Here is a 67,196-nt window from a genome sequence, read left to right on the forward strand (position 1 = left end):
CTGTTTTGTTTGTCACGAGGTCTATGTAGGTGATGCCTAGAAGTTTTCTGTAGCATCACAACTCCATGGCTTGGATTTTCTTTTTCAGTGTTGCTGTGAGAGTCCATGTCTCGCAAGCCTAGAGAAAGATGAAGTAACCACCACTGTTTTCTTTGATTTCTTCTTTCATAAAAATAGGCTTAAATCAGGAAAGTGCAGCTGTGGTTTGAGCTATCCTGGCCATGACTTCTGGTTCTGATCCCTCTTCTGATATGACAGTTTTGGAAAGATCGTCGTTGGGTGTCGGTCCAAAACATACGCAGAGAGGAGATATGACAAAAAGGGAACATTCTTTATTGCAACTGGGACACATTCGAAGTTCCAGACGTTCAACATTCGCCTCTATAGTGTTCTCAAATAAAGTTGAGATATCTCGTGAAGGTCGTCTGCTCCGGCTCCCCCAGCATATCAGCTTGTGACCTCTTCCAACAACGTTATCTCACAACCTTTACCAGATGCCTCCATACTTATCATTAGTTATTATCCACCATCCACAACAACAGCTACAAGATATTTAACTTTGATGAGAGGTTCAATCACTTGGTGGTTGATGTTTGTATTGATACCTTAAAGGTTGGTCATTACTTTTGTTTTCTTTTTTGTGCTGATTTCCATCCCATAATGGACTGATGCTTTGTATAGGCCTTTGACCAGATCTCTGAGTTCCTGTTCTTCTATTGCTAGTCCGGCAATATCAAATGAATTATTAGAATGACCAAATAAAAAACTCTCTAATTGTTTAAGCAAAATAAAGGTCAGGGTTGGCAGGCTGCTGTGTCTTCATTTTAGTGTCAGTGTTTCACAAAAACGAACAAAGTTCAAAACCTGAAAATAAAACTAATACGAGAGGTAAAATGGAGAAAAATGTCACAACCATTTCATCATAATATGTTGGGTGGGCGCGACGGCATGGCGGATGAGTGCTTAATGAGTTCTGAGGTCATAGGATCAAATCCAGCTACAAGCCTTCCTGTGCGGGGTTTGCATGTCTCCCCGAGCATGCGTGGGTTTCCTCTGGGCACTGCGGTTTCCTCTCCCATTCCAAAAACATGCATGTCAGGATAATTGGCCGGTACAAATTGTCCCTTGGTGTGAATGAACGTTTGAGTTGTCTGGCAACCAGTTCAGGGTGTTCCCTGCCCGCTGCCCGAAGATAGCTGGGATGGGCTCCAGCACCCCTGTGAGCCTACTGATGATAAGCAGTGCAGATAATGGATGGATTGATGGATGGATGGATGTTGGGTAGGCTACAGCCTGAATGATTAAGCACAACACTGAAAAACAAAGCTAAACATTTTGAGTTGAAATTCTTTCACTGATCTGGCACGCTTGTGATCAGAAAGTCTGGCCCCAGAGCCAATCTGAGTCAAATGTTAAATAATATGTGTCCTCCTCTGAAGAAAATATGTTTATGCCCAACCAGAAATATGTTGCAGGACCATTTACTCACCTTGCGTGAGAGTGGGCGAGGCCTACACAGAAGGAAATGAGAACAGAGATTCTACAATGACGAAATTGAAGGGGTGTGTTTTTTTAATTTTTGGGCCCGGCAATATGCTTAAAAAGAAAAGCATTAGCCTGCCTCAGGTAAGACGCACAGAAAAGGAAGGGCGGGAGTAGCTCAAGCATGGCACGGGTTTCGTCTGGAATCTATCTGTTTGGGGCCTTTTGTTGTGTGCTTTTGGGGCAGGGGGCCTCGGAATATGAGAGCAAAGCTCCGGGAGTGACAGCCCCGGGAGATGTCATCATCGGAGGCATGTTTCCCATCCATAAAACAGTGGAAAGAAATGAGAGTTCCTTCGAGCCCCAGAATCAAAGCTGCGTTGGGTAAGTACACCTAATATTTTGGTGTCAATTGTAACATTCAACCTTTGACCTTTATTTTAATTCATTCTGAAACTCAAATAGTTGAGTTGAATTGTCTTGATTCTCATTGATAACAATGTAGTGGAACACATATTCTATTTTATAATGCATAATATATTTTATTGTATATTTTATTGAGTAGTATTTTTCAACCTTTTTGGATCCAAGGCACAGTTTTTCGTTAAAAATATCTGGAGGCATAGCTACCATTAAAAATGAATACCCCTTGCCAGTTTCATGCTTTTGTTTTTTTTAAGTAAATGATCACATTGACAAAATCAACAGTATATTTTTCGCTTTTTATCCAAGCAATATCGCACTAATGATCGTATCGTGTGGATTGTACACTGTAATTATACATATTAGTATTCTCAACCTTTTTTGAGCCAAGGCACATTCTTTTTATTCAAGAATTTTGAAGCACACCATCCATATATTATGATAGAGAGTTTTTCTCATCATTTGTGGCCTCTGTGGCTCAGAAGGTAATGGAGGTTAACCGTTTTGGTGAATAGTTTTGCTGTAATGTTAAATTTGACTGCATTTTTACCTGCTTTTAGAGTTGTACTGCATTTTTTTATCTCGTCTTTTTAGAAAAAATGCCAGTACATAACCTTTTCCTTATTTTTGTTAAATATTAAATAAAATCAGCAAGAATAGGTGCAAAAATGTTTACTTTATTTAATTTACTGGTATTGTATTATTCTTTTTCAATGCATACTTACAGAAAACATTATCAGAAAAAATAAGTTAACCAAATATTCTGTGCTACCTCAAGAGCAGAGAATAAGTATACAGGTGTCTTCAACGTTGTGCCCGCGGACACCAGAGTGCCCCCTAAGGATGGCTGAGGTGCCTGTATACCCCTTCTGAAAATAGCTCACCAGTGCTGGGTCATTGTAATATCATGCTAAAATGATCTATTATCAACTTTTCAAATTAATGCTTAATGCCTTCTACTTCTGATTTCACCTATAAAGGGGTTGATTTTTGAACCAAACTCCCGTGATAAACGAGGAATTACTGAAACAAATGATACAACAACAAAATGATAGCGGAACAGAAATGTAAGTAATAGTTATAATAATGATAATGTTGATAATAATAATGATAATGATGATAATAACGAAAAAACTGATAAGCAAATGTAAATATGCCTCCTTTGACCAAAAGCCCTCCTTTGTGATCTGGAATTTGAGATGAGAAAAAAAAAATCAGTGGAGAGAGAAAATACTTTATCTACAGTATGCTAAATTCTGCATCACGCTTTAATGACAAAAATAGAAAAATAAAAAACAAAATCCCAAACTTTTTCAAGTAAATGAAGTCATCTTCAAAAGCTAGCCAGTGGACTGACCTCTACCCAATAAAGCAGTGCATCAGGACCTTTTTGAGCCATTGCACAATTTTTTTATCCCAAATCTTCAGGCACACTTTTCTTCAAAAATATTTAAAAAACAAATTGCCCTCGCCGTTTTCATGTAAATTTTGTGGTCACCTTGGCTCAGGAAGTAACACAAGTTATTCATTTTAGTTTATAATTTTGCTGTAATTTGGTATAGTACTATATTTTAAGTTGTTTTTAAAGTTGTACTACATTTTCATTTTTTTCTAGAAGAATAAAGAAAATAATACTTAAATTTAGCCAAATCAAATCAAATTTATTCGTAAAACAATTTTCAGCCAATGTTACTGCCACTCAGTGTTGTAATAAAAACATTCAGTGTCCACTAAGACGATAAAATCACCTCCTTTATGCCCACCCAACAACTCTGAACACTTAACACACAAACACAATAGTTAAGAAAAATAAAAACAAATTCAATAATAATAGAAAATAAATATAATTATGGAAAGGCACAGACCAACCATGTGAGGAAAGGGACCCAAGGAAGGCTTTTTCAAAAGGATAAAATATATTTGCCTGTGGAACAAAACCGTTTTAGTAGGTTCTACATTTTTACTTTTTTTGTCAAATAAAAAAAATTTGAATCACAATTATTTGCAAGATTTTGACTTTATCTTTATTTTCCTCTTTTTGCAGTGCAATCAAAAATAGCATCTTGAAACAAAATCAGTTATCTAAATCTATCCAAACTACTTTAGCTAGGTTTCGTGTCAAGGCACCCTCAATAAAAACCAACAAATTCGATAAACATCTGTTTTTTTGTGCGATTTGCTTTCGTGGGGGTCTCTAACGTTCTCTGGCGGCCAAATTGGAGACTGCAGCTACCGACCACTGACAGCCCAGCAATGTCACTTTGCTTGTTAAATATATATTTCCTGTGATACCTAATGTACCTAATATATATTTTAGAAAATAGTAATCTGTGCAACCTACTGATATGATACTAAACAGCTGCATACTTTTTTGCAAATATAAAATCGGGCAATTTCCTTTGGCACACCGGACAGTTTCACAGCACACTAATGTGCACCGGCACTAACTGCAATTGAGCATATCTATACAATCAAGCAGGATGTGATTAAAATTATTGTTCTTCACTCAGGTTATCAGCTAAGAGCTTGGCAATGATGCTAGCGATGATCAACGCCATCGACATTGTCAACGAATCTCCTTTGCTAAAGGATCTCAATGTCACTTTGGGCTACCGGATCCAAGACTCCTGCAGTGATATCAGCACCGGTCTTAGAGCCACAGCAGACTTTGTGGAACAGGCAAAATGCGCAATGGGACACGCTTCCCCCACATGCCAGCAACCGCTTGTTGCCGTCTTGGGTTCCGCCTTTTCTGAAATGTCTATTGTGGTTGCTCGCCAACTGACCATCGACATGATTCCGCAGGTAAGTTTGCAGTTCCTTCTACAAGAAAAAAAATGATGTTCCCTTTAAATCAGTGGTTCTTAACCTGAGTTGGACCGAACACTAGGGCTTCGGTGAATCAGTCTCAGTGGTTCGGTGGTCAGGACTCGCAACCTAGCCCCAAGCCATCACTGGCTGCAGATGATTACGTGACATTGCTTGGACAATTAGTAATTTTCAACGACTGTACCGGGGGAGAGGGGGGTTGCTTTACAGTCAGTGCTGTCCAAGCAGAGCGTGCGCCAAATGTATTCCCGGGAGGTCCCCCATCCAAGTACTAACCAGGCCCGACCCTTGTTAGCTTTTTGAGATCGGAAGTTCTCAGGGGAGTATGTGTATGTGTACAGTATGTGTTTTTTTAAATGTCCAGTTTAAATTTGTTGTTGACATTGAACAATGCAACTTTTTGCCATTCCAGATAAGCTATTCATCGACGGCCGTGATTCTGAGTGACAAGAGACGGTTCCCCAGCTTCTTGAGGACGGTCCCCAATGACAAGTACCAAACAGCTGCCATGGTGGAACTCATCAACCGCCAAGGTTGGACCTGGGTGGGAATGGTTGTCTCAGACGGCGATTACGGAAGGTCAGCGCTTGAGAGCTTTGCGGCTCAAGCGGCCCAAAACGGGATATGTATCGCGTTCAGGTCCATTATCCCTCACACCGGCACGGGTGCGATGCTGCAAACGGCCATCGAGGACACCGTAGACAGCATCTTCCAAAATCCCAAAGCGCAGGTCATCGTTTCCTTCACAAAAGCTGATCACATGGTTGAAGTTTACAAGGAAATGAAAACTGAGACTCAAAGAAGAGGACAAAGTAGGGATTTCATGAGAAGAGTGTGGTTGGCCAGTGACAGCTGGTCCACTTCGGGCTATATTCAAGACGGACAAATATTGGAGGACATGGGACATGTCGTGGGTTTCAACTTCAAAACCGGAGACTTGTCGTCCTTCAACGATTACCTGACCAGGCTGGAAGAGACGGGCTATGACAACAAGTGGAACAACACCTTCCTTGAGGAAATGTTCTCCATGTTCAATGGGAGAAAAGACGTGGCATCACAAGTGGTGAAGACCCTCAAAGAAAACTTGAACCCGGCCACTATCTTGAGCGTGGAACTGGCCGTTGCTGCTGTGGCTCAAGCTATCGCCTCCCACTGCAAGAGCAAAGATTGCAAAACACCCGGGAACCTGCAGCCGTGGGAGGTATGTGGAGTCAAGTGGTTCTTAACCTTCTTTTAATTGATATAAGAACAGAAAAATCTACCGGTCGATCTACGTTCCTACCCTCACCTATGGTCATGAACTTTGGGTCATGACCGAAAGAACACGATCCCGGATACAAGTGGCCGAAATGAGTTTCCTCCGCAGGGTGGCTAGGTTCTCCCTTAGAGATAAGGTGAGAAGCTCAGTTATCCGGGAGGGACTCTGTGTAGAGCCACTGCTCCTCCGCGTTGAGAGGAGCCAGTTGAGGTGGTTCGGGCATCTGATAAGGATGCCTCCTGGACGCCTCCCTCGGGAGGTGTTCCAGGAATGTCCCACCGGCAGGAGGCCCCGGGGGCGACCCAGGACACGTTGGAGAGACTATGTCTCTCGGCTGGCTTGGGAACGCCTCGGGGTCCCGTCGGATGAGCTGGAGGAGGTGGCTGGGGATAGGGACGTCTGGGCTTCCCTTTTAATGCTGCTGCCCCCGCGACCCGACCTCGGATAAGCGGAAGACAATGGATGGAAGAACAGAAAAATATTTGATTGATTGATTGACATTTTACATTTTCCCCTCTGCTCATCAAATACAAGGTTACAATTAATTCTAAAACAACTTTGAAAAACAATTGAGAAAATAGAAAGAAAAAAGGGCTGACGGGAAAAACCCTGAATCTAAATACCTTGATCTCGTCTCGTTGACAGTCTAAACCACAAATGAAAGGGCTCCAAAAAATGTCGTCATGGGATCGAAATATTCAAATGACACATATAGTCTAGTCTAGTGAATGTAATTGAACCTTCTGGAAAGCTAACAAAAAATTTCCAAAATGATCAGATAAATAAAGAAATATTTTTTATGACTCTGTTAGTATTCTGCAATTTTCAACAAAAGGCACAAAAGACACATTTACATATATAAAAATCCTCTTTACATGAGCATTACATTTAAAAAAAAAGGTATTTTTCTGGCACCATCAGTAACTTTTACATTTTAGCAAAAGTGGGCTTAAATCAGTTTGATTTTACTATCATCCACGACAATAAATAAATAAAAATGGGGGGTAATATACAGGTAAAATAAATACATAACGATTCTCGTTGTATGATACAGTAATGAATCAAGCTCATCTCTGTGGCCGAAGTAAACCTTCTTAGCGGCCAGATGTAGCCCGAGGGCCTTAATTTCGACATACAGTATAAGGTCTAAACACTTTGCACAATAATTGGATTATGAAACCAAGTTCTTTTAATAGAGTAAAAAAAGAATTACAACTTATCATCATTGTAAATAAATCAACATATAGGTATCTATCTATATACCAAAGATATATCCCAATAGTGGCTGGTGGCGAGAGTCAAGAACACATTGGCATTCACCAAAGATTCATTTGATTTGGTTCTTCCCATCCTGACACCGAGCATTAAGCCCACAGCACAAGGGGTGAGTTGCGAAGAAAAAATAAAATGTATGGTTTTCCTAGAAAATAAGTTTAAAAAGAGCAATATATTATGATCATTTTAATTTCAAGATGATATTTCTTAATCTACGAGCTTTGGTTATTTCAAACAAACATGTGGATTTGAGTAACCAGGAAATAAAGAATAAATACAAGTGCAGCTATCTCATTTCATCACTTTTCCATAATGCTGCACCTTTAAGTATTTCAAGTATTTTACTCTTCTTTTTTAGCCCGCCCTTGTTTATCCTTCACTCTGACGTATACAAATTTACCATTTCTTTTCAGGAAGTTTTGTCTTATCGTATCCTGTTTTCTCTTATCTATGAACATTTTTTTTATCATTTTGTCGGTCGGATCCTAGATGCGGGACGATTGGTGGTTAGACAATTGGGCAATACTGGTGAATTGAGTCTTTTTTTTTTCATTTTGAATACATTCCTTAAAAAAATGAAATTTATCCTGTCAAAAATAAGACAAGGAATAATCATTCTCCTCATTTTATTAATTTCTATTTTGGGGGAAAAGGTTTAGGAAAAAACATAAATGGAATAAAGACAATTCTATTTCTAAATTATCAGATTATTTTCACGTTATATTTCGGATTTTACTGAAGCGGCAACTTTTCTTGAAAACAAAACACTCGGTATTGGTTTTCTTATTTTACTTTAGAAGAAAAACCCATACTGTAATAACAGAAAAAGGAATTTGAAAATGGCAAAACATTACAAAAGCAAGTTGATAGTAATGAAATGAGAGAAGCAAGTTTAAAAAATGATAGTAAATAAAAGACAACAAAATAAAAAACAAAATGAGTGTTAAAAAGTCATGAAAAAAAAATAACATAAGGAAAGTAAATAAAAAATGTAAATACCACAAAAACAATATAAACATAGTGAACTAAGAAAAGCAAAAATTATAATAGGAGAAAAATAATGCTTAAAACGAATCTTAAAAAAATTGACATTTAGTTAAACGACAAATACAAAGGTAAAAATCATCTCATAATTGTTTTGATTTTGACAAATTACTATATAATGGTAAACTACCACAAAAGCAAGTCAAACATAGAGAAACAAGAAAAGCAAATACAACAAATTCGAAATTTGGGAAAAATACAACTGAGACGAAAAGCAAAGCTCTCGATTTGTCGGTCCATCTACGTTCCTACCCTCGACTATGGTCATGAACTGTGGGTCCTGACCAAAAGAACAAGATCCAGGATACAAGCAGCTGAAATGAGTTTCCTCTGCAGGGTGGCTGGGCTTTCCCTTGGATATAAGGTGACAAGCTCGGTCATCCGTATAAATCCGCTGCTCCTCCACATTGACAGGAGCCATTTGAGGTGGCTTGGGCATCTGATAAGGATGCCTCCTGGACGCCTTACCCGGGAAGTCTTCCGGGTATGTCTCACTGGCAGGAGGCCCCGGGGATGACCCAGGACACGCTGGAAAGACTATGGCCCAATCCCATTCCTCTCACTTGGCCCTGAGAACCCTCCAGTGAGGTCCCTTCATAGGGAAGTCCCCTCAGTGAGTGGAGTGCAAAGTGAAGATTGTCCTCTAAGAAATTGGACGGGACTTGCAAGGCTGAACCGTGATTTTCTGCAGTTATCCTACTCTACGGTTTGGAGTGTGAAGATTTTTTTTTTTTGCGGCCCCTCGGTAGATTCGTGCAATGTTCATGTTTTAACACGAAAATGCGATTTTCTATTGCATTTATGTCTAACCAAGATATCTCAATATATTTTGTTGCAAATACATGCGTAGTTGTGGAAAACTACTTACATTTGTGCGGTTCCTTTCCAGCCATGTTTGTTGATATTGAGAATTCGCAAAGCCTTCTGGGTAGTCACTTCGCTCCAAGTGAGGTATTGACCTGCCTCGATCTGAAGTGGTTATGTCATGGGTTGAGGGCACTTCTCCCTCGGTCTTGAGAGTATTGGGACACATCCCATTTTCACGTGAATGCGCAAAACCGAGTGACTAGGGCAAATAGCGAGTGAAAGTGAGAAGAATGGGACGCAGCCTATGTCTCTAGGCTGGCCTGGGAACACCTCGTGATCTCGCTGGATTAGCTGGACTAAGTGGCTGGGGATATAGAGGTCCGGGCTTCCCTGCTGAGGCTGCTGCTCCCGCGACCCGACCCCTGATAAGCGAAAGAAAATGGATGGATGGAAGATACAAGTCATAACATATTTTTTTCCCATTTTTGGAATTTACTGCTATATTTCAATTAAAATGAGTGCAAAATGTACCAAAAAGAGAAAAATAATACACAGTATAATAGGAGCAAAATTATTTTCCAAATGGAACAGTTTTTTTTTTAGTATTTTTTGTTTTCAGGAGCGCAGAAAAGGATTTAAAATTCCCTCTACCCTTCGAAGTGTCTTCAAGTACCCAATGCTATTGAACCCATTTACAACAAAACACTACTAAAAACGATTTCTTAATATTGCTCCAATACATTCGAGCCACTCACCCAAATCTATAAATCGGCTGTCAAGATGTAATTAAAAAAACTTCCTGGTTGCTGCCAGGAACTGAAAGAAGAATAGGGGAATTTGAAATGAACGAGATTAAAATACTTGAAATAGTTGAACGTGCGGATTAAGGGGAAGTGATGAAATGATATGCAGCTTTTGTGATTAGATAAAGGTAAACATGTCACCTTATGTTTATTCTTTATTTCCCTGTTACTAAAATCTAAAATGGACTTTTTAAATAAACAAGATGTCAAGTTGAAGCCAAACAATAGATCACATGATATGGCTGATAAAAAGGAAAGAAAAATAAAACTTTGCACGTGGTCGACATTTACATGAAAAAAACACCTTATATTCAACAAATATATTTAAATGTGATTGTGTTGTGGAGTGAGTTAAAACTGGGGTGCCCTTAAAAGTTGAAAGTAGAATACAGAATTTTACATTATTAAGTATGTATTAAAAAATGCCCAACTGGTTTCAAAGAGCCTTTATATTTTTTGAGTAAGCCTATCTGCTTTTATCTTACTTTTAGCAAAGTTGTTTGGTGCAGAACATGTTACAAATGAGGAATGGAAGGATGGGGGTGGGATGGACAGTAATTTTCTGCTCGTCCCCACATTTTTTATACTATTTTTTGTGTAAGATGAAAATGGTGACAGTAAGTAAAGGTCTTTTCAAGTACAGTTCAAACGCCAACACAAATCCCAACAAAGATGAAAAGGAAGAGATAATAAGAAATGCATGTACTTGAAAGAGGCTGCAATGACAAAACAAGCCAGGAGATGGGGCTGCGGGTAAAACAGTTCTAAATTCCCTACAGCTCCTTCAAACAGAAACTGAAAGTAATATATGTTGAATTTCCTCAATTATATTTTTGTCAATTAGCGAAATAAATGTATTTGACTGCTAGCCAACAGAAAAAGTGCCGTGAAAAAAAAAGCTGTGCTGTATAAAATCGACTCTAAGTTTTCTGGATAACGTGACCATTTAAAATGGTGACTACCGAGGAGTCAGATAGGACGATCACATATTTACTTCTGTGTCACGTAAAATGTGAGTTCTATATTTCTAGACAACAGCGCTAGGGCACCTATACTATGGAGCCGAAGTCGGGAATCTATGACTCGCGGGTAAAATGCTTCTCGTGCAAATTTCCTCTGTAGCGTTCCAATTCTGATAAGCTCAAAGTGAGGTTTGGTGCGCGCATAGCCAAAGTAACACTGGCGATATGGGCTGTTCAGTCCAGTATATAACGGGCACAGTTTAGACTACAGTTTACAGCCAAGGTATCATGCCAACAGTCCACGTTTTGGCTGTACGTCGCTGAGGAATCCTTTATATTGAAACTCATTAAAAAATGTATGTTCACTGTTTGGGCACTTTATGATAAAGACCCACAGAACAAACTGTAAACAATTGTTGTGCAGTTGCCACAGTAACGAGCAAAATTGATATGTATTTTCATCATTGCTCGAGGATTACAGAAAACTTCATAACCCTAATAATTTGATTTACGGGTAAAAATGTTGAAACATTTGGAGTATGTCGTAATTATTGAAATAATATATCTACTAATTTCTCCTCTAGAAGGGAATCTTGAATGTTTTTAAAAGTCACTGCGCAGTATTGTATTTAGAGGGCATGTGTTGGAGAACAGGGCAGCTCACCGTTTTCTTCTGTTCTCCACACGCTTGAGGGATTTGGCGATCAAGCAAGGTTTATGGTACCTGTAGTAGCTTGAAGGCGGAAAATTATGTAAATTTCCTGCAGCGCACTAGAAAAGGTCTCATGTTACACTGGTAAAAAAACACTGGTGTAATGCATCGTATGTTTTTTTTTTAATTTCTCCGCAGGTATTGGAAGCTCTTCGGTTGCATGAATTTGACAGCCATGGGAAAAAACACGCATTTGACCACCACGGCGACTGTAACCAAGGTTACGACGTCACCATTTGGCGAGTACGGAACGGCAAAATTGATTTCCACGACATTGTGGCCGAGTTCAGTACGCAAACCAACAGCTTCATCCCCGCCAAGAACATCACCAAAGATTGTTTTCGGGAATTGCAGGTGAGGCCCTCATCCTGCTACCACCATATTACACGTTGTATATACAAACACATAGTGTGTTGGTCTTTTGGAAAGGTTGTGTGATGTTAAATCTGAAATAATACTTCATCTCTGATCAACCAATAGGTGAAGAGCTCCGGCAATAGTTTGTTACCACAAAATACACAAATTAAATACTTGCAACTTTTCATATTAGGCATTATGTTTCTTAGGTGATACGTTTATTCTTTAGTCCAGTGTTTTTCAACCTTTTTTGAGTCAGGGCCTGTTTCTTACATTGGAAAATTTTTGCGGTACACCACTAACCAAAAATGTTATAAAATGAAACTGAACAGTATGTTTAATTACAATATAATAACCCCAGTTTTTACAGCACAGACACTTGAAAATGGCATAATATTTGCAGAAAATGATTCATAAATGTTTTATAAATATTCGACATTTTAAAAAGTGACATTGGATAATTTCTCACAGCACACTTGACGATCTAGTGTGCCGCGGCACAGTGGTTGAAAATCACTACTTTAGTTGACACTCAAAATAAGGAGCGAGTACATCCATGAATTTTGAACTTGCAAGAACTGTCATGATTACCCAAGTGGAGTCACCTGGGGTAATCATGTGGCGCGCTGGAATGTGCTTCCTGATTGGTCAATGCTCCCCTTTTAAACGCGTTACGCGGAGAACTCCTTGTCGGAGGATTCACATCTGTACCCCGTATGACGCTCCCGATTACCTGTGCCTTGTTTACCTGATTCTGCCTGCCTGCCTGCCTGCCTGCCTGCCTCCGATCCGACCTGCTTCCGTCCCAAGCTACGATCTTCTCTTCAGTCCCGGTAAACTCAACCTGCTTCCGTCCACGCTACGATTGGCTACGTCGTCCGAAGTTGTCTTCACGACGTTGCTGCTGAGTTCGACGGTCATCGTGTTTCCCGCTAACCCTTACTCTTTCCCCAAATAAAAGACTTGTAACGAACGCTCTGGGGTCCCCTGCTCTGTTCTGGTAATCCACGTGACAAGAACAGGAGAGGACTGTCCAAAAACCCTCACAATGCCATAATCCAAATTTGTTCTAAAGGTCCTCTTATGAGCTCTTTCTTTTCATGAAATATCCTAAATTACAGAACCCAAATCTGGGTTTGGGAATTAAAGAACAGCAATATTATTGTCAGATAGTAGCAATGATGTAAACAGTGCACAATTGTCAAAATAACGAACAGTGAGCAATAATTGTCAAAATAACAAACTGGAACCCTATGCAATGTTTTCAGGTGTCCTATGTTAAAAACGGAAACAAGCAGCATAAACTTATCAATTGGCAACTAATGAAATTAATTTCATACATTGATTGTTTCAAAATCATTAGTTTAAAATTTTGCTAAATAGTGGAATCAATGATAGAAATTTTCCATCTACTCAAAAGCTCGTGCTGACTATGAAACAATAGAGACTGGCAAATGGGTTATTCTGGTCTGAACATTTAAGAAGTAATTTCTAATCAAACATTGTTTTTTTTTCTACTAATGTTTATACAGAACGGATGATCGTACAGAAGAATGATGCTTTCACTCCTGTTTAAATTATAAATGTTTTAAGGAGCTTTGTTTAATTTATTTATTGTTATATTGTCCTTTTTTAAGTATATCTGAGCAGGCTTTCTTTCTGAATGGAGACAAAGTCGAAATACTGTACTATGTCACTCAAAGATAGGACTATCTCCCTGGGTCTTAAACCCAAATCAAAATAAAACTTCATAAAACTGTGTTGTGCTGCCATGTTTGTGTACTTGCTCTTAAAAAAGTAAAACAAAAAAATCACTAAACACAGAAAAAATTGAATGAAAGCATTCGCGAAGTCAAATGGACGGCGAGCCAAATGAAAAAATTGGCTACAAACTGAAGACCGGACTAATGGAATACACATATAGACCTGTGAACCTAATTTAAAACTAACAATTATTCTCCAGATTTCTTATGGCTCTGTCAGTAATATCTAATTTTCAACAGGCATGAAAGATAAATTCCCTTAATTTAAAAATCCCCATTACAAGAACATCAAATTAAAGAAGCCTGTATTATTCAAGCACCATCCGTGCCATGCACGAATGAATGTTAGTAGCAAAAGTAGGCTAAAATCCCTTAAAAAAAATAGCAATCTTTCATCATTCACTAATCTAATACAAAAAAAAAAGTGCAAGGAGAAGTAACCTAGAGTGAAAACAAATACAAAATCATTCCTGATGAATAATAATGCAAACGATACAAGATCATTTCTGGGGCTGAAGGAAACGTTTTCGGGGGCCGGATGTGGCCCGTGGGCCTTGAATTTGACACATAACATGTATAATCATCGAATACTGATATGTTTTCTCTTTCTCTGCAGCATATAGTGTCAAAATGCTCCAACAGTTGCCTGCCAGGCGAGTTCAAGAAAACGACGGAAGGTCAACACACTTGTTGTTACGAGTGCATGAACTGTACGGAAAACTACTTCTCCAACGATACAGGCGAGTTTCCGCCCCAACGGTGCAAATATGCTGCCCACGCTCCACATCATTTTGATTTCACCTGCCAACATCTCACAGCTAATTATCACAATACACACAGGCGCCTTGTTAATAGTTCTTCTTGGATCATTTTTTTAATGAGACGTGTCATAACACTGTAGTGCAATATGCAGTTCTACTGTTTTGCATAATGTACAATACAATAGAAGAAATATTTCGTTAAAGGTCAAGCCTCAAGTATTTTCCAGCGGCACCATGGTTTTTCTTTAGTGGTAAAACAAAAACCTTGAATCCTAAAAAAAAAACAAATAAAAAAACGATATTGATTACAACAAAAAGCAAAAATACATAGAATTTTATATGAACATGCATTCTTTCAAACGCGAAATTTGCATTCATTTTACATAACATGAGCCTCACCTAGTGGCAGATGACATAATCTCCCGCCATCTTGCTGCTACGCTGCTATGGGTACGACCAAAAAACAAAACCGTGGTAAAAGGCTCAGCAAAAAAAAATTGAAGAAAAATGGTGCGGTTTGAGTCTCCGTAGTTTGGTTTCTTCCTTGCTTTGTAGCACTCATTTTTAAGTCCAATACAATAAAAATGATATAATTTACTTTTTGTATTTACTGATACAGTCTCGAATCCGATACTTTGGCAAAACATGAGTAAAAATAATAGAGTAGAGCATACTCTATGCTCTACTGCTGTCAAATATATTGAGGTTTTTGAGTTTTTTCTTGCCCTCACGTACGTTTTGGATCAGGGGATGGTGTCATAATCTGTGGTGTGCAATAATCTGTGGTCTGTGCAGCCCTTTTAGACTCCTTGTGATTAAGGACAAATAAACATGACTTGACTTTACAAACGAGTAAGAACTAAAGAGACAATGAAATCACTTTATGAAGACTTAATTAAACAAAACTGAAATACTATATACGGTAAACTGGTGTTGATAGTGGCGTTTGGTTTTGGGGAAATATTCAGTGCATAGTATAATAAAATTGTCCAATAAGACAAATTAATATTAACAAAAAATCAGTAAAACAGCCATAGATAACTAAGGGTTTACACAATGCTTGCAAGAAGAAAACACTTTGTATAGATAATTCCTTAAACTAAGAACCAAGGAAGCAGAATCCGCATTATAAAACATATAAAAACAAATTGACAGGCAAATCAAGAGCTAGTAAGAATTATATTGTACTAATTCATTGCATGAGTACAAAACGATATTAAAGGTATTTGGGGAATATTAAATACCATAATAAAGGGTATTAAAGTAATGAATATCCATACAATTTCATTGACAAGAACAGTGACAATTACATTTAAATCAAACTGTGTAGAATTGTAATAGTTTTTTTTCTGTAAATGTTGGACGGAAGCTAGCTGCAAATATCCCAGAGTGCAGTACTGTAAGTAAACAATTCGAGTCACTGATAAAAACAAATTCAAATACCATGTTTTTGTGTGGAGTAAAGGAATCAGAGATATTAGACATGGTAAACAACTGTACAAATAAAACGTCCACCGATTGTTTTGACACGGATATGGTATTAGTTAAGCATGGTATACATAGCATTGTGAAACCATTAACCTAAATATGTAATCTATCATTTGTATCGGGTAAATTTCCAAACAAAATGAAAATAGCAAAGGTTATACCAATGTAAAAAAACATATTTACAAACTACAGACCGGCATAACGATTAAAATTAGTCATATTTGCAGACAACAGTAACATTTTTATACTCCAACAATAGTTATATAATTAATAGTGATTAATTAACCCAAAAACATGAATGGAAATAAATAAATTATCTTTAAATTTAAAAAAACTCAAAGTGGTAACTGTCGGTATTCACACGGCAAATCTCAACCTGGCACTCAAAAAGGATGCTGTTGCCATTGACAATATATCAGAAATTATTTTTTTAAGAATTATAATAGCGAGTAATTAGGATTGGAAAACACACATTAGACACATAAAATCTAAGCTTTTCAATTATTAACAAGGCCGCATTCTTTTTAAGCTATAATGCATTGTATTTGTTATCTTGTTCCATAGTTTTTCAATATTTAACGTATTGTGCGATAATTACAAAAGTTCATTCCCTTTAAGGTGCAAAAAGACTTCTATACAAGGAAGGATACTGTGACAACACCAATATGTTATTTCTTCAGTCCATATCAATAACTGTTTGATGTAGTGTCGTTTTCCACTTCACAACTACTATTTAAAGTGAACAAAGATGCACTGCTTGAGAACATCCCAAAAAATATTCACACAAAAAGAAAGTTCAAACTTTTGGGGTTGTAGTAACTTTAAGATCCAATCGGTGAGTATTTGTGTGTCTGTATGTGGAGTAAACTTCCGAACAAATTACAGGACAACCTCAAACAATGTCAAAATATTCACCTGGTGAAATCCTTAAAACTTTGCTCTCATCCAAGAATAGACATTTCTAAATGACCCCCACATTTTGAACGGTGGTATGCAAATATATGTGTATATATATCTGGATAAGAATATCTTAATCATAAACAATATTATTTGTCTTATTTCAATGTTTTCACCCTTGTTATTTAGCTTGCATGGTATAAACTGGCATAGCATCAAAAGAGTAATGAAAATAGGAATCACCCAAGATCAGGGGATGTTGTGATTGTAACCTGTGCAGTCCTTTGAGACATTTTGTGATTAACAAATAAATGTGACTTGATTTTGACTTGAGTAGCAAAGGCGAAAGCTTGTGGAAACTTCATCTAGAAATAATTTGCAATAATTATATTTGAGTCAAGGACCAGACAAACTTGCCGGCCTAAGCAAAGGCTGCACACGTTTGACGCACATTAATAGCTTGTTTGTGAATTGAAGGGCTGTGATAAAAGCTACCTGACTGCATTCACCTGAGATCATGCCTTCCGTTTTGTGGGTTGAGCAATGCGGCATCCCTCCTTGCACCTTGTCATTGGGATCCATCACTTTGGTGCATTACTGTCCCCTATTATTACAAATATTTGGCTCTGTTTCACTCACTAAATTCCAGTAAAAAGCCCCATACTCCTTAGAAATTGTATCCTTTGTTAAGGCCCATTATCCGAGTCCAGAAATCCTTTTAGCGATATTCTCTTTATTCCTTCTTCTATCAGGTCCTTTTTCATCTCCTCCCTCTGCTCCACCTTTTTATCCCTCTGACAGTCATCACACTATCCAGGGTTACAGTATGTTCCCTCACCAGTTCTAATATTTGGTTTAAGGCATTGTGTCCAATCCTTGTCTTGTTATCACAGTCTCCTCTCTTCCTTGCTGTCTTAAAGAGACAGGGTGTATTGTTTGACCACTATATGTCATTGTATTGTGTAATGCCGGCAAAAGGGAGTAAGACTATTACAAATAATGGACACTCAAAAAGACCAAACCGCACTGTTTTATTTATCTTTTTTTGTCCAGCCTTTTGCAAAGAAAGGGAAAAAAATAAGAAAGGAGAAAACAAAGGTAAAAAAGACAAAAACAGGAAGAAAATGAAAAAAAAAGACAAAAAGTAGAAAAAGAAAGATAAAAAGGAAAAAAAAATAAAGAGAAATAAATAAAAAATAAAAAAGGCAACAACAAAATATGTAGGTGCCATAGCAGCAAGATATGTCATCTCCCTCTAGGCAAGCCTCATGTTATGTGAAGTACCGTAAATACAAATTTGTCATCCTATGGGAATTAAGAAACATCCGCTTTTTATATAATAGTTCATGCATTTTGGGGGGTTATTATTATCATGATGATTATTATTATTATAAATAATGTACACAGTCCCTTTAACTTGTCCTCTGCCCTCTCCACGCCACATGCTCTGCCATTTATTTTATTTTCCTTAATTACACCTTTAGTTTCTGCCTTACAAATGCTTAGGATCACTATTCATCATTGCTTACGGAGATCCGGTTGTTTTGTGCTGTTTTGTTCGAGTCTCCGATTAAGTAGGGCAACTCTCGACGCCAAATCAAGGATTAGAGATTGTCAGGCTCAAGTTGACAAGTGTGCTCTTTGGAAAGAGGTTATGCATTACCTGGGAAGTCACAGTTGAACACCTTCACATGTCATCCTTTTGATTTGCTTGAACTAAAGGCATAGATTTGGCATGGACGGAGGGAAGGTGTCCCAGCCAATATCGAGCAATCATTGTTTTGTCGCCACTGATATTACGTCCCGACCAATGCTCAGGCCAAACCTACGCCCTTGGCCTAAACGACAGCTGGACAATCAATCGAAATGTTGTCATGATTTCAATTTTGGCTTCTCTGCATGTGTGAAGCATAAATGGCAAAGAAACATAACAATGGGTTTTCTACAGTGTAAAAGGGCCCGGGGTGCGACATGGTGCTCCAGCAACCTTGTGAAAATCGATAGCTATTCTGTCCCCTGGAGCAGTTTTTCCCAACTGGTCTGGTTTCAGGACGCACCATTACACCCTAATGACAAGCTGCGACCCAAAATAAGAAAACGTTAGCACAAATGTATTGAATTAAAATATTCTGCACTCCAAAGCAGAGATAATAGAATATAGTCACATTTTTTTCAACAACAAAATGACCGGCAAGATACAAACTAATTTAAGTACCGTATGTATTACTTTACTAGCTCGGTGGTTTTAGGGTAGGGCGCTCCTCCCGAGACTTGAAGGTTGTCGTTTCGGGCCTCGGCCGAGTCATACCTAAGACTTACAACATTGGTGCCCTTTGCCTCTCTGCTTGGTGCTCGGCATTAGTCACCTTTGGCTCCCAACCACAGGTGTTGCGACACATAGGTTGGGTTGGGAATCCCCGACTCCATATCTATCTCCAAGAAAGTGTCAACAATGGGAGTGTGTTTTTGACTCTAGCCATATCCCACTAGGGGGATTTGGCTACAGTATATACATTCATACATACATATACAAGCATATAAGCAACACTCTAAAACTGCTTTAAAATAGCCACATACTAAAATAAATCTATGCCAAAAATATTAATAACTGCAGGTACCTAAACATTGCCAATAATTTTATTCTGTAGATATTGACGATAATCATAAATAATATTATGCTGATAAAAACCTTAAAATACAACATTTTTAAACCATTTTTTGTACTTTCCAGGATCATTCCAATGGCAGATACTCATAAGCATTTTTTTTAATGTCGCATCATTTCCTTCCTTGAATCTATCTTTATTGTCATTGTTTTTCACTTTTTCCTTTTTCGTGGGTATTATGGCAAGAAAATGAAAATAATACGAACAAAATCACAATAAGATGAGATGTGGTCCCCATCAAAAAAATAACGCAATAACATTTAGCAGCAAGATCTATGCTGTTTAAAGGCATAATCACAGTCAAAGTGATATTACTTAAAGGAGCAAATTCTTTGTAATTTATTAAATGAGCTGTTTTATTAGAATTTCAGCTTTCAAATGTCATTGTAAACGTACACCTTGAGTGGACAGGATAGCATAGCCTGTTAATGCCAAAATGTGCAATAAAAACGATGGTTTTATTTTCAAATTCAGTATTGATACATTTATAGCAGGGTTCACCAACCTTTTTGAGCTAATTTTTAGATACTGATAGGTTCGAAAGGCTATGAGTTTGATATGCATTACAAAAATATCAACTTATCGTGTTATTACCATGTCATTATTTGAGGTAGGGAATAAAATATGCTCAGTTAACCACTAAAACATCATGGCAGATAGGAATCAAACTTCCTGGAAATTCACAATGACCTAACACTGATGAGCTTTTTTCAAAACCAGTCCTTGGGCTACTTGGGTGTTCTTAGGGGTCATATGTTGCCTGCATGGCCCTTGGTTTATACTTGTAGTTTAGTAGACCATCAAAAAAAGGATGTAAGACATCAATACATTTTGAATTTGCAAGGAGAACAGGAGAGGATTGTAAAAAAAACTCCAATGTTTTAAAAACCCTTCGCAGACCACTGAACTGCAAAATTGCATAATAGTCAAAAAATGAAACTAACATCCAATGTGATCTAAATTTCAGGTGTCCAATATTAAAAATGACACAAACTTCTTAACTATATTGTGTTTTTGTTTTACTTTCATAAAAATTTAATTTATCTGTATCCTTTCAAGTTACTACTAAGTCAATGAATTCAAAGATGTTAAAAATAATGAGTATGTGTATAGAATGATTTTCGTTGAACAATGAGAAGAAAATGCAGATGGTCTGACATATCTTTTACTGGTATTAATCTTGTATCCACTTGTTTCTCTTTTCAGATATGGACCAATGTTTGAGTTGTGATAAAAACATGGAGTGGTCTCCGAAGGGAAGCGCAACATGCTTGGCCAAGACTCGTATTTACTTCAAGTGGAAGAACCCCTTGGCCATCGTTCTGCTAGTGTTCTCCGCTCTGGGGATTCTCCTGGTCCTGATGGTGTCGGCGTTGTTCTTCCACCACCGGGACACTCCTGTGGTGAGAGCTGCCGGGGGACCGTTGAGCCAGGCTATCCTCTACTCCCTGGTCGTGAGTTTCATCAGCGTTGTGCTCTTCGTGGGCAAGCCGGTCTCGCTCCAGTGTGAAGCCAGGCAGATTCTCTACGGCATCAGCTTCACTGTCTGCGTGTCCTGCATCCTGGTGAAATCCCTGAAGATCCTTCTAGCCTTTCAGTTAAATATCGACATGCAGGGAGCGCTGCGGAAATTCTACCAGTGCCTCTTGATTGTGTTAGCGTGTGTTGCTGTGCAAGTTACCATTTGCATCTGCTGGCTGGCTCTGAAAAGCCCTTATAAAAACATTGTTTTGCAGCCCAGAACTCTCCTGGAAAACTGCCATGAAGGATCTTATTTAGCCTTTGGATTGATGCTGGGGTACATCGCACTTTTAGCTTTTGTTTGCTTCGTCTGTGCCTTCATAGGGCGGAAATTGCCGCAAAGGTATAATGATGCCAAATTCATTACCTTCAGCATGTTACTTTACATCATATCTTGGTTGATTTTTATACCCATTTACGTGACAACAAATGGAGTGTACCTGCCAGCTGTAGAAATGGTGGTCATCCTCATCTCAAACTATGGCATCATAGGTTGCCATTTTCTCCCTAAGTGCTACATGATCCTTTTCAGGAAATCTCAGAACACGTGTAGTGCTTTCAGGGAAAAGTTGTATCAGTACAACATCAGAAGTACAAAGTCAATTCCTATTTCGGAAAACTCAATATCGGAGAAACAAAACAGCAGTAAGGAGAAGGTCAAAGACAGTCCACGGATGCCAGCAAAGGACTATGTCAAACCTGTCGTGGAGAACACCTACCCTAAGAAAAACGACCTTGAGAGAGACTCTTTGAAAATTACATACAGAGGCTATAAAAGATTCATCAACCGGTTCGATTCCCACAGAAGGAGCATCAGCTTTTAAGCTTTCTACTTAAGACTGTCCATCCTTTGTCACTTTTAGCCCAGTCGGATCTTTGACGTCTACAATCGTCAAAGCAGAAAATACATTAACATGGGCATACCATGGTGCTTTTCTATTACTAAGGGCCCGGGCACACAGCCGTTTGCGGCTGAATCACGGCCAGAAATTTCTGCCTGTGAGGCGGATGCTATTGAACGCTTTGAGATCGCCATACAGACAAGATACAGCAGTGCTTAACACGCGATTGGAAATTCACGCGCGTATGGCCGCGCGAAAAAGTTTTGAGCTGCTCAAAACTTTGAGCACCTGTTTGCGTAGGAGTCGGATTTGGGCACAACACCGGCTCGGGAGCTTTTATACCCGTGGTCCACACGAGAAAATGACGCGGAAATGACGCGATGAGGAAGCAGAACAGTCGCCGGCGTCTGTTTTGCGGGCATACCACCGATGAACAGCGGGTTGGCCAATTTTGCGCATTTTCCATCGCGGGCAACCACGGGCAAAAAAAAACGGCTGTGTGACCGGGCCCTAAGAAAGGAAATCCCAAAGATGAAGCTTTGCTGAGAACATTTGTTTATTTTTACATATTGATAATAAAATGTGAGTTGCCATAAATAAATCTTTTCATAAAACATTCAATTAAGCTGTGGCTTGGATGACATTTTGAGTGTTACTTGGTGAGTCCATGCTATTAAATCTAAGTTTCCCACATTGTATTTATGATAAACTTTGTTACCACCTACAGTGGTCAAGAAAGAAACACACAGTTATTCTGTAAACAAATAAATACCAAACGTTAAACACCCTTAAATAGTTAGTGGTGCAACAACCGTGTTGTTCAGCTAACGCTTTGATTGAAATAGAAACACATTTTGGCATATATGTTGCGGGGTCTAGAGCTTGAAGACTGGACTATACAAAGAAATACATCAACTTTAGCCATATATATTTATAGTTATATGCGAGCCGCAAGAGTGGCTCAGGTCAATAAGTCCATCAACCACAATACAACAGCAGTGCTGGGGTGAACTGTCGAAATGGCTGATAGCAGGATTGACATCCATTATCGATGGAAAACCACAGAACTGTCAAAAAAACTGATAGCAGGATATTGATCAAACGATGAAAAACAAAAAGCTAGCTTCAAATGTCACTCACACACATTTGCCAGACTGTAGCCTTTGTCTATATCACAATGGTCTCCGGAATTTTCTTCCATTACAAGACTTTTCGAGATGTAGTTTATCTTCAGCATTTGATTCGACCAACATTCTCATCACCCGAAATTCAACAAACACGGAAAGAACTAGAGAAGAAAACTACTTTCTTTCAGCACGCTCAAATAAATGTTTATATGCGCTTTCTGAACCTCTTTATAGTCAAGTCAAGTCAAGTCATTTTTATTTGTATAGCCCTTAATCACAATAAGTCTCTAAGGGCTTCACAGATTAGAACACTATGTTACACAGACTATTTTTCAGCCGACAAGAAGAGTAGGTTATTATTCATATGCAATGGAGTAGAAGTGAGTTTTAAGTTTAGATTTAAACATTTCCACTGAGGTTGTAGATCGGATCTCAGGGGGAAGAGCATTCCACAGCACCGGTGCCCGGATGGAAAACGCTCTCGAACCAGCAGAACACTTCTTTGCTCTCGGGATCACCAGAAGACCGGCACTCTCAGATCGTAGGCTTCGGACCGGGACATAGGGGCAGATCAGATCTGAAAGATAAGAGGGAGCAAGTCCATGTATGATTTTGTACAATACTAAGAGAACCTTGAAGTCACATCTTTGGCTAACTGGGAGCCAGTGCAAGTTAGCCAAAATCGGTGTTATGTGATCGTACTTTTTTGTCCTAGTTAAAAGCCTCGCTGCGGCATTTTGTACTAGCTGAAGAGACTTGATTCTGGACTTCGGGAGACCGGAGAGTAGTGCATTACAGTAATCGAGACGGGAGGTAACAAATGCATGAATTATAGTTTCCGCATCAGACTGAGACAGTATTGAACGGATTTTGGCAATGTTACGAAGATGGAAGAAAGCGGTTCTAGTAATTTTCTTTACATGCATCTCAAAGGTTAGATCAGGGTCAAATATGACACCTAATTTTTTAACTGAGTCACTCTGTGTGATGTGACATTTGTCAATGTTCACAGCAGTTTTTGAGAATAAGTCAAGGCATTTAGATGGACCAATGACTAACATTTCGGTCTTTTCAGAGTTAAGACGCAAGAAATTGAGTGACATCCACTCTTTTATCTCAATGAGGCAGGCCTCCAAATTTCCACAGTTTAGTGTGGAAGATTCCTCCAACGGAAGATAGAGTTGAGTGTCGTCTGCGTAGCAGTGGAAGCTGATATTGTACTTGCGAATAATGTCACCTAATGGAAGCATGTAAATGTTGAAAAGAAGGGGGCCAAGCACTGAACCCTGCGGAACACCGCAGGTAACATTAAAGGGCTCAGATGTCATTTCACCATATTTAACACAGTGCGCCCTATCTGAGAGGTAGGATCTGAACCACGAGAGGACGGTTCCTGAGAGACCAATCCATTTTTCCAACCGTTCTAGTAGGATATTGTGGTGCACTGTGTCAAAAGCAGCACTAAGATCCAGCAGCAGCAGAAGTGATGAAGTGCCAGAATCCATTGACATTAGGAGATCATTTGTTACCTTGATCAGAACTGTCTCAGTAGAGTGGTTAGCCCTGAATCCTGATTGCATGGATTCAAAAAGGTTATTCTCGGATATGAAAGCATTCAGCTGCTGTGCCACTACTTTTTCAAGTACTTTAGAGAGGAAAGGTAGGTTTGACACAGGTCTGTAATTACTTAATATTTCTGGATCAAGGTTGGGTCGTTTCAGTGTGGGTTTAATAACGGCGGACTTAAAAGCTGCTGGAACTACACCTGAGGAGAGTGATATGTTTATAATATTTAGAACTGAAGGTCCAAGGACGCCAAAAAGACTTTTAATTAGTGAACCTGGGAGCGGGTCGAACTGGCAAGTTGCCGGTTTGGCCGCATTTACCACCTGTTTGAGATCATCAAGTGACAGTTCACTAAAACCGGCCATTTTCCCAAGGCAGCCACCCTGTCGTGCATCTGTAAATTTCAGTCCTTTAATATGTGTGGTATTAATAATTTCTTTAGCAATTTCTTCCTGTATGCATTGAATCTTCTTAGTAAAGAAGACCATTAACTCCTGAGCAGAGTGTGTCGAACTATCTGCGATAGTCTGTTGCCTTGTAAGCGATGCTACTGTGTCAAAAAGGGCTTTGGGGTTGTTCTTTTGAGACGCAATCACCGTAGGCCGATTTTGCAGAGGCAAGGGCCGCTTTATACTTTAACAAGCTGTCACGCCAGGTTTGATGGAAAACCTCAAGCTTGGTAGTGCGCCATTTTCTTTCCAATTTCCTGCATTCTTGTTTAAGGGTTCTAGTTTCATCCGTAAACCAAGGCGTGCGTCTTTTAGGACGTGATTTTAGTTTTATGGGCGCTATTGAATCCAGCACACTAGTCAGGGTGGTATTGAACTCATTCATGAGTGAGTCAATCGAGCCATTGTATGTAGGAAAGGACGCAACTGCTCCAGGAAGGAGTTCAAAGAGCTCAGAAACTGTGCCAGTGCTTATATTGCGTCCGCTAAATACTTCAGCTTTTTTAACACTACACTTAGCTAGCACCTCAAATGTAACTAAATAATGATCCGAGATAACGGTAGTACACGGTAACACCATAATGTTTGAGGTTAAAACTCCTCGAGTCAGAATCAAGTCTAGCGTGTTCCCATTTTTATGGGTTGGCAAATCAACCAGTTGATTAAAGCCAAATGCATCAATTAGAGACCTAAACGCAATAGTAAGTGAATTGAGTGGGGAGTTCATATGAATGTTAAAGTCTCCTATAATTATAATTTTGTCTGCATATGTTACTAGTTCAGACAATAGTTCAGCAAATTCGTCTAAGAAAGTTGTGTATGGCCCAGGTGCACGATAGATAGTTATTACATAAATTGACAATAGAGAGGACCGCATCACAAGAGCCTCAAACGCCTTGTAATTATTAGAGGTACGTGGATTAAATTTGAGCGATTTTTCAGAAATTAGCGCAACATCACCACCCCTTTTCAACGTGCGTGCTATATGGCTACTCTCGTAGTCTGGGGGAGAAGCATAATTTAGCGCTAAGTACTCATCCGGGCGTAACCAAGTTTCACACAGACCCATACAGTTAAGTTTATAACCCATCCTTAATAAATGGAAGCTCCTGCATATCAAACTCATTTAAAACAACTGAAGGTCGCACCTTGGAATGGAATATAAAATTACATTCAAAGCCGCACTGAGTGTCAAATCAGCTCATGTGGTGAAGAATTGGCACAGAATTTCCATAATTAACACACAATAATGAAGTTACACCCAGGGTTCCTCTGGGTTTCCGGTTCAACATTGCATAAACATGCTACGTAGTTTCGCAGAAAAATAATTCAGGTGTTGTCAAATCTTTTTAAAAAGCTTGCTTGTCGGGAAAAAAAAATAATACCTCAAAAGTAATTAGATTACATTTGTGAAGGTCAAGAGACTGATGATTTTTAGGTTCCCAAAGCTAGTAATTTGAATTGAATGCCTTTATTGTCATTATACAATTGTCATATATAAGTGTAACGGGTGTAATAATAACTTTTGTTTTATTGAAATTCCTGCTGAAATATGTTGTATAGTTTCTGTATAAGTGTCCTGCAATGATGAGTCCAACAGTGCCACCTGCTGGTACATGGTAAGGTTTGGTTTGGCTTTAGACTTTGCGACAGGAAGGTGGGGTTTTTTGGCAGTCTACAACGAGCTGCCAGCGGTAAGACACGATCCTATGGTGCTCCGCAAAAAGTTAATTTTAAACATTAAAACCACAGCTGACAAATCTCTCAACATGCACAGTAATGTGATTGATGGTGTCAAGCTGTTTGGATTTACTTTCATTTTGTTTCTTGCCGGACGTTGCATGTTGTGCTAAAATGCTAATTCCCCTTATAGAGATCAAAGAGATCAAAGCCAGCAGAGAAGCTTACCACGTGTTTGACTCATTCATTTGCAGGTAAATTGTACCCGTTTTTATACTCATTATTGTTATTATTTCTATTTTCTCATATATATAAAAAGGATGATGTTGGTTAAAATTCAGACTAAAGAAAAATATGTTGAATTCATTGTAAACGTTAAAAAGAAACACTATACGATCTCTTGTTAAAAGTATCTTGTTAAAATGGATGTAAAAATGGATTGTGATGGTTGATATTCTAAAATGTATTTTATGTCAACTGAAAAGAAAGCTCTGATATGTTTTGGGCAGTCTACAACGAGCTGCCAACGAGATCAAAGCCAGCAGAGAAGCTTACCACGTGTTGTGTTGTGACTCAATCATTTGCAGCAACTATAATAAAAACCTCATCATCCAGTCCAGCGTGAATGTGGATCTTTGGTGGGCCAGATACGGTTACATGAGTAACAAAATTTGCATAAAAAATGGCATAAAATAAGGTAAGAAAACTAGTATTAAGCTACTGTCGGCTATAAAGATGACACATGAAGATGTAAACCCAAAATAATTTTCATTTAAAATAATTAATGAAAAAGGTATTAAAAACACAGCATTTTGATTCGTTTTTTTTCATATAGAATATCAATAGTGTATTTTTCGCATTTTAAATCACTATGGAGTATAAGCTATGCTTTTTGTGACAAAAATGACTACGACAGCTTTCACACAGGATAAAAGGACATTCATAAGTATTGTTTTTATTATTTGTATTTTCTTATTGGCATTATTCTGATTATCATAATTATTCTAAATTTTAATTTAGAAAAAAAATATTGTATTGATTTATACGTTTTCTATTTGTATTTTTTATTCTTGTCTTTATTTTTACATGGTTTTTCATATTTGTTTTAGTATTGTTGTTTATTTTTCATAGATAAAAAATATACATATATATATATACATATATATATATATATATGTATAAAGAGTAGAGGTTTTACTTTTATGTATAGAAGAAGAAGATTTTTGGGGGGGTTTACTGTCGAAGACTGCTTTTATTACTGGTGTGGAAAAAAGTAACACTGGCATACAGTTTAGTCTTTGCTAATGCTTCTGTGGACTTCTATCCATTATTTTCTTTTAGCAACCCGGACTCCCACCCATTGAAAAAAGTGTGACGCATAATCTAAAAAAAGTAGTAATATAAGTACTATGAGCCACATCAATGGGTTTTGATCCATATCAGAGAGAGGCAGTTTTGGTCATCCCTGCATAACTGTCAACCAGTACGTGGTTGCCGGACAAAATACAGTTTTTGTGCATTTTAAGTCGTGTGCGCCGGAGAAAAAAAATGTGCATGGAAAAACGTAGATTTGCCAAATACTCGTCAAGGGAATTAAACCAGTCTAGAAGAAAGGTGTAGAATATTTGTATTAGGTACCTTTCAAAAAAGACGTGAAAATAGTTGCCCACGGTTTCTGGCATTTAAAGGCGCATTTTGATACAAAGAGCCATGCCAACAACGGAGACGTTTCTAAAACCTATTGATGGATGTTCATTTTGCTCCCGAATAAAACAGTTTAAGAAAAGATAGCAACAGTAGTAGTGTATTTGACACACCTCCTTCCTCCAGAAGGACCCAACTGACTTTTGACCTGGTTGTCCAATCTCCACACTCCATACTTTGCTGGGTCATTGTCATTTTTGAGTCCTTCTGTCATACTCTGTGTCATTTCATTCCACCTCCACGCCAGGTTTGTTTGTTTCTGTTTTTATTTGTTACTTTGCTCCCTGTGTTTTCCATTCCCAGTGTTTTCTACTTTGGACTTTGTTAAGGGTTTTTGCTTTTTGTTTCTCATTTGAACTGTTTCTTTGCTCATTGCAGTTTCAATTTCTAGTTTCGGTCCTGGTTTCTAGTTTGAACTTTGCCATGTTTGTTTTTTGTTTCTGGTTTGGACATTTTGTGCACACTTCTTTCCTACTTTAATCTTAGAATTGTAAATAAATTCCATCCTTGTTTTTGAGCACCCGGGCCTCCAGTTCCTGCCTCCTGCACATGGGTTCATCCACCACCAAACCTTAACAAGCAGCACCGAGGAAATAGCACAGTAGTAGGTAAAGCAACACTTTTCCTAATTTATTAGGCATGTATTTCATTTGTATGGAAGAATATAATAAAACAAGAGTACAAAATCGAATGTTGAACAGCATCACAATTTGTAAATCCCATCGATGGACATAAATGCAGTAAACACATTTGGAAACAAAAGCATGGTGTAGGATTACTTTGCATTTTGTAAGGAAAAATACATGTATTTTTTGAAGGGCCTTGGAGATTGATAGGTATGTTGCTGTTCTTTGAAAATAAGATTAAGTTGCCCAAAGCTCAAGTAATCAACCATTACAGTTGACTATTTTGGTCATCTGATATCTGAGAGACTGTAATTTAATGCATCAACGTCAAGATATAGTGTCAATATGACCAAAATCTAAGATGAAAATGCATTTTGCTGTTTAGTTTATATTCCATTGGCAGTTATATTCAGTTTTAATATAATGATGTAAAGATTTAGATTTTCTTAGAGGGTTAATTCCATTTCACGCTCCTTGTTAAAGTTATTTGGATTAAGAAGCTGGAATGCCTTCAACCAAACAACAACTTCGATCAGTATTCAGGAATGCGAATGAGCTGATTGGCGAATTTGTCATCATCAGAAAACAATCGACAAGCAGTTTGCACAAAACGCATAGTTTTCTGATGAACACGCTGACTCAACTTGCCCAAAGCTGGGCGATGCCGGGAAATGCAAAGAGACCTCCGGAGCGTCTGACTATTTGCACTACCAACAAGAACAATTGAGTTTGGCAGAAATGCCTGGCCTTCAAATGAAGTTTTTCTTCCCACTGATCTCCCAAGTTAAGGGCAGTGCAACTGGAGTGTGCCTAAAAGGAACCTGTTCGTCTAAACTTGCTCTGTTCGGCATTTTATTTAATTAGAAGCATTACCTTAAAGTTAAGTGTCACTCACTTTGCATCTGAGCCAAAGAGGCTGCCTTGTGCTTCTTCAATGTTCCAAACTATTCATGAAAGCAGTAATGTGCAGTGAGGTTTTTGTCTGGCGAGGCACAGTCATATATGCAAATAAAGGAGACTACATTTTACTCAACAATTGATTGGTAGAGCAAGAAAGCATGATATAAACTGTAGCATTTTATTATCTCATACCTGTCAAGCTCTAGGGCTCTATGCCCTTACAAACCGTCGTATTTTCCCTTACAAATTACAAAAAAATCTTACATCGTATTTTTTTTTCCAAACGTGTTTATTTATGTGGTTTAACCTGTTATATCGTTATATCATATATATTGTTAATTAACATTTTGTTGTGAGATACTGAGTTGCCCGACACGAATGAGGTTTATCATAAAAAAAGTTCAAAAATTAAGTAGCTTGGACGTTCACTGTAGAAGGAAAAAATACATGCAAATATAATTAAGTAGAAAAATAAATTTTCTTATTCAAATTATTAATTCATTTTCTGCATTCCATTATTGTTAGTAATATACTGATTAAAGGGATAACCACAAACCTGTCTTTTTTCATTTTCTTCTTTTATACTTCCTTTTTTTCTTAACTCCTTTATATAACATAATAATTCGTAATATAATGCATCAAAGCAAGTGAGCTGTTTGAGAGCCGGCTCCCTTTAATGAGCTGAGCCGAAAAAGCCGTTTCTCTAAAAAGAGACGGACTTCCTTTCACTACATAACTACCACATGAAATCCGAGGCGGCAGACGGATGCGCACAGTAGCATCAAACCACTCGCTTCGTTTGCAACGGGGAAAAAAACGATACCGAGATAGCGGCAAACTCGTTTGACTTGATTGATTTGCCGTTTCGTGATAGTCGGTGTTTACCTGATGGTACCCATCATTGACAAATTTGCGTTTTTCCGTACAGATTTTCTTGTATGCCGTACACGTCTTAAAATGCGTAATAAACGTACTTTGTATGACAAAAACGTACAGGTTGACAGGTATGCCTTCCTCCAAGAGGCAAGAAAATTATGTGCCTTATTCTGTGTCTGCAGACTCTCAGATCAGTATTACATACTAATTGTGTTAATAATATTCATAATATAATGTGAAAATTCAGCGATTTAGAAAAAAATTGGAAGGTTAAATGAGAAAGAACTTTAACACTGAATAAATATAACGATTTAATATCATTCTAATATATGTTCATGATGACAGGTAGAATCTCACCTGCCTTCAGTGACTGCACGTCACTGCCAGACACCTACTCTGGACACAGAAAAGGTCACCCCGAAATAAAACAGAAGTAGCACATTTTCTTTCGTATAAAATGAAGTCATTTTTGTATGTGTGACCAGATGTCCTGAAAAGCACCTTGGTAGGCACCTGTAAACCACTAATGCCTGCAGTTTTCGATCATACGGCAGTAAGAGCGGCCTTCATTTCAAGTGTTAAGTAATGCATACTGTAGATGTCAACTCATACGTTTTTCCTGTATTATATACATTTTTTGGTTAATTGAAAAACATTTTTAGCAATTATTCTACAAGAATATTTTTTTTCTTGTTCTTTTTACTGCTGCTCAAATCCAGACAATCTCAGTCATTGGTAGACTAGATATGACTAGAATAATGTGAAAGTATTCTTGGTTGTCTAGGGCAGTGTTTTTCAACCCTTTTTGAACCAAGGTACACTTTTTTTCATAAAAACGTTCCGTGGCACAACGTCGGTCGAAAATGTTTGAAAATAAAGTTATGTCAAATATTTCACTGTCCTTCCTTATAAGCAGATAATTAGTATATAAAAAGGAGAAAATAATAATTAAAAAATAATGATGTGCTTTATTTATGTTTTTATTTTTTACACTGCAATCTTAAACCGCTTTGTTAAACAAACTAAGTTATTAAATGTGTTGTACTACCTCATGAGCAGATAATTAGTATATAAAATGTATATAAAAGCTACTGCCACTTACTGATACGGATGACTATTACAGTTCCTCGTCCGAAGATAGCAAAAATACTGATTAATGGCCTGATTTTTTTGGAAAGATAAAATTGGGCAAATTCGAGCGGCACACTGGACAAGGTCTCACGGCACACTGGTTTTAAAGACACTGGTCTAGGGTACAGGACCAAGATAAGCCCCAGCTTTTTCTTTTCTGCTTATTTTCCTTCTGTTAATTCACAAGAAAAGAAAGCTGTTGTTGCTGCTAGCTGCCCTCATGTTGTGTGTTTGTGTGCCACAATTCTAATTATAATTAGAACGTAAGGTGACCGTAAAATGAAAATTTACAGGATCCCAGCGGAAAGAGAGGTGTGCATTAAAGCGAAAAGATTGAACTGAGGCACTCATAAAAAATGCTCGGGGTCTGCACAGCACATTTCACATTCGGTAAGAGAAATAAAACATTTATGATTGTTGCTATCGAGTCCATATTTCTCATTATGTCGGCAAAATATCTGGTTATTTTCTTAGCTTAAGCTAGTTGTTAGCGTGTAGCCTAAATGCCAGCGGTAGCCTTGTAAAAACTGCGTGGGTCAAAAAGGAAACCACGCAAGCATTGCAAACAATCGTTGGGCATACAATCCAAGTAATTTGTTAAATACATTGAATTATTTGTGTACTTATTTGTTGGACATTTTTTAGAAGCATCTCTTGATGGCATTTAGGCTACATGCTAAAGTTAGCCAAAGCTAAGAAAATACCAAGATACTTTGCCAATATAATAGAAAAATAGACTCGACACTGAGGTTTTGAGTTGTTCCTTGCCCGCATGTTGGTTTAAGATCAGGTAATTGTGTCATTGTAATCCTGTGCAGTCCTTTGAGACATTTTTGTGATTACGGGCTATATAAATAAATTTGACTTGACTTGACAACAATCATAACAGTTTAATTTTTCATACCTGATATGAAGCTGATGTCTTCGATTAAATCGATTAAAGACGCACACAAAGCTCTTCCTCAATACCTCTCAGTCTTCCCCAACTAATTCGCTTGTCTCGAAGCACAAGCCAATTGGCTGCTGCTGCTGCTGCTTGTGGTGTGGAAGAGTATTAAAAGATAACTCTGCCGGGCGCCAGACCGAACAGGCACAGAAATTGAATAATTTCCCACAGAACACCTGACAATATCTGGTGTGCACCCCAAAAACAGTGCTATGGATCACAGATATATTCCAGCATTCCAGAAAAGTGAAGATTCAGATTCAGATATACTTTATTGTCATTCTTGTACACGTGTATACAGAACGAAATGTCGATACATCTGACCCGCACAGTTTCCTTGAATGTACAGATATGAATAAAATGTTGTATTGAGTTGGAGTATTGAAGTACTAATAATATACTAAATAATTATAGCTATGTATAGTATTATACAGTAGTGCAAGAGTGCAAGAGGAGCAGCTAACCTGAGGCGTGTTCAGGAGAGTGATCAGACATGTAGTCTCTTGATAATCGCTTGCCGCGCACTGCTGAACGTTTTGTAATCGCTCACTGTGATTGCCTTACTGATCCAAAATGGACGACGACAGTACAATGGATTTCGTTCTACAGCTTGCTTTGAGCGAGTTGGCTGATATGAGCGACAGTTCGCATATTGACACAGTTAAGGTTATCCTAAACGCAGTGGAAGGGTCATACCTGTCTTGCATTGTTCACAAACATTACCAGGCAATGTAAGACGATATATTACATCGCCAACAGCACTCGTCAGGGTGAGATCCTCCATCTTCTGCACTGTCGACGCCATGTTGGAAATCAAAGTAAGCGGTCTTTCTCCCGTGATTACTCGGGCACGCGAGCGCTCAATAATCACTGGCCGTTCAGAAGCTAGCGATAGCTCGCGATAGCAATCACTCACTCTCCTGAACACGCCTCAGATGTGCAAAATGGACAGTCAGGTAAACAAGTCACTATACAATAACAATAACAATGGAGTAAGATAGTGCAGAGGAGAACAGATATGCAAAGGAGTGGCTAGGTATAAGAGAACTGCCAGTAGTGCAAAAAAACAAACAAACAGACAGATGTACAGATTAGCAGCTGTGTAGGCTTACTATGTGTGTGATTGACCATTTAACAGTCTAATGGCCAGGGGGACAAAGCTGTTGCAGAACCTGGTGGTCCTGCCCCGCATACTGCAGTACCTCTTACCAGAGGCTAGCAGCGTGAACAGTCCATGATGGGGGTGATAGGGGTCCCTAATGATGTTCTTGGCTCGGGATAGGCAGCGCTTCTGGCCAATGTCCCGAATGGAGGGGAGAGAAGTCCCGATGATTTTCTCTGCTGTCCTCGCCACCCTCCTCACACTACCCCAGTCGGAGGCACTGCAGCCTCCACACCACACAGAGATACAGCTAGTCAGGATGCTCTCTATGGTGCCCCTGTAGAATGTGATGAGGGTGGGTGGGGGCAGGTGGGCTCTCCTCATCCTCCGCAGGAAGTACAGGCGCTGCTGTGCCCTCTCCACCAGTGATGCAGTGTTTACGGACCAGGTGAGTTTGTTTGTGATGTGCACCCCTAGAAACTTGGTGCTGCTGACAACCCCCACAGCCTTGTTGTTGGTGAGAAGTGGGGCATGGTTGGGCTGGTTTTTCCTGAAGTCGATAATGATCTCTTTAGTTTTGTCAACATTCAGGACTTTGGACCGCTGTTAATTCCCACTTTTCTGGACTGCAGCATAAAGATCACTTTTCCTGTTAGCAAAAAAATCATGATGTCATGAGAGACAAACCTAATGGCCTGTTAAAGCCTGTTCCCAATGAAATGGGCGTCAATATATCGCGTCAGACCGAGTGTTTAACTTAACAAGAAATTTGATATCGGTTTACCAAATATGAAGTGAGCGTTTAGACAGAACACTGCGAGGACAGGATTTATTGCTAGCTACCAAATGAGACGAGTAGCTAACTTCCGCCTCGCCGCTGCGGACGCACTTAGCATAACGTCACGTGAAACTGCTTTATCATGGGTTTGTTTTTCTTATAAGGGATATCTCTTTAGGTCACCACGATTGAAGGGAAACATGTTCATCAGGTTTGCCACATCCAAACGTGAGTTTATTTTCTGATCGGGGCAGAGTTAATCTTTTGTCCTAGTTGTGTCCATCAAGTCGCTTGATGGTATGCAAAAGTAAGCAAAACATTCTTTTTGTTGTTTTTATTTAACAAAGACGCGGATAGATTTCCCACCACAGGAAATCAAATCTAAAAACAACTAACTTATTCAAAGTGCCTATGGAAAAACTGAAATGCCGCCAGATGCGACAAGTGTTCAAGTTTCACGCACACAGAAAATCCCCGACTCCAAACTGGTTGAATAACAGCACGTGGGCGTCGAAAGGAAACCTTTTATTCTTCTTTATTCTGTAATGCACTGTCTGAACCTGCGCAGGGTTTACCTTACTTGCACTTAATGTAAAATATCTATAATTAAAACAATTCCTGCCTCTGTCATTTTATTGGAGTTGGGCCAAAGTAATCAAATGACTTGAATTTTGGTGTTGCTTTTAAGCTGGGAATGCAATTGTTATATACTTCATATCTCGACTGAACCACACTTTTTTAAAGATTTTGCAATGAATGCCGTATATGTGGCTTCTCACATCAATCTCTGCAACTACTCGGGCCAAATCAGAAGTTGGCAACCCAAAATGTTGAGCCATTATATATATATATATATATATATATATATATATATATATATATATTTATATACACACACACAGTAAAGATTTTTTTATTTATGTGATACATCTTCAATTAAGTATTTGAACACCTGAGAAAATGAATGTTAATATTTGGTACAGTAGCCTTTGTTTGCTATTACACAGGTCAAATATTTCCTGTAGTTTTTCACCAGGTTTGCACACACTGCAGGAGGGGTTTTGGTCCACTCCTCCACAAATGTATTCATTTTATTTTGTTACTTTTTTAGGAGAAGCATCTCTTGATTACTTGTTACTTTCTATATTATCTGCTCATCAAATTTCAGAAAAATATATGTACTATTTGTTTGATGACGCTGTTCAAGATTTCCCAGCAAAATACAATAAAGTAGAAATATTGCCCACAATTTTTCTGATTTGATATATTATTATTTTACCAAAAACAGAACGTAGTAAAACATTATTTTTCTCCGCTGGCTTTTTATTTTTGCTCATTTTAAACATGATTTTATTATGTTTCATGATCAAAATGTTGCAAAACTTGAAAATAGTCGTAAAATCCCAATTTACAGCAAAAATTATTAACAAAAATTGCTAACCTGTTGTACTTTGTGAAGAAAATCTTTATACTCCTTTATACATCATGGTAATGTATAATTTGAAAAAAAAAAAAAAAGAAACCAACATGAAACTGGTGCCAGGAATGAATTCTTAAGCATTTTCGACTGATTTATTTGACCCGATACTTTGGGAAACTGACTTGGCTATTTTCAAAGTGCAGCTGGGTTTGGACAGAAAATGTTTGAAGTCTATACTGACGGCGAATCAATTGAAGGAAAATGAATCTGTGTCGAAACAAAATACTCCGTGGTTAAATAATACGGACACTAAATCCATGTCAACTGTTAAATATATAAGAGAAGTGCATGGCAGCCACAAGATTACAAAAAATTTCTGTCGTATGCATTGTACGGCATGATAACTTTAAATGACATGCCGACGTCATCACAAATCAACAATAAATGAGCACAAAGCGGTTTGGTTAGAAATGGTGGAAAAAATAGTGGAGGGAGTGGTTAAATCAAACTAGTAACACATTACTTCAATAATTGTTTCACATGTGTTCCACAAATAAACTTTCCACAGATACTTGCTAAGTTATGCCCAACCCTGCAGCTGCACCACAAACTTGGAACACTGATAACGGCTTCAAACTGCTAATTAAAGTGCTATAGAGGTTTATAAAGGGACAGTGTGTATTATTTAGCAAATCCTAATTATTTAAAAAAAACGTAATTGAAACCCGTATTGATTAAAAAAGTAATCAAAATTAAATGAAAGATAATGTAAACATGGATTTCTAAAAAAATACCCCTAGGTCAAGAAATTAGCATTCAGTTTACATAACATGAGCCACACCTAAAGGGAGCAGACATATTTTTCTGTCATCTTGCTGCTTCGGGGACCCAAAAACCACAAACAGGCTGGGCAAAGAAAGAAGTAAAATGGTGTGTTTTAGTCACTGAGTTTTCATTGTTTGTCTTCCTCCTTGAGCTTTTTAGCACTCACTTTCGGGTGCACGACACCACATGTGTCAAACTCAAGGCCCGCAAGCCAAATGTGGCACGCCACTTCATTTTATGGGGCCCGCGAACATCAAAAATAAACGGGTCAAAAGACTGCCTAAGCTTCCCACAATGTCAAGTACAATATCTGGGAAGTGATGGCTCAGCGCCACGACACACCAGGATTTCTATATCGATGCAATTAAAAATAATCCTAAAAATGTCAGAGAAGATTTTGTTATACAGTGATACCTCCTTTCATTCCCAGATCGTGCTCGTATCTTGAGCAAATTTTCCCAACACAAAATGACTGAAAACGGATTAATTACTTCCTGGCCTCCCCAAACCATCCAAGTTAAGCCTAAATACCTATAAAACACATCTTCCTGATCACTAAACACACATTAAAATATTATTTGAACATAAAAAATAGTCATAAGATTAATTAGATGACTTTAAAGCCTTTGTCTCTTGTAGTAATGTCTAGATATACTCATAACTTGGATTTCTCGTGGCATGTATGATGAGATATCACTGTATTCTATTTATAACATATTGGGATTGCGTGGTGACACTTTTTCAATGCAACTGGCATTTATGTGACTTGAATGATAGAATTATTTTACATGAAGGAGTAGTTACTTTTATTTCACATACCAATTACATTTACTTTAATAAGTTACATCAGGTCTTTTAAAGACAGCCGTTACGCTTATGTGGCCTCCAGGTAAATTGAGTTTGATACCACTGCCGTAAAGCTCAATCCAGTGGTCAAATAATACACACTGTCCCTTTAAGGCTGTATATTGGTAAACAAAACACTAGCAGCCATTGAATGAGAAAAAAATATTTTTGATGTAAAACGCATAAATGTTTAACCATATGGAATATAACCGTACAGTATGAGCATGCAATATACTTTATCCCCTAAATCAAAAATGAATGCCGGGAGACTCTGTATGATCCAAGGGGTCAATTTAATTTCACCAGACCGTATGTGTTTTTCGGACACAGGCATTGCCGGGACCATGATACAGCTTCACTTCTGGCCTTGTTAACTCAAGTTTCTTAAATCCAAGAGTGGCTGTGTGATATGTCGCGCCTGTACACAGACAACTGGCGCTCTAGGAGGATTTCTACTCAGAGCCACGACACAGCAAACAGATAATATACTAATAAAACAAATGAAAAACAAGATTGTACAAACCAGGATTATTAGAAAACTACACAGTTGAATGTGCTCGATGAAAACTTCTGCATTACAAATATTCCCATGTAAATATAAATCATTTCTTGTTGTTCACCGATTATTAATCGGCATTTAACATTGAAGTAATCAATTGTGCATTTCTGTGCAGGGAAAGAGGGTAAAGAATGGTAGGGGGCAGATCGCATTGAATAGAAAAAAAATCTAACACTGTGCTTCTGTCACACAATTTAAACCACCGCTTCCCAATATGAAGCAAAAGAAAAGCGCATACAAGTTCAGAGTAGGTGAACCTCATTCTTATTATTGAGGTATCAAGCAGTCATGACTGTAAACACTACACCTTTGAACAAAGACATCCCACTGCCATTTAAATAGTTGACCCACTTTCTTCCACATATGTATGACATCCCCTTCCAGATCAACCCTTGGCAATCAATTCACATAGAATGCGTTGCTACGATGCTTGAACCAAATCTTTGCGCAGGATGCATCACAGGCAGCGATTTTTTTTCAACAATGGGAAGGAAGAAAACTTATCAAGAGGAAATATCAGCCTCAACTAAACACTGGAATAACAGAAGGACTTAAATCTCCCGAGACAAATAAATAAGAAAATAACCCACCCGATTGTCCATTAAGAAGGGGCACCGTGAAGTTGCACGGTGTTGACGTCCAGTACCTGTTTTGTCTTCAAGCAACAAAATAGAATCAAATAGTCCCTGAACACTGATGAATTTGACCTCCCCCCATATGATAATGATTGAAGACGTAAATTCACATTTCTAGAGGGATATGAATGTGAACTATGAGATTGTTTTCCAATTGTAAGTACTGTTGGATTTTATATTACACTAATCAAAGGAAACCAAAATATAGACTATATAAAAACTGAATGTTCCTTTACCTTAGTGCAGGTACAACCACCCCTTACAGGCTTATTCACCATCAGTGAAGAATCAATGAGACTAATGCTCTCACATTCACACATCTCAACTTCATTTGAGAAATTGTTTTATCTAGGAGAGTATGTGAAGCCGACCCAGGACAGGTTAAGTCAGGACTGGGAAAATATTATGGAGCACTCGATGTACGATGATGTTAAAGCTGGAAGCCCTCCACTGGTCCTCCCTGCTGTTGAAAGATGAACTGGCCTTGACCTTGGTCCACCTGCGGTGCCAGGCTTGCATCTTCCTCGTCCACGCCGAAATAGTGCTCAATCAGGTCAAAGGCCTTCTGGTAGATCTCTTGATTCTCGTGACTCTGCAGGAATTCGATCTTGTCCAAGCCTGATGCGCAAGCACATATTGAAAGGTTAGCCAAGGAAAATCTGTTCGTAATAAGCCTGAATGAAACAAAAAGGTTCAACAAAATTATATATATGTCTATCACGAATTGAGCAAGTTCTCCCATTTGAAGCTATTCGAGGGGCCTGTAATTGTCAACATTGGTAACCAAATACTTAATTTTTTACTCTAATTAGGAAATAAATTTTCTGTAGTGGTAACAAGGATACCTAATGAAGTGACAATGAATTAAGAACGATCTCCCTTGCCTTAATATCTTTACATAACACAGTGATAGAAAATTAAAGATAAGGACAAGGGCATTGTGGTAATTGAAATTGCTCAATTACTGTAGTATAATCTAATGGCGTAGATTACCTGGACTTAAATTTGCTCAGTCTTATATTAGTTTAAACATAACGCTTTTAGCCGTTGTTAAGATTTAACTTAAGAGCTAAATCAGGTTGAAAGCTTTACATTAAAGTAAAGCAGTTTTAAAAAAATAAAGATTCAAAGCTTTTATAGCACTAATTAGGCAGCTAGTTGCAGTGCAGCAAGTGAGACTGTCATTTCGAAATATTATTTCCACAACATAAATTATAGATGAAATCATTTCTTAAAGTCAAAACTTTGACTATGAAATTATAGAGAAGTTACTTTAACATTATAATTAAATTTGTTTACGTTGTTTTTGACAGAACTAAAATTATCTAATTACCAGAAACGAATAGGCGTATTTTGTGTTAAATACAGATGTTTGACACAAAACTTTTACCACATTTTTATCACAAATGAGCTTAATTTATTATTATAAAATACTGAAATCCACTGGTCGGCTTTATGTGCAGATTTATGCGTCACCAGTAGCTAAGCGCGTGGGAAGAGGGGAGTGGCTTATCGAGGAACATTAAACCATCGTGCAAACAATGGTCCAAACATGAGCACACTGCCAAGAGCTCACTGTAAAAGTATGCAGAATTTTGGTTATCTCATCTGAAAAACTATTTTTGCAATACACCATGCCTAGAGAAAATAAAATGTCCTATACTGCCGACTTAAAGCCAAAAGTGATAAAGGCTGCTAAAGAAACGAGCATACTGGAAGAGCAAGAAAGTTTCATGTACATAAAAAAACATCAGCTGATGGCAAAAGGATCACTGGAAACTCCCATTTGAGGCCAAAACTACTAACAGCGGATCAAAACATGGACAGCACCCAGAAATGGAGGAGATATTAGAGTGGTTTGAAGCCCAGAGAAAAATGGATATGGAGTGTTTCGGGTAAGTGTTTGTTTGCAAGCTCTCAAGATTGCACAAGCTGAGAAACATGAAAAGGGATCACTGCTTCCACAGGTTGGTGTACATATCTTCTTATATTTATTTTAATTTCTGGCTTTTTAAAAGCAGTTTTAGGGTGTGAGCTGATAGATAGATAGATAGATACTTTATTCATCCCCGTAGGGAAATTCACACTTCCAGCAGTCTAACCCGTTGTTTATTAACAGATTAACATGATTCCCTAGGGGTGCTTGTAGCGGAGTGGATGACGTCACGCTAGTCCAAAAGTTCGATATCCCTGCGGCAGATGGAAATCTTTTCTTTGTGAAAATCCAGGGATACACCACCTCGTGTTAGCAAGTCCGCCTCCTCTCCGATTCCCCCCGGCTTTCGTGTCTCTGTATAGCGGCGTTGAAGCCGGATAGCTCCGGGTGGCTACACGTTAGCGTCCGGAATGCTAAACGTGAGCCACGTTTCCGCAAAACACAGCAACTGCGCTCCTTGTGCGCTTCGATGTTTTCCACCAGCACTCGATGATCTTATTTGGTCGTGAGTTCGCATTTACCATGATTACGGATGGTACCGAAGACTTACAACGCCGCTAGCCGCTTCGCTAGCTGCAGCTCTTCTTCCACGATAGGCCCCTTCATCACGCCGGCACGAGAATTCTTCAGGGCAAGGAGTTGATTCCTTAAATAAACGCATTTTTGTGCGCTAAAACCCATGTCCATAGGATAGAAGTAATACATAGTGTAGTTGTCAAAACGGGAAGAAAAACACCAAAGATAGGAGCAGACAATAAAACAATAAATCACAAAAAGTGAGAGATAACAGGGCAGCTGCTGGAAAAGGCAGCCGCTCGTGGCGGCGCCGCTTTGATCTTTTGTATTTTTATATGCGGGTATATACGGTAGTTTCAAATCTGATAACTAAATGAATCAAGTCAAAGCGTTAGTTATAAGTCTTGATGGAATACAAACTAAAAATTATATGTCCAGTGAGTGTAATAGCATTTTTTTATTATTTGTAACACTACCCTATTGTGCCAGCAGTGTACTAATTTGTATCACTGTACCGTATGCTTCCTCGATAAGTGCACAGTAAGGGTTGATGCCTGTTCCATTCTTCTTGGCCTCCTGTTCACCCAGTCGGAGAATGTTCTCCAGACCATTTAATGAGACCTGCACGATCTTTGAGTCCATGACGGTGAGATGGTCACACATAGGCTTGATCGTGTTCAGAGAAACCAAGTATCTATTCGAAGACAATTGGAACGTCATGGAGTCAAACACATTTATTTACAACTGACATGTTTAAAAAGATAACCATGGAAGAAAATAAAGCAACCTGATCTGTGCAGGAGTACCGCCTGAAGTGGCATTGGTTATCGCCCATGCAGCCTCCTTCATTGTTTTGAATTCTGCCTTCTGAAGAATTTCAATCAGTACCGGAAAGATGTTGGCATCAATCACACTCTGGCAAGAGAAGTGTCAGCAACACGTTAATTTGAACATGCCTTAAAAGAAGGGGAAACAAATTTTCTTTTCTTTCAGGCAGCTTTTACTTGAATCTGAGCTCTGTTTCCAGCGGTGATGTTGGACACAGTCCAGCACGCTTCCTTTTTGATGGACTCCTTGGGACTGCTTAGTAAGTGCAGTAAACAGGGCAACGCTGCACAGTTCAAGATCACCTGTGATGACGAATAATAGAAGAACATGAACCAAAATTGGTCAGATAAAAGTAACAAATCCAGTTTGCATGAGCCTCATAAAGTGTCGGGCTTGACCTCGGTCTGAATGTCGTCTCCTGTGACGATGTTGCCCACTGCCCGTAAAGCAGGAGAAACCACCTTGTAGTCGCTGTGCCTAGTGATTGAACAAACACAGTAATAAAACAATTGTCTTGGCTATTAACGTGACCTCTTATCCCAATACATTCAATAATCATCAATTATCACTAGTACAATTGCGTTGGGGACAAAAATCCATTATGTGGTGATCCAAAATAAATGTTGATTATTACTATTAACCATAGAATACCAGAGTACAGACATAGACAAACAGTTCCCATTCAATTGTTGAAACAAGGAGAAACTCAAAATGGAATTCCTGTCACTTAAAATATAGGAAATCAAATGTCATCTCTTTTTAAAATGTTGAAAATCAGAAAATGACATTAGAAATGAAACGACTCATAAAACATTACCAACTTAGAATTACTGCACTGACATGTTAAGCAAAGGTGTGTCTCTTTTAGAAAAATAAATGCAATTAGCATTAGAGATGATTTCAAACCTGTAATCAGTCTGTCGTCTTACAGGATTACAAGCAGTCGGTGCTGTTTAGCGAGATGGTACCAGATGAGATTAACATTTCAATTCTAAACTTGCAAAATACAGGTAGAGGCTGGGGTTTTTTCCCAAGCAGCTTGTCGTTTCTTTGACTACAATCATTTAATTGCTCAAAACATTCAGAAATTAAGACAGGCAGGACTGTTAGCGGGAAACCTGACAGGGCATAACTACAGAAAGAAAATTTTAAGACAAATGAATCAAGACCTAGATCCTTAAGTCAGGCATGTCAAAAGTCCGGCTCATCGGCCAGGTACGGCCAAAGACCACATTTTTTCTGGCCTGCCGCGTCTTTCATAAAAGAGAACTTAAAACGCTAACAAGCGTCAAGCAAAGCGAAATGCCACCAATAAGTCCTCCTTCGTTTTGCTCCAGTTTGACTGTTCTGGTCATTATTTCAGTGAGAACGTATTTGTTTTGGTCACTTTAAGCCGTTTAATATTGCTGTCTTTGTGATCGCAAATCTTTTGACTAGGTCCAGTCACATGACCGCACTTCGGTGGTACAGCGATTCATGGGTAATGTAGTTGTTCTGTTCAAACATTTTTGGGAAGTTAGGATAGTGAATGTCCCTGTCGATGTCATGTTTCAACATGCTAGTACCAATGATGCTGTTGTCAGCTACTCTGACTTTGTAACCCATCTGAAGAAGGATCTAAATGAAGCTGCTCAGATTGTACGGAGGAATACTCTCAGAGAACAGACTCGCCATGCCAAGCTGTACAACCGTAGGGCCAAAGGATCACCCCTTGTCGTGGGAGACCGGGTGTTGATCGCCAACATAGGTGTCCCAGGGAAACGCAAGGTTGCAGATAAGTGGGAGTCGACCCCATATGAAGTCATATCAGTCAAGCCTGATCTCAATGTCTATAGAGTCAAGGATTGCCTGACGGGCAAAGAGAAGGTAGTTCACAGGAATTTGCTGCCAGGAGAAGGTGGGAGTGGAGGATGCTATAGTATACATGTTACACCGATCCCTCTCTCACCTGGATAGGGCTAAGGGGGCTGTGAGGATTACATTTTTGGACTTCTCCAGTGCCTTCAATACCATACAGCCTCTGCTACTGAGTAGGAAATTGACAGAGATGGGAGTTAGCTCACACCTGGTAGAATGGATTACTGACTACCTGACAGGCAGACCCCAGTATGTGAAACAGGGGGGCTGTACATCGGACACTGTGGTTAGTAGCCCAGGATCTCCGCAGGGGACCGTGCTCTCTCCGTTCCTATTCACTCTGTATACATCGGATTTTAAGTACAACTCTGAGTCCTGCCATGTGCAAAAGTTTGCCGACGACACTGCGATCGTGGGATGTATCAGAAATGGGCAGGAGGAGGAGTACAGGAAATTGATTCAGGACTTTGTCCGATGGAGCGACGCAAACCACCTGCACCTGAACACCACCAAGACCAGGGAGATGGTGGTGGACTTCAGGAGAACCAGAACTCACCCGATTCCTGTAACCATCAAAGGAGAATGTGTAGAATTTGTCCAGACCTACAAATACCTGGGTGTGCAGCTGGACAACAAACTGGACTGGACTGCCAACACAGAAGCTCTATGTAGGAAAGGGCAAAGCCAACTTTACTTCCTCAGAAGGCTGGCCTCCTTCAAAATCTGCAAAAAGCTCCTGAAAATATTCTATGAGACAGTTGTGGCAAGCGCCCTCTTCTATGCGACAGCGTGTTGGGGAGGCAGCGTCAAGAAGAAGGATGCCTCTCGTCTCAATAAACTGGCTAGGAAAGCGAGTTCTGTTGTAGGCAAAGATCTGGACAGCCTAACAACAGTAGCTGAGAGACGGGCACTGGAAAAGCTGCGGTCAATCATGGACAATCCATCGCATCCACTACACAGCATTATCTCCAGACAGAAGAGCAGTTTCAGCGACAGACTGCTGTCACTGTCTTGTACTACGGACGGACTGAAGAGATCTTTTCTTCCTCATGCCATGAGGCTCTTTAACTCTACCCGGCAGAGTAAAAGCCCACATTGCATATTACCGAATTTTATTGCAATATGTATTCTGTGTAGCACTATTTAGATATTCTATATAACATGCTACAGTGGGCATTTGCACGTCACACTGGGTATTTGTATATTGTATTCTTTTTGCTTTATTATTGTATTGTTCTCAGCTCAGGGATGCTGCTGGAAATGTGAATTTCCCTCCGGGGATGAATAAAGTATCTATCTATCTATCTATATAATTTCAATGCTTTATTTTTCTATTTGGTACTTGAAATGAAAGTCAAGTAAATTATGTTTATTGTATTGTAGGTTTATTCTGTAACATACCTGACAGTCTAAATGAGTGAATGCTGTTGGTGGATCCAATAACAGAAATTAAACCTACAGCAAGAGTTGTAACACTGATTTACCCTCCCTGGCCCCCCTTTTGGTGGGGCGAAACAAAAAATAATACATACCGGTAATTTCCTTTTCATTTAAATGTTTTAGTTTTCAAAAATGGTATAGTTGCTGTACATTTTATAAGTTTAGAGTGACTGATATTTTATGTTGAGATTTTCCTACTAATAGTTGAGCTGGGTGTAGCACCATAAGCAATAAAAATATTGTAAATGGAATATGAAATTATTGTAAATGGATTGAAGTGAAAGGCTTCTTACATAAGCAGCTCCACCAGCCTTCGGCAGACCCCAGAGTCGATGACTGTCTGGATCTTCTCATTGGGGCCATCAGACAAGTAGGACAGGGCCCAGCAAGCGTCAGCTAGCACATCTGGATCACTGCTGAAAAGAAGCCTGGAAAGCACACTGAGGCATGGGGACACCTGATTGCCAAATAAAAAAGGACAAGAACATATTAATGTCAAAGATTAAGTCACACTAAAAATAAAGAAAAATACATGAGAAGAAGCACAATTTCAGTTTTCTTCAATCCAGTTTTTATAACTGACCTTTGCGAAATCTGGCGGCGGGTTTTTTCCTCGGCACAAGTTGGACAGAGCCCAAACTGCATTTCGAGTTGTTGTAAGACGGCTGGATTTTGCGAGTAGCCTGGAGAAGCAAACGGTGGCGATTATTTGGCTGTGACTAAATCTTGTACAATACCCGGAGACACCTATTACACTTTTCTCCTATTGGTTGATTAAACTGCAAGTCCATAAATTAACGCTGTTATCTGTTGTGATTTTGCTGTTTTTTTTTTTTTTCATTTACCAGATTTGTGGTACAAACTATGGCGAGGCAGAAACACATCACACAATTGGGAACACTTTACACAATGTTTATAAACAAAAGGGACCAATGCTCCATGTTTATTTGATCCCAAAGGGAATTCTAAATTCCACAGGCAGATTGGGTTGAAGCCTCGCGCATCAGTTGGTTTTGACTAGAGGCCGTGTATGACACAAGACACAATAAGCACGTGAAGTATTGTACTTTGGTGGCCTTTTGGCATGGAAAAACATGTTGAATAACATTACTTTGCCCATCATTTCCATCTGTGTCAAACAAATATAACTAGATTTAGAGTGTTATTTGCATCTTTTAGTGCAATAACAACAAACTATAATAAATCATGTTTTAAAGTGTCTATCGTGATTATATCTATTTACATCAAGACAAAACTCGCACTTAAGGTGCCACTTAATCTGACAATCAAGGCTTTCATGCAATTGTTACCCAGTGAAACATTACCTGCGATATCCCTAGACATCTGGGTTTACCATATGCTTTCTGTGGTGTAATGATTGGCTGATGCTGTGGCTATGCACGGACATACCAGGTAGATCTTGCACTTCGATGCCAATCAACCAGTGAGTGACTAGTATTATAAAAACATGGACACACTTAAGACCAACCCCTCATTTGAAAAAACTATTCCTGCTGACAACACATGTGCAGCATAAAAAAGTGATAGCAGCGAGTTTCATTTTACGGATTCACAGTTAATTGCATTTATGTAATTTATATATATATGTATATATTTATTTATAATTTTATATATTTATATATATATATATATATATATATATATATATATATATATATATATATATATTTATTTAGGGATGGGTGCCACCAGGCTGTACTTGCCCAAGACATACCGTAGTGGTTAGAGGGATTCAACCAACCAACAGATTGGTTTTTGAAAAAGGTATATTCATAATGTTTTTTCTGTCCTTTTATTTGTGTTAAATGTCAGAATTAATATTATATACGCATTTTTATCATCACTCATTGATTTTTTTTGTTCTGGGCTCAGAGTAGTAATAAAACATACTGTTGTAGTGAAGGCAGGATGCCACAGTTCAGTACGTAGTTCCTGCACTCTGCATTATCTCCAGCGATGTTGCCCAGTGCCCACACAGCCTGAAACACACCACAGTGCCATTTATACAGTTGTTGAGCTTGTGTATTTCATCAACAAAGTTTATAGGAGACATAACCCAGATAAATTTTGTTTTTAGAGACAGTGGGTGAACCGCTTTCTGCAGTCGGTCTTGTCAGTCTTGTACATGGGGTCCCACAAAACATATACAGGTTTGACATTAAATAGGCAATCAACTTTCTATTTCAGATTTTATTTTAGGAATAAAAGTGCAGATGTTGGGCAAAAAAAAATGTTTTGAAAAACATTCTGGAAATGTGAAAATAAACATTTGCACAAACATAGGACCAGTATCTGCCATTTTTACACCCAAAAATCAAATATGAAATCAAGAACAAAAGTGTATAGGTTATTTAATGTCAAAGTATGTATACATTATTTTTGAATACCCTGTATTACAAAAGTTCTAAATACTCTATGATTAATCATTCAATTCACAAATGTGTTCACTTGTTGATGACTTTTCATCTGCCCGCGTAAAAAAAAAAAAATCAAATTTTTTCTTTAAGCTTGATATTTGAAATTTAGGAAAAAACTCAAACATTTCAGACACTTTTGAAATATTTTGGAGTGTCCCAATTAAAATGTACAATCTATACCGACAATTCATTTTTTTTCTGTTGGTATGGAATGTTAGGAGACTTTGGCGAACAGTATTATTGAAAGAAAATCACGCAAGAAAAATAATTTTCACCCATGTATTAGTGTATATTAGTGCTTATACAGTAGACTTAGATAGTAGACAAATATCTGTTGGTTTCTTGCTTTTTAAACATCAAGCCAACAACATATCAAATTTGGATGTATTGCATTATTCACTTATCTTTGCGAGCAAAAGTTCTAACCTGTTCTTGTACATCTTCGTACTCAGAATTCAGCAGCTCGATGAAAATAGGCACTGCTCCAGTTTCAATCACAACCTTAGTGTGCTGGAAAGTGCCTGAGGCAATATTGGTTAAAGCCCAGGCCGCCTCAAACTGAAAACAAACAGAGACAATTTACACTTGTCTGCTCTTTTAGACTTTGTTCTGGTGCAATACTTTTCAAATTGGAAACATTATGTAATTGAACTTTAAGTACTTGTGTGACATTGTGTGAGTGGCAAAGCTCTTTTACCTGAAGTGTGCAGTTTTCACTCCTCTTCAGAAACTCAACAAACTGATTTACAACCCCAGGAGTAGCAATAACCTCATCTATGGGTGGATTGGGCTCTAAAAACAGAACAATTTAATAAAACTGTGCTTATTCAAGTGGTGAGACTCAAATATCAAAAAACTTTATTGCTAACATTTGGACAGCAGAACACTTCTTTATCATTTTTTATAAACAATACTAAAGTACAAAATTGCATTTGAGCACAAGTGAGGGGAAAATGAGCATAAAGTCCAAATATGTTTGGTATAAATGAAACCAGCTGAAACTTTCATTTTGTTGTAGAGTACATTAATTACAATAACAGATACTATAAAATCTGGAGAGTAAGCCCAAACCTTTGGAGAGTAGTTTTCTGAATTTTTGTGTGGCAATGAGCTGATGGTCAGGATCTTCAGAGAAGATCATATGAATCATGTCAGGTGTTATAAATCCATCCTGTGGCAATCAGTCGGATAAAACAGAGCAGCAATATTACACACAGTATTGCATATAAAAATGATGTAAAAGTAACTTAACAAAGGCTTTATGATGTATTTAGGACCATATATGTAAGACTTACCCCAGCAATAGGTACTGTTGAACTGATGTCTGGATCCTGGATTGGACATTCTGACATTGATTCCTCAGTGGACGGCGAAAGCACATTTCTTCTCTTAAACATCTGTTGGATAAGTCACTGGCATATAATTACCTATGACATTTATTCAATGATAGCAATGAAAAACAAAAATTCAATAGGTAATCATAGAGTCTTCCAGAGTTAACTCATTCAGAGTAGGCTGCATGTTTCAAATTGCCATTGCTGTATGACAGCAATTTTTCACGAAAATGACTGTTTTTGAAGGCCAAAATAAGTTCTGTACCTATACAGGAATGGATGCCATCAAATAAAAAATAGAATGCACTGCTTAAAATCCCTACCTTTTTAAGAATCTTGAGTAAATTGTAGTTGAATGTTGGGAGGTTTTGTGAAAGTGTTCGATGTCAGAGAAGAACGCCATAAACAAACAAAAACAACACCCAAAAAATGTACTTTGATGGCAAAAAGGGGTAAGTTCAAAGAATTGGACAGCACGGTTAGATAAACTTTGTACTGTACATACTTTTGTTTTTTTCAACGAATTACTTTTGTCAGTTAATTTGTGTTCCCTCACTCCGATAAAAAAAAAAAAAGTAATCAAATATCTAAACAAATGGCGAGATTCGTGACTTGTCAATAACCACAATACACAACAAGTGAGTAAACGTGAGTAAAAGTACAGTAGTCCCGGAGACAGGAGGACAGTGATCTGAACCAACCATGAGACGATGTTAGTCACTCCCGCCATCTTGTGGTCACGTATCATACAAAATCATTAGACAGCCATGAGGCACTGTAAGGAGCAGGGACAATTGTTTTTGTTGTTTGTAACGTATTTGTTTTTTTTAAAGACAACTTGTCGCATTCATGAAGGCCAGGATTAAAAACTTGCAAACATCTTATCATGTCCTTGGCACTGAATGAGTGAAAGAGACCCAGCAGCAGCATGTAACTGTAAAATGCATTAGTACCCAATCTCAAATCACTTCAAGTTTTATCAATCAAGCACTATATTTACAAATGCTGCAAATCGTTGATATTGTCATAATTTAACCCTCAGTAAAAAGTAAGTGAGGAACTATGGTTAATATACCTGCTCCTCTCGTTTCTGTTTTCGCAATTGGATTCCTTCCTCTTCTCTCCTTCGACGCATCTCTTGAGTATTAAGGGCGTTATTCTTGTAGCTCTTCATCCTACAGGTCTCGTTCCCTGGACTTGCCATGGTCTAAAAAGTCGGGCAGGTTAACAAAGTCAAGGATAAGTTAAATAAGAGAATAAATACCACATTTAAAACGTCCATAATTAAGCTATGGGAGTCTTGAATGGGTATTAATCATCCATCCTATATCTGCGCCGCTTATCCTTAGTAGGGTCACAGGGGTGCCGGAGCCCATCCAAGCTATCTTCGGGCAGTGGGCAGGGGACACCCTGAACTGGTTGCCAGCCAGTCGCAGGGCACACAGAGACAGTCAACTCACTCGCTCATTCACACCTAGAGACAATTTGGATTGACCAATTAACCTGACACGCATGTTTTGGAATGTGGGAGGAAACCGGGGTACCTAGAGGAAACCCACGCCAGCACGGGGAGCACATGCAAACTCCACACAGGAAAGCTTGATCTTGTGACCTCAGACCTGTGCCGCACATGCGCTAACCACTGCGCTGCCGTGCTGCCTGGTATGCAACATATTTCTTAGAAATAATTTGAGTCATGTGGCGGCATGGCAGCTGAGTGGTTAGCACATCAGGAGCACAGTTTTGAGCTCATGTGTTCTAATCAAACCACTAGCCTTCCGGTGCGGAAATTCCATGTTTTCCTTGTGCTTGTGTGGGTTTTCTTCAGGCCCTTCGGTTTTCTCCCACATTCAAAAAAAATGCATGTCAGGTTAATTGGCAGGTCCAAATTGTCCCTAGGTGTGATTGAGCGAGTGAGTTGTCTGTTTCTGTGTGCCATAGAACTGGCTGGCAACCAGTTCAAGATGTACCCTGCCCACTTCCCGAAGATAGCCGAGTGCGCTGAAAAGATATTGCTCCGTTGGCTGATAGCTGCTCCACCAACCCTGTGATCCTACTGAGGATAAGCAGTGAAGATGATGGGTGGATGGGATCTGAGTCAATTGTATGTACCCAAAAATTGGGTTTACATTGGGAAAAAAAACGTCCCTTACCTCATAGTTTCACTTACTCATGATCTCAGCTCATCATACTTTCCTCTTTCTAATTTTTTAAATTTTGGGGGAGTGTGGGCAAAGGTCCAAAAACTATATTAACATCTGCATTATCCGCACCGGGTTTTCACTGCTTTACGGTCCTGAAGGCGCCCCCCCAGTGCAAAAAGGCGGATGGAGAAATTCTCTGCTACATACAATGCAATAAAATATACCCCAAACTCCTTTTACAACATCTAACGAGCTGTAGTCTTCTGTAAAACTGCCAAGAACTTGTACTAATTTGCCTTACTTGCAGAGACATACATTACCCCTATGAACAGAGCAGTCAAATGGTTAGGTGGATTGCTTGATGCGCTCGAGCACATCTTTCGTTACGATAAATGTACTCGTTAAAACAGTTAGCGAACAAACGGGACTTCAACTGCGTTTCTTAAAACGTATGCTTGTTTGACTGGACTTGAAACGTTTTCGTATTTTATTGAGGTTATTATGCATCCATGCTATTTAGTACCAGGGCTAGCTGCTGACCGATGCAGCTAGTCCCAGCCGCCGGCGTAAACGCATTTAACAGCAATAACAACATAATAAACATTTTATATAAGCACGCATATCTTACCCAAACAATATTTGAAGTGCTTGGAAATGTATGGAATTGTCAAACAAATTGAATTCTTGCAAAATCGCCCTCCCCTGTCAGTAGAGGAAAATGGCGTCCTGGTGATAAGTTTCCCAGAAAACACCGCGCGTCAACAAGCCTTTCGTCATGTCCGACAGCTGTCAATTGTTTTCCGGCGTTGAAATTTGAATCTTTGTTTATAAAATGAATAAATACAAATAACATATGCAAAATAAACCATTTGATTTTGTGTGCATGGTTTTGTTGCTTTAATTGGTCATAACTAATGAAAAAAATATCGCTTAATTCCTATATTGCTATATTCACGTTACACAGTAAGTAGATATATATGTGGAGTAGCCCTTGCCTTACAACTATTCAGTGTTGAGCCGTTTCACGTTGTTTGATTCTCCTAGTTGTGTCTGCAGCGCCGATGTGGAAGTAAGGTTGCCATTTGGCTTTTCTGGCGTTGGCTAGCAGAAAAATGACGTCCTTATTCCGAGCCATGTATGACCAGAACGCGCATATTTGCAGCGCTCACTACTAATCTGTAAATCGTTTTAGAACGTTCTTTGTTATATTAAACTTCTGATCAGAAGTGACATGTGGACAGCTATTCTGTTTAAGCCTGTTTCCAGGGTTATCCCTCACTTGTATTGGTTACCTACTGTATCGCATGAGGACACGATTTTTTTGGTTTGAACACATTTATTGACACTAATAACAGAAAACAATCTTGACAATCTCAACAGCAATCAAGCACATTCACAATATTATATTTCAATATGACGTTTAACAGCAAACACAATGTGAGGTTTGAACAACCCTTCTCGAAAATCTTAATAGCAATCAAGCATATTCACAATTTCGTTATATAACATCTTTGTTAGTGTCAATAGATCCGTCCAGGCCAAAGTCGATTTTTTTGTAGTTACATGTTTGCCAAAAAATGTCGGCCACCCGGGCAGACATCGTTGTGTATGTTGTACGCCCGACGTAAAAGATGCACGCCCTGGGCGTCCGGGCAAACGTTATTTCAAACACTGACGTAACTCTTGATCATATTTGCAGCGTTACGTCAAGCACCGTGTAACGTATTTGATACAACCACGTAGCCTTTTTCTCACGAATTTCGCTGCCTTTTGACGTCCGAACGTTGAATCTTTTGAAAAGATAGAATTTGGTCAGTATTCAGCTCAATATCTTGTATTTACTTATCCAAACGTTCCCCAGTGATCCATCAGTCAATTGCAAATAACATGTTTTCCTCGTCGTGAATTCGTGACACCAGAAGTTAAGGTGGAGTTAAAGTGATTTCCCATTTCGAGGCTCTCTAGATTTATTTCGAAAAATAGTTACCCAACTCTGTTTTTGATTACCAGGTTGTGGTGATGTTGACCTGTGAGATATGCAGTCAAGAAATTCTATTGGAGGAGGACATGACAACCCATCTGCTCCTTAGCCACCTAGAAAATGACATGCATTGCCCACTTTGTACTTTGACTGGAGTGTCCTATGATGAACTTTGTTACCACATAAGTGTGGCACATCCAGACTACCAAAATCCACCTGACTCGACATTCTGTAACCCTACAACCAGTGCCAATATTACAGTATATGAAGATCACCAGACGACTTGCAGCTTTGGTAGAGATTTAGATGATAAAACTTGCAGATCATCCAATGACTCATTGACACTTATACAAAGAACTGATGCGATGTTGACACAAAGTAAAGGGGTAATACCACAAGAGGGGACTCTGGACATCCCTTCAACATCTTTAGGCCCCGGAGTGAAAGCTGGTTTTGGGATGAGCACTCCTGCTATAGAAAATGAAGAACATTTATTTCCACAGAAAAGTTCTCCAAAGAATGGTAATTTTTTTTTTAACTGGAAGTATTTCAGGAGTTTTACACTGGAGTAATTGTATTTTTACAGGGCCATTCGCTTGCCCCATGTGTCCAATTAGCTTCAGCAGCAGCAGTATCTTACACGAGCATGTTGAGTTACACCTGCTGGAACAAAACTCTGCCCGAGGTATTTATTTTCTAATTTAAAAATGTTACAGAGCTCACAAGAGCTTACAACAGGTTGTTTATGGACTTACATGAGGTTTCCACAATGTCTTCTTTCAGAGGAGAAACTAGACTGCCCAATGTGTCCAACTGTTTGCAGTGATGGCACCTCTCTGCAGCAGCATGTTGAACTGCATTTAGACAGTGTAACAGGTGTGGTTGTTTATATTACAGTGGAACCTCGGTTCTCGAGCATAATCCGTTCCAGAACCCTGTTCGAAAACCGATTTGGTCGATCACCGAAAATTGTTTTTGCCATTAAAAGTAATGTAAAATCATTTTAATCCGTTCCAAATACTTGAAGGCTTACCATGAACGTAAACATGAAGCTAACCCAGGCTAATCGTACGTTCGCGTTAGCGTAATCTTCCGTATGAAAGATTACGCTAACATGAACGTGTAAAAATAAAAAAATCAGGTCGTTTACACGTCATTTAGCACCGGGGTCTCCACAACAAGTGGTGAGCGGTTAAAGGATAAAGAAAAGATTTATGAATAGGATTTCTTACCTTTGTGGTGGTCTGCAGAAGCCATGCTCTATTCCCTTGAAAGAAGGGAAACTCGCACATCTTCTTCATATTTTGCTATTATTTCTTTCTTAAATGCAACCGAACCATTGACACACACTGCTCACTCGATAGGGAGTCTCTAGCAGTATTGTGCAGACCCTTCTTTGTCTTGGGAGAGTTAACTGTGGTCTTTGTGTTTGGTGTTTACTTTCCACCGCTAGCCGTTTCACCGGATGCTAACGTTAGCATAGCGCTAAATCTCCTGCCTGCTGCTATCAATAAACAGCAGCTTGCACACCCCGACGGAGCTTTATCGTCGACGGCGACGTTAATCGGGCATGTTTATGGACTGTACTCCCAAATCCATTCAATTGTGGACTGAGCAATTCGGAAAAACACTGGACTATGTGTAATGTAAGATCAAACATCAAACATTCCGGTGTATCCGGCAACTCTGTTTGACCCTCAATTACAATTTGAACGAAAAGCGAAGCAAGAATTTCTCAAAATTTTTGGTCGAGAACCGATTTGTTCGAACTGAGAAGCGTTCGAAAACCGAGGTTCCACTGTATATTGGGCCATATTGTTTTAAAATTGTCCTTAAATCACTGATAGAATTATGAAAACCCATTAGAACGCTAAGGTTGCATTTCATTAGTGCAGTTGTACCACATTTTAGTCTGGAATGTTTTGGCCACTGTGGGGGTTATGACTTCCATAAATATAGCATACCAGCAAATATTTATTAAAACTGATGTACAGTATTCATTATTCCGAGCTTGTTTTATTGTATCAATAACCTCAACATATACAGGTATCATGGTATCTTGCCGTTTGGGCATTATTGAATCTTTATAGTTTTGAGCCATAATATAAACTGTTTGAATCTCCTAAGAGAGGTACATTCACCTTAAAGCCCCAGTGTTTAATATTTGACGATTAGATTGCACTATTGTCTCATGCGAACGAAAACCAGTGCCTCAACAAGCAACAAGACGACAGACTACTAAATATAGATTCAGATTCAGATATACTTTATTGTCATTCTTGTACACGTGTATACAGAACGAAATGTCGATACATCTGACCCGCACAGTTTCCTTGAATGTATAGATTCCACTGTGTAAAAGAAATACACATTTTCAACCTTTTTTTTTTCTCAAATAACATTGGTATGATAATTCAAGTAGTTTTGCCTAGTGTTCAAATTGTTGTTTTTTTTTTGTTTGTATTTTTACTTTACTGAATGTAAGTTTTCTTTGTACCACTAGGAGGCAAACATTACAAACTGTCCCTTTAAATAAACCTTCACATAATTACAGTTTTCCTTTGCAGCAGGAAGCTCTGATTCCGACGCAACACTGGCTTGGAGACTTCAGCAGGAATTGGACAAGGAGAGGAAAGAGAATGAGAACCGCCTGGAGGTGGAGGAATTCAAGAAGTTGCAGGTCTGAAGTTTACTGAGGGTATAGAAATTGAGATATTTTCTGTGACATTTTGAATATGATTAAAATTGTTTGTTAGCTGGTTTTGTTGCTGACACCAAGACAATTTCAACAGTGTCTTCCAATTAACCCTATAACCAGAATGAACAAAGGCTTTCCTCGATCTGCATTGTATTTTTCTACTGTGCTTTTTTTAACACTCTTGCGAATAAGTCGTGTGTGGTATGTTTCCTGTGCAGAGGCAGTTTGGCTTGGATGGATGCGGCAGCTATCGCTCACAAATGGAGCAGACCATGGAGAGAGATGTGGCTAAGGGCATCATGGCCCCTGCGGATTTTCATTGCAAGAGGGTAGAGATGATGGAATCTCTTGCCTCCGGTGTTGATGATGGCAGGACCAGAACTCAGGGTATGAATATTAATTTGCAAGTTGACACAGTTTGAAACAAGATTAAGTTCTCAAAAGCTGTGGGTGCGACATGTTAATCAGCGCTTTCAAAAGTTGAATCCTAAGAGCTGGAGCTTTAGACATTGTATAATTTATTATTCATACCCAACATCCACAAAAATTTAATTTATTTGTCTGTGAAGAAAAACTGTTCCTACAAGATAATAATGGATTAGTGGTTCCAAACCCGCTTTTCAACATTGCCTGAACTCTTTGCACATAAAGTTCCTTCTTTTAATCCAGGGGTCGGGAACCTATGGCTCGCGAGCCATATATGGCTCTTTCTATGAGTATCTGTGGCTCAGAGACCAATTTGATTGCATGCAAAATTTCTCCATCTTGTTCAAAACCGGGATCGTCTATCCTATTCAGGTACTCGTAAAGCCAAACCAAAGCTAAATAAAGCTAAAGGTAACACTTCGCAGTATATATAGGGCACGTTTTTCACTACAATTTACAGTCAAGGTGTCACACAAAAAAAGGGGGAAAAAAACCTCGTTTTGGCTGTACAACGCTAAAGAATCCTTTATTTAAAAGTTCACTATATAATCTGTGTTCAGTGTTCAGATACTTTATGATGAATCCACAGAACTGTAAATACGCCAAAACACCGGAAGAGAACTTAGTCATTTGATTGGGTGAGTGGGAGGGACGGGTGGAGCTATGCAAAAAGTACAAGCATTCCCTCCCATCTCTCGCCAAAGGTAAGCACATAAGGCTCCCTATTCTCAGAATGTTGTGACGTTTTTACAAAATAAATGCTTGCATCTGGTTTTAAACCAATATGTATGAAAAAAAGGGTCAAAAGGAGTTTAACCGATCTTGACTAATTGCAAGAAAGAGACAAGTTTAAAGTGGTCTGTTTGTTGAATTTGGGACAGGGGCTCTGGCATTATTCTCTTTTCATAATTTTTATCAAATCATCAAAAATAAATGTGCTGAAGACTAAGCTTTTGTCTGGGGTGCCGGTTTAGCAATCTCATAATATATGGTGTGGCTCTTTCCCAAAATAAAATTAATATTTTTTGCTTTTATGGCTCTTTGAGTCAAAAAGGTTCCCGACCCCTGTTTTAATCCATGCAATTATCGTATGAGTATGTAATGATGCATATGTATTGTTACACCGTTCTAGACTGTAAATGACAAACTGCTGCCAAACCTTTTGTGTGCGCTGAAAAAAACATTGCTCCGTTGGCTAATATTATGGCACACTTTTAATTATTATTCTTATATTGTTATTCATTATTATTAAATCTAAATTGATGTAAATGGTCTGCATTTTCAAGTCAATGAAGACCTCCCAAAGCACAGTACAATCTGCTTCACACTTTTCCCTTTTACACACTAACTAACCTATAGCGGTGTCAGCCAAACAAGGCACCTGCTATTGGGGGTATTATTCTTATTATTCTTTAGCAGAAGTAAATGGAAGGGGACCAAGAGGAAGGCCACGAATGACGTGGATGGATGGTGTTATGAGTGCACTGCAGGAAAGAGGTCTAAAATAGTTAAAGCTAGAGCTCTTGTTGGTGAAATGAATGAGTGGAGAGGTGTTGTAACATGATAGTGGGATGTTTAGACGTGTTCTAAGGGATGAGCAGGGCAACCGTAATGATGCGGCAGGGCTAAACCAGTGAACGCTGTCGGGCCCTGCTGTTGAAAAGAATAGTGTGTTGTGTCACCCTGACCCGAGTGACATGGCCGCTTTTTTGTGTCCCGTTTCATTTGGAGGGACAAAAGCATGACCGACTTAGGTGCCGAGGTGTTTAACTTGTTTAGGTGTTTGCGCATTTGGGTTGACCATGGTCCAAAAAAGTTTTGTGTGTGTTGCTACTTTTTCCCTTTTTTATTTTCTTTGTTTTTGTATGTGTTTCTCTTGCTGTCGGTCAGCCCTCTCGAGGATATGACCAGGGCAGATAGATGGATAGTATTCTTATCACTATTTCCTCATTTTTTAAAACTGGGGATTATTTAGAGCTTTGCAATTGCAAAAAATGTAGAATAAGAAAAAAAAACTAGTTTTTTGTTTTGTTTTACTACAATCACAATTATTTTCTTAATAGATCAAAACCAGTTGTATGACTGTACTAACTAAAATGGTTGCAATTTTTCTCAATCGTTTTTATTAGTTTTTTTTGTTTCTTTTTTGCTGATTGTTATTTATAAAGTTGCTGATTGCATTTATATCTGCTTGCACTACAAATCCAGTTTGTTAAAGGGACAGTGTGTATATTAAATAGATTTAAATAATACAAATATACAAGCAATTATATAAACGTGCATTTGTTAAAATACTCGTAGGTCAAACATTTGCATTTATTTGACATAAGGTGAGCCACACCTAGAGAGAGCTGACATTGATTGTGCGCCATCTTGCTGCCACGAGTACTCAAGACCTCGCTAAAAGCTTGCACTTTGAGTCCCTGGAGTTTAAATTCTTTGAGCTTTTTAGCACTCGTTTTTAGTTGCCCGACACAATACATCGGCGTTTCCCGGTCAAATAATACACACTGTCCGTTTAGGAGCTGTGAGCATGAGATTCAAGTCAAGTCAAGTCATCTTTATTTGTATAGCCCTAAATCACGAAGAGTCTCAAAGGACTTCACAGATTATTACACTATTTTACACAGACTATTTTTCAGCCGACGAGAAGAGTAGGTTATTCATATGCTATGGAGTAGAAGTGAGTTTTAAGCTTAGATTTAAACATTTCCACTGAGGTTGCAGATCGGATCTCAGGGGGAAGAGCATTCCACAGCACCGGTGCCCGGATGGAGAACGCTCTCGAACCAGCAGAACACTTCTTTGCTCTTGGGATCACCAGAAGACCGGCACTCTCAGATCGTAGGCTTCGGACCGGGACATAGGGACAAATCAGATCTGAAAGATAAGAGGGAGCAAGTCCATGTATGATTTTGTACAATACTAAGAGAACCTTGAAGTCACACCTATGGCTAACTGGGAGCCAATGCAGGTTAGCCAAAATCTGTGTTATGTGATCGTACTTTTTTGTCCTAGTTAAAAGCCTCGCTGCGGCATTTTGTACCAGCTGAAGAGACTTGATTCTAGACTTCAGGAGACCATAGTGCATTACAGTAATCGAGACGGGAGGTGACAAATGCATGAATTATAATTTCCGCATCAGACTGAGACAGAATAGAACGGATTTTAGCAATGTTACGAAGATGGAAGAAAGCGGTTCTAGTAATTTTCTTTACATGCATTTCAAAGGATAGATCAGGATCAAATATGACACCTACATTTTTAACTGAGTCACTGTGTGTGATGTGACATTTGCACAGCAGTTTTTGAGAATAAGTCACGGCATTTAGATGGACCAATGACTAACATTTCGGTCTTTTCAGAGTTAAGACGCAAGAAATTGAGTGACATCCACTCTTTTATCTCAATGAGGCAGGCCTCCAAATTTCCACAGTTTAGTGTGGTAGTTTCCTCCAACGGAAGATATAGTTGAGTGTCGTCTGCGTAGCAGTGGAAACTGATATTGTACTTGCGAGATGTCCCCAAAATTCCCAAAAGAGAGCCCTGAACTGAACTTTCCCCTTTTGCGGTTTTTGTCTCAATCTGTGCTTAGGTATCATTGGAGCCTTGTGTCAGTACTATCAGAGTGGGGCTAAAGATTGCGTGCACGTGTGGCTGAGCGCTGAAACCGACCACTACTGCTCCTCACCGGGAGACAAAGGATGGGGATGCGGGTACAGAAACTTCCAAATGCTGCTCTCCTCTCTCCACAGACTAGATACATTTGCTTCCTTTTTACAAGGTATGACATTTTACAATTCTTGATATACACATTACACTTGGATTTTTACATGTTTTACTGTTAGCTCTAAAATTAAGTCACCTGTATATTACTACACTTTAAAAACTTAATGAATCATAAAGCACTATTGGTACACATAGAAGAAAAAGATAAAAGGTCCCCGACAGTATCATTCAATAGCCCAGGGTTGTTGAACTTATTAACTCGAGGGCCACATGATAGAAAAAAACATTGGGGCCTGGACTAGTAATGATTCAAGGGTGTAAGATTAAATCAGAAAAAACAACATAGTGGGTTTTTCTCCTCAATATTTTCTTCCCTTCACTAAGATTTAATCTATTGTGATATTTATCAAATGTACATTTGTTAAAAAACAAACATTTAATTCATTTCCACTACAGTGCAAACAATTTAAATGATTGATTTAATGATTTAAAATTCCTTTGCTCCACTTTAATATTAAAACATTCACCTGAATTTGAAAATTTGCTTTTAAAATGTCATGTCAATTTTTTTAAGTGTGTATTTTTTTAATGCAGGTGCCAGTAATTTCCAATCTGCAGGCATAAATAGCGAAGTTTAGCAGCAAATGTTGCGATTAAGAGGCTGCACCAGAAGTGAGTGCCATCGCATTCCCCTAAACAGGGTGTCTGTGACTTATATTTCAAGAAAAATGACATCAGCATGGGTGTTTCCTCAAATGTTGTCTGTTTGATAAATAGTAGTCAGCAAATGCAGCTACAGTGGGAGGTTTGCCTCTGGAGTGTGACCTGGCTTTGGCGCCAGTCAGTGGACATTTAAAACTGCAGGTCATTGTTTGATGAGATACGGCTCACTTTTCTCTTGTGCATTTCCCAGCATTGTGTCACGGGGTAAATTGAATCTGTTGGCGGGCCCGGTTCAGCCTTTGGGCAGATGTTTGACACCCCTGGCTATAGTGCATCCTGTAATCAGAGTCTCAACGGGCTGCACAGGCCCACACAGACCCACAGTTATGGTAGTTACAACATCCCAGGATCACAAACAAAAATGTACACATCCATCTTCAACTTTTCAAGCCTTCTACTGCAAGCTTAGTAAAATGGATCAGCCATCAATTGAATTAAATTAGTTTAATGAAAAATGAGGTTTGTGGTGATACAATGGGACTGACTTTAAAAAAATTTATGGCTATGTTAACCCTATGAAACAGTAGCTGGTGTTTTTACCTGAACGCCTAAAAAGGTGAACCCAAAGTAAAACAGAAACTGTACTTCAAGCATTTGAAGTAACAACAAGGTTTTGGTCCCTTTTTGAAGACAACGCTTTGAAGTTTACTCCTCTACAGTCAGAATCTGTTCCGGTACTACGGGCACTTAATAATGGAAGTTTCAATACACACACCAAAAAAAAGATTTTGTGTCTGCCAATATTTTCTCCATAAATCTGCCTGGAAAATTGATGTAGCAAGGTGGTGGGACTGAATAACATAACAGGATTATGGCCTTAAGTCTTCCTGAGCTCCTCCTCAAATTTTTAAACAATACTACCAAAAATGAGCATTTTACACAAGTTTTCTTATGGAGAGGTCACGGTGAACCAAAAGTATAGCATTTCGGTGACCCTTTGGAAAAGGGCTGTCATTCTGCAATCTTTTAACACGCAAACAAGATCTTTGGCCCAAATGAAATGTTTATATATCAGCCATCATTTGACTTAAATGCTCGCCGTGCCTGCAAATATGATTTTATCTAATAATATTTAGTATAATTTACATCTGTGGAAACTCAGCATTCTAATCATACAACTTTTCTGTGAATGCTTTAAAGCTGTTCTGTACATATTGAATATTCATCTGCTATGGCACCACGGTCCCACAGGCAGGCCCAAGAAATGGGGGCACCACTTCATCTGGGAAGTCACTGTTAACCTAAACGGACAAATTTATAGTTTAGTAGAAATAAGGAGAAAATGCATCAATAGATTTTGAACTTGCAAGTAGAACAGGAGAGGGCCCAACCTGTTCTAAAAGCCCCCCCGAACCTTTTCTTTTTATTAAATTTCTCGGATTACAAAAGCAGATCCACCCTAAAGCATGTGAAAATCAAAGAACAGCAACATTATTGGCTGATATGTAAACAGTGCACAATAGTCAAATAACAGTGTGGAATGATTGTCAAAATAACAAACTGGCATTCTATGCCATTTGCTTTGCATGTGTCCAATATTAAAAACAAAAAAAAACTTATCCTAAACCAAACTCTTATAACACATCTAATGTTGACACAATACCCATCTTTAGACATACTTTGAATCAAAATGAATTTATATTTGTACATCACAGTTGTAAAAGGAAAATAAAGATGATCGGATTGTTTTAATGCCAGATATCGCGCTTATTTTGTCCTAGACAACTCTGTGCCAAGCATCCCCCAGTTGCAGAGTATGATTGAGGATGCATGGAATTTGGGACTGGATCCCCAAGGTGCATCCCACTTCAACCATAAGCTGCAGGGAACCCGAGCCTGGATTGGTGCCACAGAGATTTACGTCCTCCTCACTTCTCTCGGAATCAGGTGCTTATTTTGGTGTTACTCCATTAGGTAGTTTTTAAGAGTTTAGTTATTTGAGTTTTGTATTAGCCACATTCAACTTACTTTTACAATGACTGGTTAGCACGTCCACCGCACAGTCCAGAGATCCCGGGTTCAGTTCTAGCTTCCCTGTTTGGAGTTTGCCTGTTCTATGCGTGCCTGTGGAGGTTTTCTCCTGGTACTCAAGTTTCCTCCCATGTCCCCAAATCATGCACGACTGGTTGATTGATGACTCCAAATTGTCCCTAAGTGTGAGTAAATGTGTGTTTTGTGATTGGGTGTCCAGTGCCAGAAGTAAGATGGAATAGGCTCCACCCATCCCGTGTCCATTATGTATGGAGGCCAGATCAAAGTCCCGATTCTATTAATATCTACAAGTATATGACATATATATGCCAATGAATATACACATTGATAAATCATAATACCAGAATACAAGAAACAAACGGTATTCATTCAAATAATTTATGCATTGAATAATTTATTTTGGTATTTATTTTGTCGTCGTAATGGCATCGCAGGTGATTGGTGCAATCAAAAGGTGAAAAGCTCATCCAGTTTGACCCGTCCTGTTGTGACAAATACACGAAAAAATATGCAACAAAAGATACTGAAATGAATGACCAAATAAATGATAGTGTAGCAGTACGGGAAAAATTTGCATTAATGTCATATATTTTCATGATTTATTTGTGTTAATTTATATGTTATATATTTTTAGGAATGTTTCTATTGATAAATTTATATGGCAGGACTGGTCCTTCATACACGAGGACTTGCTTTCAAAATGGAGGCATGATTTTACAATGGCATTTTGATCTGCATCAACATGAAGGAGATCCAAATTCCACTGTAAAATAGGTTTTGTAATTCAGTTTATATTTTCCAAATAATGTAAAAAAGTGATCTGTGGCCAGTTAGTTGTAGAGTGCAGCCAAGAATTAAGCCATTGTCTCATTTTAATCTTGAGTGTTTTTTCCTTTTCTTAGAGGCCGCATTGTTGACTTCCACCAGCCAACAGGACCTGATGGCACTCATTCCCGGCTGTATGAGTGGGTCAAACAGTACTTTAGTCAGTCCAGCAGGAGTAACCGATTGCCTCCGAGAATCATCCAGACCACGCTGCCCCCACTGTACCTGCAGCATCAAGGTACACATTCCCATTCATGCCACTTGGATGTAGTCCCTAACTTGTCTGCTGCTTTAGCCATCAAGGCTTAAGAAAAACTGGGCTCTCAAACCTTAATGAGGTTCTAAAACAATTAATTGTAAAACACCCATTAAATATTGATTTAGCCAAGTTCCATTTACCAGCGCAAGCATTTTTGGTTGGGGATGGTTACAAATATAAAATAAGAACATATTTTTAAAGAAGAGTATGACTAGTTTTAAGTTTAAACTTTAGTAGACTCAAAGTAAGAGGTAAAACATCAATTGATTTTTGCAAGGAGGACAGAAAGAGAATTTCCCAGATAAGAAATTGCAACCTGTTCTAAGGCCTCCTCTGAGCGTTTTCTTATAACATTTTCAAGGTTACAAATAGATCAGATCAGACCTAAGGGGTGTGGAAATCAGAGAACAGAAACAAGATTGTATATCCTGTTATAGTGGCAATGAAGTAAATGGCGCATAATAACCAAAACAACAAACCACAATACGGAATAATAGTCAAAATAACGAAAAGTGAGCTAAAATAATGAACAACTAAGCAATAGTAATAAACAGAATAATCAACAGCCCTGGCATCCTATGCAACCTCTTTTGCAGGTGTTCAATATTAAAACAAAAACAAGTAGAATAAACTTATCAATATTTTACAAACTCACATACTCCCTGGAGTCCCTTCACTTACTCCAGGAGTACATGTACCCCATTTGTAAACCTCTGAGTTAATGGATTACCAAGATATTGCATTAAGACTGCATATAGGAGGCATCTGGCTCAAGCTACCATGTTTTGTCTTAATGCATAGATCAGGACACTTAACAATGGGTGGTCCTGCTGCCTAGGGGGGCAGTCCTGCCCCCTGGCTCTAGCAGCAGGTCCAAAAAGGTATCTTTGTATGATGGACAACACACACCACAAAAGAGTCGTCACCATGCGCACCAGTGAAAATTGTTGTTATTATGATAAATACTCCTGGAGAGGAGTGGGTGCCACCAGGCTGTACTTGGCCAAGACATACCACAGGAAATGGTGCCCATACGCCCACAGAGGTTAAGGGATCCAACCAACCATTTTCTTGTACTATGAACCTATGTAAATATGTTTATTCTTGATATGTTTGTTATAGGGCAGCACGGCAGAGCCGTGGTTAGCGCGTGTGCGGCACAGTTCTGAGGTCATGGGTTCATATCCAGCTACCAACCTTCCGGTGCGGAGTTTGCATGTTCTCCCTGTGCTTGCCTGGGTTTCCTCCGGGCACTCTGGTTTTCTCCCACATTCCAAAAACATGCATGTCAGGTTAATTGGCCGGTCCAAACTGTCCCTAGGTGTGAATGAGCGAGCGAATTGTCTGTCCCTGTGTGCCCTGCGACTGGCTGGCAACCAGTTAAGGGTTTCCCCTGCCCACAGCCCACTGAGGATAAGCGGTGCAGATAATGGATGGATGGATGTTTGTTATATGTCAATACACAGGAGATCTAGTTGTGACAAAAATACGTCAGAGGGCAGGAATTAATAGACAAATGCTTCTTTCTATTCCTTTTGGGACATATGTACACATTTTGGTTTTTGAATTGTTTGGTTTTTGTCATCCATCTGCATCGCTTATCCTCAGTAGGGTTGCGGGGGAGCCAGCTAGTTGCAGGGCAAACAGAGACAACCCACTCGCTCATTCACATCTAAGGCAGAATTTGGACCAGCCAATTAACCTGACATGCATGTTTTTGGAATGTGGGAGGAAACTCACGCAAGCATGGGGAGAACATGCAAACTCTGCACATGAAGGCTGGAAGCTGGATTTGATCTCATGTTAGCAGAACTGTTGCTTGGACCTGCTAACCACTCAGCTGCCCCTTGTTTTTGTCATGTTTGGAACAAAATTTCATTCATTCATAGGCAAGAACTTTAATAAAATTTTCATTTGGCAAACAGCAAATTCATTACGAAATCAGAAATGTTTTTGGTACAGTAATATGTTTTTTTGTTCTGACCCTTTTCTGTAGGACATAGCCGTTCTATTATAGGTTTGGAGCAGCGGAAGAATGGAAGCTTATACCTTCTCGTTTTGGATCCGATAACATCGCCATCAGAAACAGTGAAGTTGATGAGTAGAGACTCTGCATCTGTCGCCATTCGCCAGGTCCGAAAGTCTCCAGGGAGCCTGAAACAAAAACAGTACCAGATAGTTGAGGTGGACGGCGTTTTGTCTGCTGATGAGAAGCAGGTTCGTGATTGTTTTATACTTTACCGCATGTAAAGTGTAAAGGTTATGGACTTTTTCACAATACTGAATATGCTACCAATGTGCGCTTTTCTGAGTCAAGATTTCATTTTAATGATTTCTTTGCTTTTGACAGGTCCGCATCTTGAATTCCAGATCACTGTGTGCTGAAAAGATCCCCTAGGTTTTTAAATAACATTTTAATGTGTACAGTATATATTGCACTTTACTAATAAATGTTTCAAATGAGTCATCATGGTGGTTATTCTCCTCTTTTGTGGAAACATGGTTCAGTCACTGCGCAGGGACGGTGCAAACGGTTGATTGCCCTAATATTGCCTAGAAATACTTGCACTTCAATATAAGCACTTCGGAGGATCAAATTTGATGGTTTTTAGTCCTTGTTACCCTTCATTTGGTTTCACTTTTATTGTCAGCTGTACTTTAGATTCACTACTTTGCCCTATGTTCCCCTCTATTCCCGCTGAAAGGACAGGTGAGTTGTTTAAGGTGTCTTTAAAAAAGTTGAACATTAAATAGTTTCTCTATTACATATGACCCAAAATACAAATTCAGTACTGTACTTCAATTGCAGAACACACATGTGTGTTAACAATGCCAGACTGAGGTGAAAGACCCCCCATGCCTTATTTTCCACCGGGTCTCTGCTTTTAGCTTACTTTAAGCAGTTGTCCAGGGCAGTACAGTGCTGGAGAGTAATATGCCTGTCCCCGTTGGTTTTATTTTGTTTATACTTGTTAGTGTAGCATTAAAAGGGTGAAAATGAGAAAAAATG

At 38.8% G+C, this 67,196-nt stretch overlaps 3 protein-coding genes across 7 annotated transcripts; 2 read left to right on the forward strand and 1 right to left on the reverse strand.

Annotated features, from left to right (window-relative positions):
- Nucleotides 1-1,653: 1,653 nt before the first annotated feature.
- Nucleotides 1,654-22,634, forward strand: gprc6a (G protein-coupled receptor, class C, group 6, member A). The gene is made up of 6 exons (XM_088327924.1): nucleotides 1,654-1,866; nucleotides 4,416-4,710; nucleotides 5,147-5,935; nucleotides 11,734-11,949; nucleotides 14,332-14,455; nucleotides 20,734-22,634. Exons 1-6 carry the CDS (start codon nucleotides 1,667-1,669, stop codon nucleotides 21,870-21,872), a joined length of 2,763 nt encoding a protein of 920 aa, XP_088184050.1. The 5' UTR covers nucleotides 1,654-1,666; the 3' UTR covers nucleotides 21,873-22,634.
- Nucleotides 22,635-38,140: 15,506 nt separating this feature from the next.
- kpna5 (karyopherin alpha 5 (importin alpha 6)) lies at nucleotides 38,141-53,548 on the reverse strand. 2 transcript variants are annotated; one of them, XM_088326257.1, is made up of 14 exons: nucleotides 53,396-53,548; nucleotides 50,485-50,616; nucleotides 49,371-49,472; nucleotides 49,147-49,246; nucleotides 48,773-48,867; nucleotides 48,502-48,633; nucleotides 47,549-47,637; nucleotides 46,221-46,320; nucleotides 45,931-46,094; nucleotides 42,739-42,817; nucleotides 42,517-42,642; nucleotides 42,300-42,427; nucleotides 42,028-42,206; nucleotides 38,141-39,678 (listed from the first exon to the last, which is right to left on the reverse strand). In XM_088326257.1, the coding sequence occupies exons 2-14, from the start codon at nucleotides 50,611-50,613 to the stop codon at nucleotides 39,491-39,493; spliced, it is 1,611 nt and encodes a 536-aa protein (XP_088182383.1). In that variant the 5' UTR covers nucleotides 50,614-50,616; nucleotides 53,396-53,548; the 3' UTR covers nucleotides 38,141-39,490. The 2 variants fall into 2 exon arrangements, with proteins under 2 accessions (XP_088182383.1, XP_088182382.1); XM_088326256.1 differs by lacking the exon at nucleotides 53,396-53,548 and adding an exon at nucleotides 52,182-52,348.
- On the forward strand, nucleotides 49,527-66,649 carry zup1 (zinc finger containing ubiquitin peptidase 1). 4 transcript variants are annotated; one of them, XM_088326254.1, is made up of 11 exons: nucleotides 49,527-49,549; nucleotides 53,564-54,056; nucleotides 54,121-54,219; nucleotides 54,318-54,410; nucleotides 56,102-56,214; nucleotides 56,451-56,619; nucleotides 60,254-60,442; nucleotides 62,832-62,997; nucleotides 64,005-64,165; nucleotides 66,183-66,403; nucleotides 66,537-66,649. In XM_088326254.1, the coding sequence occupies exons 2-11, from the start codon at nucleotides 53,573-53,575 to the stop codon at nucleotides 66,582-66,584; spliced, it is 1,743 nt and encodes a 580-aa protein (XP_088182380.1). In that variant the 5' UTR covers nucleotides 49,527-49,549; nucleotides 53,564-53,572; the 3' UTR covers nucleotides 66,585-66,649. The 4 variants fall into 4 exon arrangements, with proteins under 4 accessions (XP_088182380.1, XP_088182379.1, XP_088182378.1 ...); XM_088326253.1 differs by lacking the exon at nucleotides 49,527-49,549 and adding an exon at nucleotides 52,496-52,622; XM_088326252.1 differs by lacking the exon at nucleotides 49,527-49,549 and adding an exon at nucleotides 53,320-53,480.
- The last annotated feature ends 547 nt before the right edge of the window (nucleotides 66,650-67,196 follow it).

This window comes from Urocampus carinirostris, chromosome 2 (assembly GCF_059441175.1).
Source record: "Urocampus carinirostris isolate Australia breed hairy pipefish chromosome 2, RoL_Ucar_1.0, whole genome shotgun sequence".
Taxonomy (NCBI): Eukaryota; Metazoa; Chordata; class Actinopteri; order Syngnathiformes; family Syngnathidae; genus Urocampus; species Urocampus carinirostris.

What these genes read in the sequence shown, in the direction of transcription:
- kpna5 (XM_088326257.1), bottom strand. Translation starts at nt 50,613, where the DNA reads ATGGCAAGTCCAGGGAACGAGACCTGTAGGATGAAGAGCTACAAGAAT. An exon ending in ATCCTGCCTTCACTACAACA is followed by an intron (nt 46,321 to 47,548) that starts GTATGTTTTATT and finishes TTGCTTCTCCAG; the next exon opens with GCTACTCGCAAAATCCAGCC. An exon ending in GGTACTCCTGCACAGATCAG is followed by an intron (nt 42,207 to 42,299) that starts GTTGCTTTATTT and finishes GTCTTCGAATAG; the next exon opens with ATACTTGGTTTCTCTGAACA.
- gprc6a (XM_088327924.1), top strand. Translation starts at nt 1,667, where the DNA reads ATGGCACGGGTTTCGTCTGGAATCTATCTGTTTGGGGCCTTTTGTTGT. An exon ending in CCATCGACATGATTCCGCAG is followed by an intron (nt 4,711 to 5,146) that starts GTAAGTTTGCAG and finishes TTGCCATTCCAG; the next exon opens with ATAAGCTATTCATCGACGGC. An exon ending in CTACTTCTCCAACGATACAG is followed by an intron (nt 14,456 to 20,733) that starts GCGAGTTTCCGC and finishes TTCTCTTTTCAG; the next exon opens with ATATGGACCAATGTTTGAGT.
- zup1 (XM_088326254.1), top strand. Translation starts at nt 53,573, where the DNA reads ATGTTGACCTGTGAGATATGCAGTCAAGAAATTCTATTGGAGGAGGAC. An exon ending in TGGCAGGACCAGAACTCAGG is followed by an intron (nt 56,620 to 60,253) that starts GTATGAATATTA and finishes ATCTGTGCTTAG; the next exon opens with GTATCATTGGAGCCTTGTGT. An exon ending in ATTTGCTTCCTTTTTACAAG is followed by an intron (nt 60,443 to 62,831) that starts GTATGACATTTT and finishes ATTTTGTCCTAG; the next exon opens with ACAACTCTGTGCCAAGCATC.